The following is a 72,089-nucleotide window of genomic DNA, read 5'->3' as shown; positions in this document are numbered from 1 at the left end:
TCTGAATCTGGGCTATGGGAGTGACCTTGATGTGAAAAACCTCAGTCTGTTTTCCCAGAAGCAGGAAGGAGATTCAGGAACCCAGCGATCTGACGCATGATGCAGCAGAAATTGATACGAAACACACAGAGCAAAGAAGAGCCGGCCTTTATACACAGTCCATGGAGCTGAAATGCAGAAAAGGTAGAAGTAAAATTGTAGGTGAGCTTTGTTTCCTATACTTCACAAGGACATTGCAAGTTTTATTAATTATAAAACACAATAATACCACTGTTTACATTGGACATAAGTCAGTACAATTTATTAAGCACTTGAAAACTTTTAATTTGAACTTCCATAAAAATTATACTAAATTGTGTGTGTGTTTGTGTATGTGTGTGTCAGTCTCTTTAACAGGATCGTAAACCAACCAAACCAAGGTGAAAACCAACCAAACCAAGGTGAAAACCAACCTGTTGTCTAGAACCATAGAAGTCCACATTATATTGTTTTCATACATGTAAAGCTACTGGACAGCAGTCAAGGAAGAAGTATTCAGATCCTTTACTTTAGTAAAATAAACACTTTGAAAATGCTCCACCACAAGTAAGTCCTGGATTAAAAACTACTACAGAACATAACTATTTGGATTAATATTCCTGCTGCATTCATTTCTTTGTTGGATTTTACTATTGTAGATGTTTAAGGTTAGGCTCATTTAACTACTTTATACAAGCTGGTTAGTTTTAATACAGCATTGTATTATATTCTCTAGGATCATCATAAGTCCTTTCATGCGCTCAGATAAACTTTTTTCACCTTTGGGAAAAAGTGCTCCTGCTGATCCAAGAGGCTTTTTTAAAGAGTTGATTTCAGATTTTCTCAACACTCAAAGGAATAGTTTTTCCTTCAGTTTGTCATAAACCGTCAACATGTGGAGCTGCATGGAATACACTGACATCTGACCGGTAACTACAAATGAAGTGGAGTAAAAGTATGAGTATAGGTAGGAAGTTGCATAAATGCCAATAAAAATATAAAGTACATCAGATGTGCACTTTCAGTATTGGAGTAAATGTACTTAGTTACTGTCCTCTTATGCTGTACATTAATGCTGATGGTTAAACCACTCCTAGCACTTATCTTATAAATCTCTTAAAACTATTCTTCGTAGCAGTATTAATATGTCTGTTTTTGAAGGCTCCTTATCTGATTAACTACCAATAATCAATCAATTTGACATCTGGGTATATTTTCAAAAATTTGGACGGCAGAGCAGTAGCCGAAGGCCAAGAGCACCAAGAGGTTCTCAGAGGTCATTGACTTTGACCTCAGTGTTCAGTGACTATTTTGGAATATTCCTCACAGAATGTCCTGTTCTTCAAACCCACTGACAGCACAAAAAACAAATGAACTCTGCATCTGGGAGACTTCATCGCTGGTATTTTTTTCCCTCTCGCAAGGAAAAGACGACCCTGTGACCTGTGATCCCTGGGAAAGGTAAATTACTGACACCTCTGATGTATCCGCTTCCACACAGTCGTTTTAAGTACTTAAGTATTTTTTTATATGATATTGACAATTGTTGACTAGCTGCACTGCCTAACAGACTCACTTTTACATATGCACGATGTGTTGAAATTAATAATAATAATAATTGTTTTCTTCTTTTAAGTTTAGTATTTTTGTTTCATTTGTTGAGCATTAGAACAGCCTGTAACTTTTACTTTACCCCCTGAAATTCTTAGGTCTTTTCATGGGGCGGTTGTGGCTCAGGGGGTAGAGCAGGTCACCCTCTAAACAGAGGGTTGTCGGTTTGATCCCAGTATTCTCTATTCTGCTTGCCAAAGTTTCCTTCGGCAAGATAGTCAACCCCAGATGGCCCCTCACGGCTGTCCTGATCTCATAGGGAAGGTGAGGCCCATAGATGCACAGTATGAATGTGTGGCAAGAGAACTGTACTGTAGAGCACTTTGGGTGGTCATCAGGACTAGAAAAAAGAGCTATATAAATATCTATCTATGTACCATAGGTTTCATTGACTGTTGATCCTGATGTATAGGGGCACTCTGTCCAAGACATTCTTACTGTTGATGGGGGCTCCGCAGTCCTTAAAGATGATTGACAGTCCAGTGAAAGAGGCTGAAGTATAATCTCTTATATTGCTTTACTCCCCACGGTGTCAAATGGAAATGAGATGAGTTTTGCAGACGTGGCGTGGTGTGTTTCATGTGGAAGCACAATGCAGCTCTTGAGTGCAGGACAGGGGTCACAGCCCTATATGAGAATGTCATCAACACATTGCTCCCCACCACTTTTATCTGAAATTGGAAGTTTGGAGAGCCGTGTTTTTCTTTCAGTCTCTCTCTCTGTAATGTGTGTTGTTCCGCTTTACGGACAAATTTAACCGTGCAAATCTGAAGTGTAAAAGCTTCTCCAAACAAAGCGTAAAATGAATGGCCGCCAGCTGCTGTGTCTTTTTTAGGGTTGTAGGGAAAGGAACCTGTTAAGAAATTTCCTGCAGATGTGCTCGCATGACTGGCTGGTGAATACTTATAAAAGGAGACTGGGGCACCCACTGAGCCCCCGGGAGACAGAGGGAACAGGCCCGCACAGGGATGAGGAGAAACAGACTGGGGTCTTACCTTAAAAGGGAGAATCCTGAAGGCTGTCGGCCATAATGACAGGAATGTTGTCCTCTGACCTGAACACCCAGTGGTTTCATGGACTGCACTTTCTAGAACTTTAACTCCAAGCAGGTAAAACTCACATGACATGATTAACAAACTAGCAGTGCACACTCTAAACATGTTTGTTTCGAATGAGTTGTTTGATTTGGGAAGGGATGCTCCCGAGCTACTTCACAATAATTTCTTGTCGTTAGTGAGTCCTTCTTAAACAGTTGTACTTCAGGTATATACTGTCACTTTTTATTTTTTTTATGCTGGACTTTCTGTGCTGAACTTTTATAAACTGTCTATGGCGCAGAGTAAAGTTAGAAAACATTGTGTTCATCCTACCTGGTTTATCTAGGCTAGCTGCTTTTAGCAATTCAGATTTTTTTAAGGCAATTCTTCCACGTAATTAAACGTATATGACTTTTGTTACTGTTCACATGTGTGACTTATACATAAGTATGAATGATTAACTTAAATGCAGGTTTTTTTTTCATATAGATTGCATGTTGGGTATTTCAGAGATCTGTTAAGCAATTAACAGTCTTCAGACCCAAATTCAGCAAAGCTGTGTAATTCAGCTTGATATAATGCATTGCTGCAACAAAATGATGCTGCCATGACAGAGACCAATACCCGTGAATGTCTGCTCGCTGCTATGATGAAATAAAACCATAATCAAAGCATGAAAATTATCTGGTGACAATTTTGAAGCACTGTTGCTGTAGATCACCTCAGGATAGAAGAAGACATGTTCAACTTGGTCCGCAGGCTGAAGGCAATCTGTCGCACCCCCAATAACTGCAAGGCACTTTTATTCAAATGGTTTTAATATTGAACGTATCCTGTGTCCTTATCGCACATAATTCTAAACTCCAATTCCTCAGGCCATTAAGGAAGCACATTCCAAGTGTGAAGCAGAAAAGATGAATGGTTCGGGTACATTCCACAGTCGGGCAGACATTTAAAAAATGTTTAGGTAAATGCAGTATACTTGATGACATGAAATATGAGCAGAAAAACTTTTACCATGAAAATGTAGCTGCCACTAGGAGAGTTCAGCATTGAGTCATCTCTCTCGCGTGAATTTAGAGTCAGGATTTAAGCAGCGACCAGAGGCAGCTTGAAAATGAACAGGAGGCAACATTTCTAGAACCAAGGTGAGTGTCTGGCACTGTGGATTTTGTTGCTTCATCAGAGCTGTAATCGTCTCTTCAGAAGAACTAAAGCTTAAAGCTCCAAATAATGCTCATCAGGGTATCCCTGCTCTCCCCTGCTCATTTAAGTGGAGGCCCTTGGTCATTTTACTATTTAGAGCTTAACATCTAGAAATATGTGCTTACTTCTATTAAAGATGAGAAGATAAAAAGCACTCTTCTTTCTGTAAGCCAACTATGAAGCTTCAGATCCCATTTGTTTTAGATCATAATCATGAACCGACTAACTTGAGTCAGAAATAAACAATTCATGTCAGCCTCTAAATCTGACAGCAACAGTATCTCCCACGCTCAAGTGGCTCCAGTTCAAAGAACACCGCTGCTAAGCAATGGCAAAATGAATGTTAAAAGGGTGGTGGCTAGCAATTTATCAAGCAAGCAGACGGGAATATAAACTCTTTAAAGACAGACGATGTGTCTTTAGTTCCTCCCACCATCAACAAATGATGTCAAAATAATTTAGAGGCGGAGTCTGAGCAGTAGTGACTGGAGGATGGATCCGTGATATCAAGGTCCCACACTCTTGGTGTTAGGGAAGTACAATACATGGGACACTTTACATTAAAGCAAAATGCCTAGAAATTTCCCACACTAGTGGTTACGGAAGTGCAATACTTGGGAAACTTCTAGGCACTTAGTAGCTAAATGCCTAGAAATATCCTGACCAATCAGAATGAGCCGGACCAACCATATGTCAATCTCAACTGTCATGACATCTCTATTTATGACGTTCTTTTTTATTTATACATTTTTTTTTATAAATATTTTCTCTTCTTTTCTTTTGTTTGCTGTCATTCTTCAGATCCACACTGCATACAGTTGGAGGCGGTAAAGCACCTTTAGGATATAAGCATTAAACCCAGAAGGAAAAAAAGAATCATAATATTTCACTTATTTTTAGTATGGTCCATGTTCCTTTCCATGAGGAGGCAGGGTGTATGAGCCTTTGTTAATATTATTAGAAACAAGTGAGTTCACCTTCAATTTTATGTCCAAATAGCCGCTGGGAAACGTATCATAACAATGAAAAGAAGAAGAAAAGATACTTATATACAACATTGAAACTATTCGGAGGAGTGGTATGCATCCCACAATAAGCCTCAGTGACCCTCATTATTGGATCACAGTAGGTGACTGGGTGCAGTCACCTCATCAGGCTGACAGAGATGTTGTTGACCTGTGAAAGGAAAACATGGCAAGTGATGTCACCCACATCTATAAGGAGTGTTATCCAATAAGCCCATTCCCCCTTTCACACCCTTCCCCCTGCGTGGCGCTGGAGGAATTCTCAGATGGTTGTCTGGAAGAAATGCAGCAAAGAGCAAATATATAAATACCTCCTCTGGGTGAATATAGATCGCCGGCCGAAGGGGAGCATGGGACGGAACGGACAGGCAGCTGCTGCCACGGGTTAGGGGGGCGTGCCACTTAAATAGAGACAAAATATAGACAAGGGTTTTTAGAAAGACTCACATGATCGCTGAATTTGGTTTCATTCCCTTGTGCTGCCTTAGAAGGAGAGCCCAGATAAAGACAGCATACATTACTGGCTCATCCTACTCGGTTCAGTTCCAGTCCCATTCTTCTTAGGCCGGACAGCATCTAAATATGAATAATCCATGGCTGTTTGCTGAGTATGGTTTTTTTGTTAATTAAGCCGAATAAAAAGGTGAAGACAGACTATGTGCTAAGCCCAATATCTCACAGCACCCTTGCAGTATTTATCATAAAGCTGACGGCAGGACATGGAATGTGGCTGACTGAGGGCTGAGCCTAATGGAGTAATATACAGTATCTAGTGTCTATCTGGGAAAATTCACTGTACTGTGGCACCTGACAATAGGCATTTGCAGGAGCCAACCCAGTAAAACAAAACATGTAACTGTAACCGAAATAATAGGTTCAACAGTTCTGCTATCAGAAATATTTTTCCATCCTAACATTTGAGGGATTAAACGAGATTCATACTTTTAAATTTTGAAGCTGGTCTTTCGTTTTACTCCAATAAAGACTTAACATTAGCACTTTGTTTTGATATGCCTCCACTTGAACACTGGCACATTTCCCAGTGACCATTACTTTACAGATTCTGTATACTGTATTAGAACTGTACCCAATTTGACACTGAGATGATAAATGTACAGATGGTGAGCTGTTTTTGACAAACTTTGCAAGTGGTTGAAATCCTCTTCACGTCTGCACAGCCATCAATAAAAAAGGACTGTGTCAGTGGCTGTAATGTAATAAACCTGACCAATAATCCCATTTGGTATAAAGGAAATGGTTAGCTGAGGTACATGTCTGTCACTAACCGACATGCCTGCCTGCACCCTTATACGCCACTAGCTTCTAGCAGGCGTTGGTGAACGTTCATGTGTTTTTGGGGCGTAGCTTAGACGAGAGCGCCGGTAGGAGGGGGTGAGATGCATCAGTTGCATCTCACAAGTGTAGCTTGGGCTTGCCAACTTTTCCGGGGTTATCATACCTAGCTTTAAAGGTTCAGTGTGTAGAATGTATTGACATAAAGTGACGAATTTGCAAGTTGCAGCTGAATACCCCTCACCTAAAACTCCAGAATTGAAGGAGAACCTGTAGCCTTCAGTTGCATAAAAAGTCAAAGGTGTTTAGTTTGTCTAGTATTGGCTACTGTAAATAACATGGCAGCCTCCCTAGAAAGGACCCAGCCCGATGTAAATATAAAGTATTTCATATAAAAGGCTCATTCAGGGGTAAAGAAAACAGCAATTTGTACAATCTAGATGAAACACACTTGTGAAAACATCATATTTTATATTCAAGCTCTGCCAATAAATCCCTTTCACCTAAATCTTACACACTTAACCTTAAAGCAAGATTACAAAGCATTAAGCTGGTCCTGATTGCAAAATGATATCATTTATAAAGTTTAACAATGATAAATAATCAGAACCCAATATTTTCATGCACTTTTCAAATTACACCAACTACTGAGTGCATATAACTTCAGATTTATGATTCACATTAGCGATAAGTAAATAATTAAAAGGAGAGTAGCTCGTGTTTGGCTCTACGCAGCACAGAATCACAATTAACTGTGCCTGCGTTTTGTCACATCAATGCTCTTGTGCCTCTGAGGTGACGCCGCTGTTTAACTCTCATCCTCTCTCTGCCCTCCCTTCAGCTTAGGCGTCACGTGCTGGAGATACAGACTCAACTCGCTATGGTTACTGTCAGCCAAACAACAGTCAACAGTGCAGTGAATCTGAGGGATCCGTTGCCTGCCAGACCGAGCTGCGTGTGTGTGCGCCCCCTCGTATCTGCACTGCATCAAACCGGGCTCGGGCTCATTTTATTCCCCCCTGAGAATAAGCTCTCTCTGTTGTTGTCTTTTGAAAGGGAGCTGCAGCTCGACAGAGCTAAATCAGCAGATCTGCGGAACACTTGAGTCCAAGCTCCGTGCTCGCCATCCCAAAGTAAATGTTCCTCAGAAACTTCTACTACCGAGGCCCCAATTTTCACAGTCATGGCATTCAATTTTGGAACACATACAGTATGTATCAACAATGAAAGATATCTCTCCAGCAAGCGAGAGAAATATTTTACAATAACATTTCTGAGAAAAGCTGTGCTCATACCTTAGACATTTCCTCCTGCCCAGTGCGTTGGCTGGATGGAAAGTACTGTATCTGATTTGGGGCTCATTCAGTGTGGCAGAACATTTACAGCAGGTGAAAACAAGAGGAGCTTTATCCTGCTGCTCAGATCTCTGCTGTCTCCATCTAGGGCCGGTGAGCAAGGAAACATCTTATTAATGTTTCCCCTCTCATCCATCTGAAAAGGCTCAAGTCCGGCTATATGAGGGGCTCCTTCCCCAACACCTCCATGTGAAAGACAGCTTGCACATAATGCAGCTCTGTTGTGGCGGTTGGATGGAAAATTTCGCTGGGTCTAAGCTGTGCTTTCTTTGGCACCAGTCGCCTCTGGTCCAAAGCTTATTCATCTGTGAACTGACAGCTTCACCTTAGCCCAGGAAACTGAGGGGCTGAATACACCGGAATCAACGATGTGCTGGAGGAACTTTCATGAAATGGTCTTGAAGGATTAACCTTGTAATGTCACGATAAATGTTTGGAGCAGAAAGCCTCTCTGTGTGTTTTTGTGATTGTCATTTCGATTTAAACAGGGCCAGGGCAGGTTTTAACTTTTCAAAATCTTTTGGATGGATGGAATTTAAGACCCATGTCAAGTATAACAGATATTAGGAATATTTGGATCCCATAATTAATCACAATTCCCCATAATTGATGAGAAGGTAAAGTAGCCTTGGAGAGAATAACTTTTTTTAAAGGCTACATTATCATGCAAACTACAGACAGAGAAATTTTCCTTTATAAGCCTCATGTATCGCTAGTTTCAAATTTTGGACTTTTTCAACACCCTGCAGAAGCCCGGCTATATGAAGAATTTATCCTATGTTACTGTAAATCAGCATAAATCACGACATGCTAACGTGCTTGAGAAGTTCTACATGATCTCTTCTCCTTTTATCCAATATCATGGTTTAGCAGAGCATTTAAGAGACTGAATTTAGTGATCAGCTTTTTTTTCTGGTTTTGTCAAGAAACTGGTTGGGAAATAAAAGGTAGCAGGTAGTGGCAACACCCGTGTCAACTCCCTTTCTCGGCTAACGTCACCGTTGGAAGCTAGTGTTTTCCGGTTTCACTGGTTTGGCTTTACATTAACATATTTTAAATGTTTTTTAACATCTTTGAAAGAGTAATATTTAATTTTAATTGATCTTAACAGAGACCGTAGCAAACTGGAAACAACAAAACAAGCATCGGAATGCGGTTACTTCCAAGCAAAAACAAGAGGAAGATTGTTCTCTGTGAGTCTGTGGGCGTCACAATGAGTTGTCTGATTGTGGTGCTGTACACAGCATCTTTGTTGTGTTAACATGGATTATCAGAAGCGAGGTCTCTTCAGGTCAAACTTCCATCTTGGCCCAATGGAGATGAGAAACACCACATGGTCTATTTCTACCTTACATCTCTGGCTACTTCTCCTGTGCCCTCAGGCTCCTCATAGAAGACTGAAGCCAGGAACAGGATGAGACACTCTGCATCTGCCGGTACCCAACAGGTTGTGCAACACAGATGCAGTGATTTGTTATCTAGGTTTTAAAAGGTTTCATAAATCGTACATTTACACAGATATATATATATAAAATAATAACATAAACCCTACTGGTGGAACAAACATCTTTATTTTATGTAGAGCGCTCAATAACAGAGCACTGTTCATGGTGTAAAGGGTAATTTTTTTTTTTACTTCATAAACTCTGGTATGTCTTGGTATTTTGTGTCAGAGAACATTGGCATCTATACAGAAATACCTTTCTTACATAACTGGCTACAGTGCTGTGGTCGCAAGTTCTTTTGTAAACCAAAGGCAGTGTGCTTGGGGTCCACGCCTGTAAAAATGAAGGTCTGTCATTGAGTCAGTAATGTACCATTGCAGGTATAAGGATAGTAATTACCCTACCTAAAGGTTTTCATTACTCATGCGTCAAGGCTACATGCCTCAGCTCAGTGTTTGCAAACTCTAGTGTGCTAATTCTGGGATTTTCCAATGGCTGAGGCATCTGCCATGACATGGGTTTTCTTGCATGGGGAACTGCTCGAGTCTCCTCGAACATCTGGTTTTACAGCGGCTTCAAATGCCAAGGCTGGGTTGCTTGCGGTTGTTTATGGACATTCTGAGGAGTTTGGAGAGGTTTGCCACATTGGCTCGCTCAATGACAAAAGTGGAATTGAACCCAGATAACTATTTGCATATGAAATTAACCAGCTGTCTTGGTTTTTCTACACAGATATGACAAGACTCCATAGGATCTTGTAATGTGTTATCCTTCGTGTCTACACTGAAAGGCCCATAGGGACAGAGTATCAGGCTGAGGAGGACACGGCTGATGGGTGACTGAGTTCAAGAGGCTACATGTAGGTTCTATGGATAATGACTGTTGTCCTGCACACCCAGGCTGTTTCTTTAGCGCTGCTTGGTCAACATATCTTTATTGTCAAGAAAGCTCATCTATCGTTCAGCACTGACCAACATTTTCCTGCGGTGTGTTAGGACGTGTTTTACAGCCTCATCTCTCTACACACACATATAGCTGATGAATAGTGTGGCCCCAAGACCAAAGCCCTCCCTCCTCTCTTGAAACAGCTGATTTATGTCTGGTCCTGGACACTTGTGCTCTATTGCTGGAATGCAGGGAATTTCAAAGACCCCTCCTCTGCCTGTCCTTTCCACACGCAAACAAATGGAGCAGGCGCCTGGTTGGGCAGATGAAGACCCACCGGTGCTCCCACTGCAGGGCAGGGAAGCACAATGTATGGAATGTCAGAGGCGAGAAAAATAAATCCATTCTATCCTCCTTTCTGTCAATCTGTAGCTCTTTGTTTCCTTTCTATATTTTTTGTTTGTCTTTCTCCTCTTGCACCTAAACTTTTCCCAGGCATTATTCTTATTTTTCAGTCTTACTCAGAGTTATATCATTAAAGCATTTTTTTTTTTATGAAATTCTAAGCTCTGGCATATGCACACACCTCCTGCAAGAAACTGGCCAGGATCGGACAAAAACTATTTATTTTTGTTACAATAACATAAAAAAAACACAAATATGCATAGTGTTCTGTTGTTTGTAATAGTCATGTGGCAAATTAAATACGTGACAAACAGTGTGGTGCATTGTTAACACATTTAAATTCACAAAATGCTACATGTTCATAGAGAGAGCATAAAAAAAGCATAGGGACTCAAAGTTATACGGTGAAAGTCAACGTAAAACAGATTAATCATGTAGCATTTTTACAGTAAAATCAAATCAAAGGCACAATGGCTGTGTTTATGCTGCAACTCACTATGACATGCAACTCACTATGACATGCATCCTAAACATGCGGCTGACATGGTAAACAAAACAAAAAGAATCAACACTCCATAGAAGCTTGAATAGTTGTGTTTTGACAATAAAAACATAAGCAGCTCTCTTTACTGTAGCTCATTTTCATCTTAATGATATATCCAGACACCATTTGATTGCTTTGTGAGTCTCTCTCTCATCATGGCTATAGTTTAAAAATTCCCTTTATTCCTCCTGGGGCCTCACCACAGCTCAAGGCCTGCTCTTTGCTGCGGGTTTATCCATTATGTTGAGCACATCGTCCAGGATGGATGGGCCCAGATCAAGTTCAAGTGAGAGGAATGACCCTGTGATCTGGTTGAGGGAACCCTGCGATGTGCTCTTCTCCTTGGAAAACTCTAAATCAAAATCACAGATGCGGCCCTCTTCCACGCCACTGTCCCGGTCCACCCACTCTCTGTTGCACTTTAAGAGCTCCTGCTTGAAGCCAAGGGTAATGTCATTGTCAAAGTGTCCATAACCATTGCAGGTGCTATTGAGACTCGTGCTACCGTTGCAGATCTTTTTATGGAAGTCCCCTTTATCGCTAAAGCTGTCAAAGCTATCACTGCTTGTGTTGCTGTTAAGGCTTCCGTTACCTTTGTAGATGCTGTTGCCACTGATAAAATATGATGATGGTTTATCAAATCTGCTTTCACTCTTGTTGATTTTGTTGGCTTTGGCAACTGCCTTAGAGCTGGACTTATCTGTGTTTTCCAGCAGATCCAAGAGGACGTCAGGCTTCGACTGGATATCCGCGGAGGGAGACGAAGGCTCGCTGATGAAGACATCCATGGAGTGCAACAGAGCATCCATCTGCAGGATCTCCACCTCCTCAGCCCTTCTAACTTTCATGGGAACTGTAGGCCCAATGATGTCCTCCAATGGCTCTGGGGGCATGGAGAAAACAGTGGAGGAGATCAGGGGAAGGGTGAGGGCCTGGCAGCCACCTATAGTTGGGAGGGAGATGGCATTCTTGAGTACGGGAGAGGGTGTCTCGGCACAGGATGCATCACCTGTGCTGTTTGCCCGCAGAAACTCACTTTGGATGCCATACAGAGGGTGAACATTTCCTTTCCCTGGTAGGAGCTCATAGTTCCCCTGAAGGAAGGACATGTCTCCAAAGGCGTCTCTCTCCCCACCCCTGCCAATGTGGATTGTGTGGCGGAAGTCACCGAGTGGCGGACTGATCATATCTGGCGACAACATATCTCTGAGGCGACATTTTTTCCCCTTCTTGTTATTGGTGGGCTTCAGGTATATGGGTGCTTTTGCTGGCATGGCTGTAATTGTAGAAAAGAGCTTAGTTGCGCAGGATAGAAAAGTCGGAAGTGCTCTATAGGTTCTGGACGTTACAGTTCCCCAGAGGCAAAGCTCCGGTTACATCTCAGTAGCCTGCTGGTCAAACAGGACTCCAAGAATAATTGCAGCAATTGCAGCATCGATCAGGAAACAGGAATGCAAGCAGGGCTGGTGATGTCCGGTGGTGAAGAAAGGGCAAATGGACACTTTCCTAAAATCAGAAACAGATAAAGAAAACATCAGCACTGAAACATGGACTCAGTGTCAAATTGTCAGATGAGTGCTGCTGCTGCTGCTGGTAAAGAACCTCCTGTTCTGTGCCCTTTTGAAGAAAAAACGTCGTCATTAACACAAGTCCTAGACACAAACTTTGGATCCTGAAAGAAAAATAACATCCTCATCCTTTTCTTCCATTTGCAGAGCTTAAAAGCCAGAGCAGAGGAGGATGAGGCCTGGGTCTATGGCTTTTTTGCTGCTCTATTCACAACATGAGCCTCCTTTGGCCTCCGCAACTCTGGATGTGCTAATGTGGAACAGCTGGAACGCAGATTGGGAGAGGAGAAGCAAAGGGGGGATTTAGTAGGATCAGAGCGGTGCAGCTTGTTTCAGGAGAGAGCTACTGCTCAGACACGCACAGAGATAGAGAGAGATGGACCAGGGGGGTTAAGGGGTTTAGGGGGATGTGTGAGAGCGACAGAGTGAAGGGGTTACAGAGCAAGTGGATCTTAGGAAAGAAGGTGATGCAGATTGTGAATTGATTGGATGGCCAGAGGGTCAGCTCCAGGTTTGATAAGTGCAGAGATACCAGCTTTTGGTGCACAATACATCAGCGTGGCTCCATTTTATTAAGGGGGTATTGGATTTGATCAAATCAAAGGTGGCTGATTGCATGGTGCCTTCTCTTTGCTTCTCCATTAAAAGCCAATTGGAGAATGTTTGCGACATTAATTTAGGATGTGTAAAGAGGAGAGAATTGGTTTGACCGCTTTAGATGACATGGCAACCAAGGAGAGGGGGAAAAAGCACACTGTGGAGGGAGTTGACAGTGTGTGTATGTGTGTGTCTGCGTGTCTGTGTGTGCGTGTGTGTGCGTTAGATGTGGGTGGTGGGGGAGAGCGCCAGTGAAGAGAGGGCCTGCCCATTTATAGACATATTTACTTATGAGAGGTCTGTCAGCAGTGACCGTCTGACAGAGTGCACCGCTTCACAAAAGTGCCTGGGCGGTCAAGTCCACCCCCCACCCCAACAAATAAGATACAATAAAAAGGTTTCACTTCGAAAACATCCACATTCCTTCTGCATCTGGACCCACAGACACATGCTGCATCTACCTTATCAGAGACACTTTAAGTAGGCTACGGTCACTCCGCAGGCACGTTAGTGTGGAGCCAGGGAGAGAGACAGACACTTAGCTTGATCAGAATTTTTAATCCAAATAGGAGACTTGAAACCAGCGACACCTACTTTCAACATATATAGTTGAAGAAGCATCACAGCAACAACACTTCCTTAGGCTGCAACTTCTAAACTCATAGGATGAGGAGTACAGGATGGGAAGCTGCGATTAAAGGAAAAATAAACCTGTCTGCCAGAAACACATATGGGGATATATATAACCATTACAAACATCCGTGGATGCAGAACATGTGCGAGTGTGTTGAACGGCAGCGCTCATCGAGGGCCCTTATGTGTTTGAGTGCTGGTGTGAGTGTCAATGTTTGTGAGAGGTGCCTGGCTGCACTCGTGAGAGATAGCAGTTTTGAATGTATGCCATGTGTGCAGAGGAACGACTGTTTGTTTGCTAAAAGTGAAGAAGAGAAAGGGAAGGGGAAGGAAGGGGCGAAGAGGAGTGCTGCAGTGTTTGATGAAGGGAGGGGGAGAAAGGGGGCAAAATCGCTCACTTGTTCAGCTCAAGCTTTTCTCCTTTTCTTCCTCCCTGCATTTCTCTTCGTCCCAAAATCTCTTCCGCATGTCCTTACTAACCTTGACAGGTGATGCTCACTGCAGTGGGAAATTGTTCTCAGATAGGAAATGAAACCAATGCACCTCCAAGCAGAAAGCTGCTTCCTGTGGGTCTCCAGTGCACACGTCTATATCTGTATCAACTTTTGCTTTACTGTCTCCCAGAAAGGAAGGTCACTGCTGCACGTCTGGCGGAAAAAAACCTCCTATTAAAAATACCCATTGATTATTGGTCTGCCCTGATGACACTACAACATGGGCCTGGTCCTCTGCGAGAGGAAAACACACAGCCCATGCATTATAATAGATGATAATGCTGGTTGAAATCAATAAACGGACAAACATCCTATAGCAGAGGAGCAGAACTCTTTCATCTCTCACAGGGGGACATCTGCTGTGCATCCAACCCAAGGTCAACATTTGTGGCCTGTGAGAAGTCAGCTGGTGCTGTGAAAGCCTGGAGGCCTGACCTTCACGTCGGCCGTCCTGCTGGTGCTCACTTTGGACTATATGGCAAACATGATTGGAATTCCGGAGACCAGCAGCAAAGTAGGAGGACAACTACTTCCTCGTGTTAGTCTCCCAGGGATCTTCGCAAAACCAGGATAAGAGTTAATTTAATGTGGGATTGAGTAAATTAGTATTGATTTGAGTGCATGTGGAGAATCTCTGGAGTCTTAGCAATGTAAGCTAAGCTTGGTTTGGCCAAAGAGGAAATGAATCAGTTACTAAAGCCCAGGATATCACAGGATGGTCGCTTGTGGCCTCCTAACCCAGTGAATGCATTTGTGTCCGTGCCGCCTCTTAGTAGTTGAGCAGGTATATTCTGTTATATCTCAGAGGCAAATTTACACCCTCTTTTTGGCACCGCTCCATAAAGAGGTGCCTTGGCACGTGTTGACCGCTCTGAGCCCGGCGGCGCCACCACCACAGAATGCGGCCGGGGGGTTCATTTACACCTCTGGGGAACCAGGGATCTGATGATCTGGTGCCTTTGCTGAGCAGCCTCCCAGCCATATTGGGGGCTGCAAGTCCCTGTGTCATTGATTCAGCAGCAGCTATCCGTCTGGGTATGAAGTGGTCTGGAGCCACTCCAGCCTCACCGGTTTGTGCTTGGAGAGTTAGTTATTAGCGAAGGGTCAGCAGAAGGAGCGAGGTGATGAAAGTTTGAGTGTGGGGGCAGATAAATGTGAGGTTGGTATCTGGTAATTAAACGAATGGCTCGTGATTTGTCTGGGTATTTTCTGGATACCGAAAAATCACGTGGGATATAAGTGGGTCAGAATATTCTTAGAGGCAGTGTAATCCCACTGCAGTCTAAATACATGCTACAGTTGGATGATGCTTCAGTAGGAGCTGCACAGATCCACAGCTGGTGATGAGGGAGCGACAGAGAGAGCAGCTGTTCAAACCTGGATATGACTTCACTATTCTTTAAAATAGAAACCGTGCATCCCCTAACTCATCCTCCCATGATGGGATTACTGCGCTGACATTTCACATCAGCGGTGTTGAAAAATAGCGTGCTATTCTGCGGAGCTGTAGTAGTTAGTCAGGGTAACAGCATCAGCACATAGGAGCCAGCTGTGACTCCACACACGTTTCCGAATACAAGTCCAACATGTAACCGTGGCTTAGATCTCTGTCACGTCCTTGAATTGCAGAAAGACCCTCTCTTTGGGGCTGTTCTAAAAAGCAAATGCACACACCACAGAGGGTAATGGCAGCCCTAAAGAATAGACTGAGCTTTTTGTTGCATAAAAAAAACCTAAATTATAGGCAAAGGCCTTACTTTCGGGGGCCTGGTGGTGGTGCTGGGACCAGGGCGAATAGCAGGGTGGAGTATTTACTCTGTCTTTCCTTCTCGCTCCCCTTGTGCCACCCACAAGCATGGCCAAAACTTGCCAGGGTTATCCTTGGCTGAGATGAGCAGGAAGCCGAATCAAAGTGTATGAACCATGAAGGGAATGTCAACACATACCGACCAAAAAATTTAAATAGACCTTTCCTCCCTCGAAAGCCTCCTCCAAATCTGCTCTCCTCAAGTGATAGAGGCTGATCAAGCTCTGCATTTCAGAGGAACATGCCTTAAGTGTGTAGCCGGACTTAAAATGTCTCTCTTGGAAAGTAGGGAGGATATCGTGTTGCTCTGAATAGTTCAACTCTTGAGTTACATGTTTGAGAGCCGGACAAACGTTTCCCGTAGGAGCACGCTTTGACACTTCTCACAGTTATCAACCACTATCCCATTCTGCTCCACACATTCACGAAGAGGCTGATGAAGAACCTAGACACTCAACATGACAGCAGCACTGTCGCCTCTAATTCAGGTCCCAGCACCAAAGCAGGGTGATATGAAACATGGTCTCACTCACCTCCGTTATTCTGATGGTGGAGATCTAGATTCCTTCCCAGGTATCACTGGTGTTCCCCTGAACGCTGCAGCCTCAGGAGGATGTATGTATGTGTGTGTGTGTGTTCGATCAGTGGCTGCTGTGCTGCTCCCGTGGCTTGTTGACACTGCCCTGCCTCCTGTCTCTGCCCCGGGGCTGCAATTCTGTCGACTGGGATGTCTGCCGGACAGCTGTTTTGGAATTGCTCTCCGGCTCCTATTCCTCTGAAGCAAGTCAAGTCTCCTCCTACACCTCCCCCTCTTCTTCCCCTCTCTCTCTCTCTCTCTCTCTCTCTCTCTCTCTCTCTCTCTCTCTCTCTCTCTCTCTCTCTAGCAGCACCTGTGCACGTCTGTCCTCTCTCCTGCACAGAGCTCAGATTTGTATGCAGCTCTGTTGTGTCTGAGGCTTCCTGCTCTTTGGTGGAGCTGTGGTGACGAGGGAACATAAAGCTCCGGTCTTGCAGACCCAAAAAAACTAGCAGTGTGCAAGAGACAGGCAGATACCTCATGAGATGTCTGGCTGACTCCCTATTCTAAAACAATCCCTCATGATTTGCACAGCGGATGTGTGTGCTCTCTTTCCCTCCCTGGTCTGACTCTGCGACTGCCCACATCTGATAAGAGCTGTTCAGTAAATGCAGCCTGCAGCTGACTGACACTTGACTGGTTTCTCCCCTGTGACTGTTTTGAGCCTCTGTCCTTATCTGTCTATCCCAAATGAACAAACATACCCTCCCTACAACTATAGCTCTGAAGATTCCTTTTTTTTCGTCTATAACCCTGATTCAAAGCTGCAGGAGGCTGAGTCAACGCTGTACGAATGGGCTGATCACTGCGGAACACTGCGGCACTGCAGCATGTGCCGGGGACTTTTACAAACAGGCTAATGGGCAGCACACGGCTTACTGTTAGAGTGCCACAGTGTGAACCTTTGTCTCTCTAAGATGATTTGAAATGCCTCGTCAGAGACACCGGAGAGCACATGTGAGGGTCATAACATGATGCCCTCGAGTCAAGGACATGGCAAACCTCACCAGCGGATCCCCCATTTCTCAATTCTATTCTCGTATCCCATCACCTTGGTAACCGGTGCGGCTCAGAGGTGATGTCTCACCGTGTGCTTTGTAGTTTTGCCCCCAAAGAGGTTGGAGCAAGCACAGGAGTGGTGTGTGTGTGTGTCTGCTCATACAGTGTGGTACAAAAGCAGAGAGAACATGAGGTGAGGGGTAGGGGATCTTGTGGCTCAATCAGTGTGGGTCTGCGATTGAGAATTAAGGGTGAGTGCTTGTCCTCACAAGCCGTAGTAGCAATTAAACAATAATCCCGTCTTGTCCAGAGTATGAAGCAGCACATCCCTCTGCAAACACAACAAAAAATCCCACTCCTCCTACCTCATTTGGCCTGTTGAGCTCATTGTCCTTAATCTGTGTCTCCCTACTTTTGTCTGTCAAGAGATGGATCCACCGCTGAAATAACTACCTGTATGTAATACTTTGCAAATGCATGCCGGGCTGTGTAGGTTTGTGGATGGATGACAGTCACTCAGACACCTTCTATTTAACTCACACAGGCGTTATTTAGCACTCGTTGAGCAGTTGTCATGAATTGAGCCCTTTTAGAGCGTCGTGGTGGTGTCGCCCTGGGGTGATGTCATCGCGGCATCCATGTGGCCGGCACATGATCCTAAAGTAGAACACACAACACTTGTCTTCTCATTTAAAAAGACCAATAAATCTAGGAAACTCCAGAGCTGCTGTTCTAAAGGGAAACTGTAAGTAATTCACCCCCTTCGGGAATAACTGCTCAGCTGTAGAGATGAGAAAATCAGTCAAGTTTAGAACCACATCAAATAACGAGTAGAAAGGGTGAATAACTGGCTGATAAATCGATTAATATACTTATTTAGAGTTGGGGGCTGGGGGCTAGAATTAGCACATGTGATTTTCTTTCGTAAAGGCCAAAGTCTGTGACAAAGGGAATCCTTCTCTCCCACAGAAAACACTGTCGTGGAAGAGCACACAAACTCCCCTTGGAATCAAATATGAAGCAGAGTAGTACACAAACAGAGAAACATGGTGCTATTTAACCACTGATCGATCAACTAATTCCACAAATGTCTGTCTTTCTGTTTTTCTGTATGAGGAACACATGTGTCGCAAAGTGTTCAACTTTTCAGCTTCAAACCTCCTAAGTGTACTCTTTGGACCTGAGGAAGTGGAGTGTCATTTTGGTTAGAATCAAGATATGATATCAATTTTTATAAAATTTGAAGAAAATGTCCTCTATTATTTCCCCTGAGAAACGCACGTACACACCTCACACACAAACATGAAAAACACACTTTAATACCAGTGCAAAAAATCTGAATCTGGTTCAATTAGGTTATTTTATGGTTTCAGAAAGAAATCTTGAACCAGCGTCACCACAAGCCAAGCAAACAGCTCGTTCCATACAGGCAGGTTTAGAACAGGCACTGCACTAGTATTATGAGCAAAGCTTTACTCATCCCAACTTTGATAAGTGAAACTATCTGCACAAGTTAATGTTGGTAAGAAAATTATAAGCGTTTCGAATACTTCATTACCCAGTGTTGGATTATTGGACCTGACAGTTTTTCAGTTTCCCTGGTGAAGCCATTTCTGCTGTGTTTTGGAGAGATTTATTTCCCCCTTCGCTAAACCTCCCACAGCAGCACAAACCTTCACTGTATGGTGTCTTCAGTTGAACTCAGTTCTTGCCAGGACTTTGCTTGTCATCCTATTTTTGTTTTCCATCACATGTTGTGTTGTGGGAGGAATTGCTCTTATTTTTCGACTTATTCCAGTTCAGTACTAATTTGTCTTGGCCTGTGCTGGCTCCTGTTCACCCCTGTACACAAGGAGAGCTTTCTGAGTGAGGTTTCTCTACAGTGTTTAGGTGTCCTGTCGGAACTGTTCCACTGAGGTCACTTTTCTCCAACTGACACAGCACGCACTGATCCCAGGTCAGGCATACAAGCCTGTCCTTGTCTCCTGAAATAAATCAACAAGACAAAAAACAGGAATTAAAGGGGGAAATGCTCAGCTCTTGACATACAAATATATTTACTGCTTTCATTCCAGTAACAAAGTGTAGCACACGACTGCAGTGGGTGTGCTGACTTTCTCATGTCTTGCAGATTTAATTTGAATCTTTTGTTAACACCTCACTCAGTTGACACATCCACCACACAGCTCCACCCTTCCTCCTCCAGTCGCACGTGTTCTCACTCATTATGAAGCGAGCTACATCATTATCACTTGTTGTCTGGAGGAGGCTTGAGGTGAGGGATGAGAAACACTGACACAAAGCACCACTGTCCCTTATAAAAAGAACGCTACTGCTTCAGCTGCTGGCTTCTCGGTGCACTTATTTGAAACGGATGGAAATTTGCCCAGTCTTTACATTTAGTGTAGCCCATCTATCATGTGACTAACGCAGAAAAATGGGGAGAGGATATGGAAAAATATATCGCGAACGCAATAATTGCAGCCATGAGAGATGTATACTGTATCAGCCACTTTACTGAGGGCCAAGTTGGGTTCTCGTCTTTATGATTAAATCTGAGGAGGGCATTGAAGTGGTTAGGTTCCAGAGGGAACACGTCTACAATAATAAAGATGTATGTAGGTGTAAGAGCAGAATTCCCCCCCTACAACTCTCAGGAAACGGCCTCAGTGGAATTTTTTTCCACAGCTTTTAAAAACACTGTAGTGAATAAAATGTCCAGTGCACATGTTCAATGTAAAACGTAAGCAGATGGAGACTCAACGCAGCATGTTGACAGCCTCATCTACAACTGTCCATTTACATTCTTTTCAAATTTTCCCTCAGGGTTGTACTCTTTCGTCGGACATTCATTTAGCTCCTGACAGTAAACATCTCACAATGTTCTCAGGCTCACAGGCAGCACGCAGGGAGGGACCTGAGGGCACTGGCCAATGTTCTGCGTGCGGGAGATGTGCAGCCAGGCAGGGAGGGAGGAGGGGATTGTGGGTAGTCTAAACACTGTCTTGCTCTGTGGCCGTATCCCAAAATGTTTTTCTTGTGTGTGGGCGATGCACCAACCTGAATTAAAACAGACCACACGCACCAGAGGTAGCACCTCGGCTTTTGTGTCTATTTTAGCAACTGAGCAAAACTTGGCGAAAGGTGGGAGGTGGAGTTCAAGAGTAAGGACAGCAAGAGGTCAAGGTTTCAAATAGTTTACAATGCTATTAGTGGTTCAGTCCACTGACATCTGCTCTCTGTGCTCCTATATATGTTTCTTTTATAAAGATTGAACATTAACTTCCAGGCAAATTTAAACTTTAAACTTAAAACACTGATACCGATGTTACACACACACACACACACACACACACACACACACACACACACACACACACACACACACACACACACACACACACATACGTTTAACAAGCAAACTATAAAAATATACCCAAATGACCACAGCATCAATCAATATTTCAATCTTTATGTTACTGAGTTGAATGAAGAGATGCTTTCAGACATGCACTGAACTATGGACATTTTTCTGAAATGTTTCATCTGAATGTTAGAATGCAAATGTCTGAGTGCTTTGAACACAAATATCTCAGGATGAAAAAATGACCCATATACATAGAAGTCACACAGGAAGACATCAGAGACAACAAGATTCTAGGGCCTTTGACAACCGGGGCTGACACCGGTATTGATGTGTTGTGTACAACATGTGATTTCTGCAGTGACATTTATATTCATAATCATATCCTGCCTCCTGCATGATTGTCAGGCTTTTGTTTCTGGACTTCAGAATCCATCTCAGCTCTACAAAGCTTGACAGCCTCTTTCAGCTCATTGGCGTTCATCCTGACTGCAGCTGCGTTTAACAAACTTAACCAAAAACAAAAACTGGTTAATTGAAAATGTTAGAGACCAGCTGGTGAAGACAGATCTCAAGTAGCTGCAGATAGCTTCTTCAGGAGCTGGTGCAGACAGAGGGAGATGAATATTTCACTTTTCATCACCAGCTGACCCAATTCAAAAGCCATCTTTAAAAGGTCTATTTAATGTTTACAGGTTGTTCCACTGCCCCTTAGTATCCCCCTCCACTGCTGCTTTAAACATTCAAACTGGAAAAAATCATCTCAAATATGAAACAGATACCAAACGCTTCAACAACGACAAGAATGCAGTGCAGCCACAGTCATGCAGCATTAGTAGTAAAGGGTATAACTTTTTCCTTTTGTTAAGGACAACTGCTCACAACTGCTGCTGTTATTGCTGTTGTGCATCTCTGATGTGATTTCCATGGATAAACCAAAGATGATTGCAGCAAATTGAGACATGTTCTCCAGGAGATGGAAACAGGAGGGAAAGTGTACTACAAGTCCATTTTACCTAATGTACACTTCATCACAAAACAACTCCTGGAATGCATGAAAGATCTCAGGCTGAAAGTGAAACAGTATCCGAGGAGGGATTTTTCCTCAACCTTCCAGATACAAACACGCTCCTACAATTAGACCATCTGACCACATCCGCAGGAGGGGTGTTGATGTCTGGCTCACATCCTTGGAAAGAGTGCAAGTGATGCATCACTTGGTCAGGACTGACTCTTCCCGCTGGAATTCCAGTAGCTGTGCCACATGCAGGCCATCCTATTGCAATCATCTTGTGGTTGTCCAACTTCCCCAAGACATATCCTGCCCCATCCACAACCAAAGTGCTGTTACGTCCACGAGAACTGGCAGTGTGCCCATCGAGTCAGGCTGAGGTCGGCCAGCGAGAAAGATTCAATTAGATTAAATAAAAATGAAATAATAACCAAATGAACACAGCACCAATAAATACTGCCACATTTTTGTGTTACTTGGTGGAATGAGTTAGTCACTTGAGCTGCACTGAACTATGGACTATGGAGTTTTTCCTGCAGCACCCTAGTAAAATGCCTGTAAAAAACCATGCGAGATTGCTAACATGTGACAGATGTGAAACTGAACAAAAACAAAATAACAAATATATCAGGATGAGAAGCCATACACGTAGGAGACACCGACGAAGATGTCAACTTGGAAAGACATTGAGATTTTCACGATAAGGGCAGATGTCAGTGTTGATGTGTTATAAACAAAAACACGTGATCTCCCCACACCATGTTCTTCCTCGTGCACAATCTACCTAAACTACTAAAGATAGGACAGAGTGATATATAAAAGGGATACAAATTATTAATAAGGCCAAAGAAATAAAGATAATCAAGATAAAAAAATAAGTTGGTAAAAGTTATACAAATAAAATAGATAGAACACTGTAGAATAATAATATAAGAATAGATTGATATAAATGATGGTAAGACCTTAACAATAGAATGGTTAAGGGCACTTAAACCTGGTACTAAAATTGCAATGGATGGAGCCATTCTTAAGATCATCAGGCAGCTATTCAGTACCGTCAGCATATATTCTGCTTCCTCCACAACCAGAGCACTGTTATGTCCATTAGAACTGGCAGGGAGCCCTCGCCCAGTTCTCATAGACTTGTGAGCGGAGTAGGACACCAGCTCAAGGCAGGCTGAGTTCAGCCGGAGGCCTGAACCTGACCTGTGTTCACATCACTGGCCGGGAGGGGGATAGTATGTCCTGCGTTGCTCCTTGATGTCTCATGTTGTGCTTGTGGAAATCATCAGATAGGCCGAGAGACAAAGTGTACTGTACATTCAGAGTCCTTAACAGATTCATTCTTCAGCCCCTGGCAGGGTCTGTTCCCCATTAGAAACATGTTTCAGGTTGTGGAACATGCTCCACTGCAATTTTTAGTATGTACAAAGCAACAGTCATGTAACGGCCTCACATGTGAGGAGAGGATGTGAGTAAACTGATGGTTAGATGACACTATCAAGCAACATCCTGGACAGGGAGGTTTTCAGCGATGACTGTAATGGGTCACAAGGTGGAAGAGGAAGAACATTCAGCGTTCCGCGTGAGATACACATGAGATCTTGGCTGAATAGCTGCTCAGTTCTATTTCTGAGGCTGGAAAATAATATATGGTTGTTGCATGACAACTGTGGGAGGGGAGGGTGACCTCCGCTGAAACTATTCGTTGTTGGGCGTCTTCCAATCTGATCGAATGATTACTTCCTGTTTTTCTTTATGCCTACTTGGACGTCCACTGGGAATCCATGTGTCACTCCAGCTTGGTTTCTAAAGGTCTTATCTGTGTGTTCAGTAAATAACATTCCACAGTTGAAATGAGAAAAAAAAGTTATCTTTGTAGCTCACACTTTTTTTGTCCATTTAAAAATATAAAATGTATTAAATGCATCAGCTCAAGAGAGGTGACTGACAGAAAGCCATGCCTTTCATTTCGTATGGAAGAACTGATAATGCCAATAACAATAGTACGTGTTATGATTTCTGAGAGTGTATTGGCAGCCTTTCATCAGCTTTAGATACGTGTGTTTATTCAACACATCTAATGAAAAGTATGTGTGGTTTCATTTCCAGCAGCACGAATGTGCTTCGTAACATCTGGTGAGATTATCTCCAAATGCTCAGTTAACTAGAGGCGTTGGAGAATTCCAGCTGCTGATTCTGACTTAGCAGCACTTTGATTGAGTTGATTGCATTCATAGTTCTCACGAAAGTGCTAAATTGTGTTATTTGAAATTAGAGACGCGTTCTTGGGGATTTCTCAGGCATTGATGCTCATTTTTGTGGCACGCATCCCTCAGTAAAGTATATGATTGGTTCCAAAACAGCGCTGCGCACGGAACAGCTTTAATTTGAGAATTTCACTCTTTTAAATAGTGATTTCAATTTAGTGTGCAGATGTGATCTCTCCTGATTAGATCTAAATGATCTGTCTTTTGCTTTTCTTTTCTTTTTCAGATGATATAAAAACCTGTGATAGTTAGAAATACATCATGTCGACTTGTGGGAAATGGTACAATTCTAACCTCTGATGCAGAACACTTACAGCTCTTTATTTCTATCCATTCAGTTCAAATAAGTAAATTAGCTTTGCTTAAGCATATTTTCAAATGCATATCAATCAGTCACTATAATTTTATATTTCGAGTTGGATTTTGTCGATCTAGCTATGGTTAACTAGCCAGAAAAGAAGCTTGCCAGCTAACAGCTAGTTAGTATCGTACATTTACTCATGTCACTAGTAAAGGATTGTAAAATAAAACGTGCATGCATCAGATGTGCAAAAAGAGCTATGTGAAATGAATGGTTGGTGCTCCGTAGTGAATACATACGGTTTGGTTCATTTTGTTCCCATATGTGTAAAGGTGATGTAGAAATACAAAGTTTACGTTTGTGGTAATCAAAAACAACATATTTTATGAATATAGAATATGAAATGATAAAATACATTTATTTCCAACATATAGCAAAGAAACACTCATGCATGAAATAACACGTTGTGACTAGTGAGCGTGGTCCAGCGCCACGTGACAGACTTTATCCTTCCTGCAATGCACCAAACATAGCAAAATGGAGGTCCCGAGATCACAAGTGCTTAAGCACCCTCGTCATTTTCATTTTAGCTCTGCGTTGGTTTCAACCACCAGTGGGCCGTTGCTGTTTAGCTGCTTCATGCTCAGCTACATTCTCCATCTAGAAGTAATTTTTTGGTCTGTCTGCGTTGTGTTTTTAAACTGGTAGTGTAGAGTGTTCTGCTGTGACTGGAAACGATGTTGACTCATGAAAACGTTTAAGGTGTTCACTGTAAATAAGTCAGTAATGAGTAATAAGTAATTTTCTTTCGTTTTATAACAACGGGACAATCCTTTAACATAACATAGACATTTGATTCATAGACACTATTAAAATATTGATTAGGACAACTTTAATATCAATGCACAGAGAAGAGGTAAAGAAAACGAAGCGTAATTCTAGAAAATTCAAGCAGTATTTATTCAAGCGATTAAATGTAAATTAAACCTATGTGCTGACAAGGGTGTGTAAAGCAACTTCTCAACTACCTCCTGCCATGAGTGTAGCATAAGGCTGACACTGTAGTTAAAAGCTGACATTTGTAACATGGCGTCGACCTGTCCAATCCTGTCTACAGAAGGGAAAAACACAGCCGTTTAAACTGCGTTTTAACTTGATACCTCTTTGGTTACGGTCGGTCTGACCAGATAAAGTTCACACATCTGCATTTCTTTACTCAAACACAGAAATTAGCTCAAAAAGGATTGTGCAGTGGCCTGTAATAATGGCCTCTCCCCCAGAAACCCTGGCCTGTGTCAAAGGCAGAGGGAGATGCTGCGGGGGCTAGACAAAATACCAGAGATACCTCAGGCTTGATTGTATTCAGAGCCACCGGGCGTGTACAGACACCAAGCGTGTGCGGTGAAACTGAGCACATGCAAAACAACTGAGGCACCAAGGGGACACAAAAGAGCTGATCGTGTGAAGGAATATGTTGATTGGAAGCTTACAGCTAAATTAGTACTGAATTAACTCACAAATACATCCATTTATACTTCCAGATAACAAATGAATAGTTTCAACATAAATTTACTGAGGTTATGATTTTTTTTTGCATGAATGCATCCAAAGGTCTGGATTTTGTGCTCAGTGAAAGGGAGATTCCCCCAAATTCAGAAGTAAACCTTCATTGACGGGTGGGACATGTACCAACGAAGAACCCAGTGTCCTCATTTGGAACAAATTTGATTAAGGGGGAGGCTACAGGATAGTTTCTTTCACTTTCTTTAACATGGCAAGATTTCAACATTTTGTGAACTTCTCAAGAAATAACAAGCTCAAGTTTTGAGGTTTAATTCTTATGTACGGATGAAATTTGTTGCATATGAAGACAGTTATTTAGTATTTATGAATTCTAAGAGGTTGATGTTTATTCAGTCACTGTATTGTAGAAATAGATAGGAAGCTGTAACAACTACAAATTTGGATAAGATAATAAGAATATGACATTGATGTATTTATGATTATGAAAATGTACCATGGTATAATTCAATTTTCAGCTGCACACTCCGAGCTTCTTTATTGTTTAGGTATTTATTTATTAATTAATAAATTATATTTCCATGAGCCTCATTTTAAAATAGCTTTTCTGCTGATCAGGAAACATTTACCTGATAACATGCTACACTTAAACACAGTAGCTCACAAGCAACATGGACAACTTTACACCTGCTAAACATCCACAGGTTTTGTTTGTCTGTGTGACAGCATTTAGCTACAAGGAAGAATCCAACCGGGGGGCATCCATCTCATGCCAACTAATCACAGGATTCATTGTGCAGCAGTGTCAGAGCTAAGTATCTGTGTGGTTTAGCTGCAGAAAGCGCAGTCGCTCATAGTGGCAAATGATGAAACGGTAAGAGTGGGAGAAGCTGGTGATGCAAACAGGAAATCCTCCGTAGACCAGATCGTCTCATTTTGGTTTGTCCTTTGAGGGCTATGCTGCCTGCTCTGATGATAATCTTTGAATCTTTTTTGTCTGATAGAATTTATGACGTGGGTATTTAAACACAACTAACCATTGAAACAAAAGTGTTTCCTCCCCATCAGGGAATTGAACCCCGTGACAGGCGGGGACACTATCCACTATACTAACGAGGAGTTCTCTTCATTTCTCAACCAATGCTTATTTATACACACTGACTGTAATCTGACACTACACTTACACTACATTTATGTCTTGTTTTATAGTTAAATAGTTAACATTAACCACTTTTAAATGGCCAAATTTTACATTATAAAAACTAACTGGATGCTGATAATAATAAATATTTTGTTCATTAGCTATATGCTATTTATTAGCTGTATATTGCTTGTTGTGTGTCTGTTTCCTTATGAATAATTGTGAAACTGTGAAACCACCAATAATCCCGGCACCGGAATTTCATATTGGCCGCATAGACCACATAGCATCAAAGCACCAAATCCATTATGTTTGGCTTCATCTTTTGCAGGAAACCGTACATCTGCTTATAGGATTTGTTGCTCCTCCAGCCAACTCAAAGGCTAAAACAGTGCATATATCTCTGTAAACCATAATGGTTGCATGTAAAACTTCAGACATTAATACTTTAAACATCAGTTAAGATAAAGTATACGTGGAGAGTAAATCATCCTTAGCTATTAAAGAGGGGTTGGGTTTGGATTATAAATACACTTGCCAACTACAGCTAGAATATACTGTTATCTTTGAGGCGTGTGTAATATTCTTACTTTACTGTGAGCGGTGATGATTTAGGAGATTTGTATGATATAGTCTGTAAAATGCATGTATGGTTATTGTAAGGGATGGTGCTTGGTAGAAGCTGTTGTTTTCGGTCTCGGTCAACACCGATATCCATCATACATTTTATTTTACTACAAAATAATGGATATAATCTTCTAACCTTTCAATCTACCAGGTCAGACAGAAACACTTTTTCTTACATGATACCATCTGCCTCTGTTCCTTGGCCATCATTAATCTTCTTGGTAGTCATTCCTCAATCCACTCTATTTTACTTGAGCTCAGTGTAAAGCAATCTCCCAACACTCCCAGTCAGCAGGGTCATAGAGAAATGGTCATTTAGCTTTCTTCTGTGTTCATAATGAGTGGCCGCATATTTCCTACACTGCACTGTAAACGGTGTCTTTGCCCAATGGTAGCTGGGTCATACAGAGGCTGAGGGCAGTGGAATACACCAGGGCTGTCTGGATATCCTTATTCCCCCAAAGGACGGATCAAACGGTTATCGACACCTCTCCCATGTGGTATGCATTTGACATGGGCGAAGGGGTGGGGGTGCAGGCTCGGCATATAGGTCCCCTCCACTGTCCCAGAAAAAGGGCTAAATCACGCAGGGCAGACATGTCCGACCTGTCCCATCTGGGCCTGCTTATCTCTAACTCAGTGGAGCCAAGTCAGGCCGTCAATCAGAGCTGTCAGCCTTCAGGTACAGACAGAAGTGTCTGTGAAGCTGAAAGACAAAACTGAGGTGTATTAAGTGCTTTATGTAATATTAGGATGGCTGCAGAGGTAGAGTGGGTTGTTCAATACCAAGTGGGTCGACAGTTTGATTCCATTCTTCCCCATTCCACATGTCTTCGGGCAAAATGCTGAACCCCAGAACTTCCCCTCTCAGCTGAACCAGCATTGTGAGTGATGTGTGATCGAGAAAGTGCTGCACATAGTTGCACTGTATGAATGTGTGTGTGACGGGGTGAGTGTTAGAACTGTGGTTATCAAGACCAGAGAAGCTCTTTATGACTACAGCCCAATTACCATTATGGGGGATGGAAAACGGGATGATTTATTTGCATCTCTGGGTTAAAATGTGTTGGATTTGAGAGTGCGTGCTATATGAAGTCTATATATATACGTTCACGTCACTTAACCATAAACAGTGGGCCTCTCCAGCGTGTCGTGTGTGTAAAACACAGTGAGAAATACAGTAGGCCTAGCTGGCATGTTTCCAAGTGTGACAGTGGGGGAGACAGAGGGAGTGAGGGTATTTGAGTGGGAGATACAGCAGCAAGTTAAGTTTTATACAGTGTTTGTTGGAAGCATTCTTCTTCAGTGAGTGTGTGTTTGTGTGTGTGTGTGTGTGTCTGTGCTTCACCAGGTGCCTGGAATGCCTCTGGACAAACAAGCAATATTTCACTCATATGGTCCTTTGTGTTGCTGAACACTGCACATTTAAGTCTGCAAAGAAAGTCGGAGAATAACAAATGTTAACTTAAGGCCTCCCTTAAAACAATAACCCCTCTGTACATGACTGAAGAGTTCCCCTAAAGGCTGTCATTACATTGTTTTGAATTTATATTTCCCAGCGGCGCAGTTCACCGACACATTTGGATTCTAAACAAAAGGAATGCAGCACATTTCTCTCAGATTTAACTGCCCTGCCTGGAGGTAGCTAAACATTCATTAGTCATTGAATTGGACTTTATCAGCGCAACATAATTGTGTGATCGGCTGCAGTAACGCCCCAGGAATGTCGGTGTTATCGTTAAAAATCGCATTTTGCACTGATTAACAGCACCATGGGGCGTGTTTATCCTTTTTCCCGTACTGCTGGCATTTTAAAATGCAGAAATAGCATCATCCATTTAAATGATTGCATATATTATGACTGCCATTTCTAATTGAGCATTTCCTTCCTCTCAGCGGTTTACGACAAGAGGAAAAAAATAGATGCGTATTCTTGTGTCACCAGTATTATGTTACAGCACTGCAGCCAAAAATACATAAAACATGCACGGTTCAAACCGGACCGTGTGTGGCACAAACAAGTCAAAATCCTTTGCAATCTTAAAACTCTAAACTAAATTATAAAAATAGTAAAAGTGGGAATTGAGGAGTAGAGTAAGATATGTATTCAGGTTTACTTGTATGTATTTTAGGATACATATATATAGGATAATTACATAGTGGAAATCAGAGGAGAGGGATATAATTTAACTATTTTCCTTCTCAAACTACTGTTCTCTCCATAACTTTCACCTCTCTGTATGCCTGCACTGCATTTCCAAATTCTTATAACTCCAAGAGGCAGCTATATATGAGAAAACAGGAGAAAGAAAAAGAGAAAAGAGAGAGGAAAAGAGAGAATGAAAAAAAAAAAAGAAAGAGCAAAAGAAGAGGACAGAAATAGTTGAGGGTGTGTATGCCCGGCTCTGACCACTGGCATGCATGAGGAAGCAGCCTCCATTCCACCGGCCAGCGGATGGTTTAGAGACACTACAGAGCTCACAGCTCAGCAGCCCACATGCAAGTCGGTTGGCTCTCCCCACCCTCGGCTATTCTGGGCCTCTCTGCCACTGTGGTGGCTTTCACTCGGCAACCGCACAAATAAAGCCTGAGAGAGAAAAACATGGGAAATTGAAGCTTCGGACGAGGGGGGGAGATTATGCATTGTTTACCGTGTGCTGTGCCACTGTTTATTCAGCTGATTTACGGGACTGCGGCATCGCCAAGACAAAGACATCCCGCTGCTGTTTACAATGTGTTGGCATCAGCATCAGCAGTTCAGCATGTTTAAAGCAAAATTTCAGTTTATTATAACTTGGATTTCACCCTTTGTTGTTTTGGCTGTCTCTTCTATCAGTTACGATATCATTACTAACCACAAGCAGTGCTAAGATCTGGCATGTATGGCAATATCACAACAATTAAATCGGACTGGACAAGGTAATCCAAAAGCAAGTGACTAAATCAATAGATTAGCCAGTTTATCTAAATCTTATTATCAGGAAATGAAACCAAATGTCAGTACACAAACTATTAGTACCTTTGTTGCAATGAAATGCAACTATTGCAAATTTGGTAGATCTAAGTTGAACAAGGAACAAGATTTGTCTTAACATAAAGTTTGTTTAAAGCCTGGTGAGGTAGTGGGCGCCCTATATATCTTCTGTAGGAGCCGCAGGTTCGATTCTGACCCGTCCCTTTGCAACATGTCTTCCACACAGTCTCTCAATATGTCATGCTTATGCTGTCCTTTCGATAAACGCAAAATGCACAACAAATACGTTAAAACATAAAATAAGTGGCTTGATTTTGATAATATTGTAACTGTGAAGTATTGTTTTAGAGTATGAAAATAGATTAATTGTTTAAGTCTCTTTTGATTGTGCATGGGAAAAGGTGTTGTGGGTGTTTTATTTTTAATAAGCATTAAGCATTTATCCTTTGAGGGTATCCTTTGTATTTCATTTTTTGTATTTCTCTTTGTTATTATTTATTGTCAAGCACTGTGGATGTTTTAAATGTGCTTCATAGATTACATTAAAAACAACATTCTTATCCAGCAGCAAAATCACTGGTGACTTCACTTTTGTTTCTCATCCTGGTCTTCAACAGTTTTTCTCTTTCTAGTTTTCACTATTTTATGTTTCTCCTTATTGGGGCCACCCCAGAAAACCTACAGATGTCAGGCAATAATGAAACACTTCTGACCTTGTGGCCCGCACAATGATGTGAGTTAAGTTGCCCACATCTAAAACAGCAAATGTGGGCCAAATATCCCAAAACAAATGTGAGCCTTTTTTGGAAAACGTGCAGTGTTTTAGGCAAGGTGATAATGGATGTGAACCTAAAGCGGCCAATGTGGTTAATGCTGAATATGGCCCAAATAGCACACAACTAATTCAGGCCACATTTTGAACCTTTAGTTAACATGTGGCATTGCTGTGGTTTACTTGTGGCCGAGATCTGACTAACATCAGGAGCGGCCTGCCAAAGTGCCACTATTCAATGTGGTATGTGAGTTGGATGATAGTGTGTCAGTGGGACAATGTAATTATTTTGCAATGTTGGGTTTGATGGTGAAATTATTCTTATCAAGTGTCTTGTAATTTATTGGTGGATCCTACGTGGCAACTTTTATAATTCTTAGTTGTGCTGTTGCCTCATATGACCAAACTGTAGCATAGTTTTTTTAATCCTATCTCATAAATCACCCCACAATGGCAACATCCGTGTACACTGTTTATTAGCATTACATTTGCAATGATAAATGATACAGTACAGTATAATATTACAACAAAATTGAAGATAAAGGAACAAGTTTAATACCTGTCCCGTCATGAGCGGCAATGTTTGAAATCTTCCATACATCAACACGCAGATTTATTCAGTTGCGCTTCCAAGAAATGTTAGATTTCAAAATCCTCGTAATTCTTCCTGCATCTTTGACCGTCTCGTGTTTTCGAAAAGAACACAACTGTTTCCTCTGTGAGGCCTCAGCGCTCACAGACAATACAAGTCTGTGCTGGAAGCTGAAGCACTTCATTGTGTCATGGACAATAAAGCATCTTCTAAACCTCCTACTGAACTTTCAGTAACTTGATGACACAACCTCACCGAAGTTTGCTTTATGAGAATGACTTCACCCTCGCCTGTTCTCAAGAGGTCAGTCAGTTCTGCTTACAGGAGACTTACCTCCTACATTGTACCCCCCTTCAGAATGGAAAAAGATATTTCACTGACGCGAATTAAAATGTGACAGCTTATAGTACAGACAGTATTTCTCAGTCTATGAGTGAATTCACTTTTATTTGCTGGACACTGGTTCCCCCCTTTGAGAAATCAGTCAACATTGATCAAAAGAAAATGAAGAGAGGGCGAACACAACCGGCGTCTCTTTGAAGCTTTAGGATGTTCTGCAGCAGCATCTCCTGAGGCTGCAGACTCTGAGCTGCTTGTTTTTCTCTCGCTGTTTTTAAGTTTATGTTTTTTGTAAGTTGCAACTGGTATTGTGAACATAGACTTTAAGCAGATGTGTTGCACACATCTGCTGTGTTGTGAGGCATTGATATGTTGTTCAACCACTTTGGTCCAGAGAATATCTCACAGTTATTTGATAGATTTGTGCTCACATTCAATGGTCACAGAACTCAAATGAGGTACATTGTTAAGTAGATCTTTAAAATATACCACTAATCATCATGAATTATATCCATCAGCATCAGCCCTACTTTGTGTCTGGCACTAATTACTGACATTAGCATTTAGCTCAAATGACCATTGTGCCTGTAAGTTCGACCATAGCTCAAGCCTTGTAATCTTATTTCTGATTAATATTTGTTACTATTTACTTCAGGGTTCCAGGACCAGCTCTCTTTTTAAAAGGGTTAGAGCCTATGGCCCTAGAGAATATCATTCTTATAAGACTGATGAAGCTGGTGGCGAGGAAGCACACCTACATTGTAACTGCCGACATCTAAAGGCCTATCCCGCTTCAACTGAGTAACCTCTCTTTTAATCTAACACATCCATCAGTAACACTTACTAACAGCAGCTCTCCTCTCATCGATCTGAGCTCTTGGTTAATTGCTAGGACTTAGTTAAGAGGCCCAGTAAGGTCAAAAGGATCTGTTTGATTTATTGGCTAAAGTAACCTTTAAGAACCATCAACGATGTTAAACACACATTTCAAAAGGAGTTTGAGTGTCTTGGAAGACATACAACTTCTCTTTAAATACAATTTGTAATTGTTATTGATCAGTTATACAGTAGACTGATGCTTCTGTTGAATAGTATTCCTATTATTCCTATATTAGTTCCTATGTTTCTGACCGCACCCCCTGAATCAATGAGTCTTGTTTGGCAATAGTGAATTATGCCAGAGCAGAGCAGACGTATTACAACTACCCTTATAGACATGACTCAGGCTTTCCTCACCTTCATACACAGCAATGCAGCCCGGGTAATATGTCTGGTACCACTGACAAACATAGACTGTGTTTAAAAGCAGATTATCTTGATCTTTTGTTTATTCCACCCCAAACCACAAGGAGCTATTGTGGCTTGGCCGATGCTGATGACTGCTGGAGCAAATGATGCAGAATATGCTGAGAAGAATGATGAGCAATATCTCTGCTTGTAGTGCATAATGTTTTAAATCCCACCTGTGCTCCTCAGCCTCACCTCATCCCCACAGGAGGATCTCAATACTTATTCTTTAGTCGCCACCTGGTGGTCATGCTGTGTTTGCAACAAAAAAGTGTCTTTCAGTATGTGGCCCATCAGGACTTAAATGCTGAAGAATGATGATGAGAGGTCATTAAGGTGGGCTTCATTGAGTTTACCTCAAAAATGTGTTTATAACTAAATGATGTGAGAACACTGATATATCTCAGATAAGATAAATTGTATAAGCTGGTGTGTTGACTTAGTGGCAGAGGACTTGGGGGGCCTGACCAAAGTTCAAGGAATGTGTTTGTGTTGTTTTTTCTTGTTTTTACTGTTAGGCAACCTTGTGCTTTCACCAAATGTTCCAGTTTCAACTTTCCTTTTTATTGTGAGGGACAAAGATCTGCGAGTTGTGTAAATGATGTCTATCTCCTTTTGGAGGAATGCATCATTTCTGATGACATGACTAATTATACATGCAGAGGAGGACAGAGAGGAAGGAAGAGGTCGTTAACCAAGACGTTCCTGATGTAATCTTCCTGCCTTCGGACTTTCCCAGTATTCACCAGTGGTCACCACTCTGTCACTCTAATCACTCTTTGAGCTGTGCTAGGTTGTAGCTGATGAGTGTGAAAGTGCACTCAACATAGTTCATGATCAGTGAGGCAACGTAAGGCAGTCTGTACTCAAAGAGCTAGTTGAATCAAAAGAGCAAAAACATTTCTGATGCTATGTGTCATCCAGTTTAATGGCCCACTGAACCACACTGTTATAGCTTAATAACTAAAAATAACATTTGGGTTATATGTATTGGAATGAGCATATACAGTATGTATATGATATTCCACAGGTAGGGAACCTTTGGTATATGGGCCAGAGACAATTTATTAATACAAAAAAGCCAATGAGAGCAATCTGACCAAAAGTAATAAAAGAATAATACAAGAATATCCCCCAACAGGGTAAAACATACTTACCACAGAACCAGCACCAACTTCTCCTTCATGGCAAGGGGGGTGTGAGAGGGGCTTGAAAACATTATGGTCACATCACCACAAAGTTATTCCGTTGCCTAGATAAAGGGGGTGTCTCACATTACGCGATGTCCCACATTACCCCGCTCTCCCCTACAAAATCTAGTCATATTTATATTTAAACATAATATAATAAAATATGAAATGAGAAAATATATAACAATAAGGAATATTGAAAAAGTTGGTAAGAAAGAAATATATTCATGGTGAAAAAAACAACAGATGTGACCTTCAAGTTTTTTAAACTGTCTATGCACCTCCTGAAGATCTTCATATTATGATCACCGGTGCACTGATGCTGGCATCTTTTTTGGGTAGGACCTGCAGAAGTGAGCAGTTCTTTTCAAAATGGACTCTTGCAAAGAGAAACCAGCTGCAAGAAGCATCATCACCAATTTTTACACAACTTCCTTCATCCTCATCCTTACTTGCAAAAAGGGCACCGATGCAGATATGGATTGTGCAAAATGTTCTTAACTTCAATGTTTTGAACTGCTACAGTATATTAAACTGGGATAGTTGTGAAACTTTCCAGTTATCTACATCTCCTATCACAGACACTGCAGCGTCAGATAATAAACAGTTCTTTTAAAGAAAATGGTGTAAGTGAATGAAGTACTTGATGATTTTCTTGTTAGGCCTCAGGATAAGAACACCGAGTGCCTGAAGCTGAGATAAACATCAACAGAGCCTGTTGGCCTATGGGTTGGACTACCCCAGTTCTTTACAAACCTTATATAGTTAAGTAAAACTGTGAGATTTTGTTATGCAACACTTGCCAAATCTTTCTGGCTGAATGAATCTGTAAACAGGGTTTGCTTTTGTCCCACTGAGGCAGGCGGCTCATACATGAACTCCTGCATTACTGACAGGCAACAATTGGGCTTCACACTCTGTGGTCTGTCAGTACAGTCCTGATAGTGATGCCTTATTTCACCCTGATTTTTCTCCCATGTATTGTTTGACATCTGTAATAGGCTTATTTCTCTTCACAGAGGCAAAACTGAGGCTGTTTTTATTCCTTCCCCTGCGGTATGGTAGCTCAAGCAGATGTGTAGTGGGTGGATAAAAACGACAGTGTTGACAATATCTCCTTATCTGATGGCTTTGACCTGATGGGAGCAAGGCCACGGCTGGATGCACCTCCCTTATCGCCATGTCTACGTCTGTGGGGCCAACCCACAGCCGCTGGCCAATTTTTTTTTTAAACACCACCATGCCTCCAGGTTTCAGGTGGGCTTTTTGTTCTCTGTGTTGGCAGAATGCAGGCTGTGGGCTACGGAACAATGCTGTGCTCAGAGAGCAGGGCCGAAACTGCACGTAGCGTTCCACACATCGTATTATGCAAGGGAACTCCCAGTTACCCCTATTTCCAAGGTAGTACACCCTTCTATCACACGCCTCTGCAAAGTCACATGATCACCGCAGAAAGAGACAATTACTCATTCTTAAAGTCACTGCTCTTGGTTTTTATCAATTTATAAATTAATTTGACTTATTTTTTCAAAACTACTCATCACAATTTATCCAGGTGCTAGAAACAGGTCATCTGGATTTGGTTGAGTTTCATTAAGACGTAACAGCTCTTGTCCAAGAGGCCAACTGACTGCTGGGAGTCCCAGGTATCTAACTTGTGGGTCGTGAGTCATGGGTCCAAAGGTGTGAATTGTAGTGAAACTTCCTGGGGATGAATGTAAAGACTGTATTGTATGTGGCTGATTGGTAGTGTCTTAAACCTCCTCCTCTGTTCAGAGATGGTTTCTCTAGTTTGACGTAGATTACTTCATTCATTCCACTTTCAAACCATTTGTCTTCCCTGGCCAAAGTGTGGACAGTGTTACATTGAAATAAATGTCCATGGTCATTTGGATGCAGTCCGGACCTGATGAGCTGGTTCTCCTGTGCCATGCGTTTGTGAAGGGATTGTAAGCCTCAGTTTGTCGGTAGACTTGATATGTACTGGGATGTGGTGTTCGTTGAAAATCCTTCTGAGTTTTTCAGATACTCCAGCAACATAAGTGATCACAACCCTGGTCAGTTGATCTTTGTTTTCCTCCCTTTCTGTTCTGTTTCTCTTTTTTGTAATTTTGGAAAAGGCCCAGTTGGGATAACCACATGTTTTAATTGCGTTTTTGATTTATGTTGGTTCCTTCTCTTTGCCGGGTTCTGATAACTCCAACTTATGCTCCAGTGGGTTTTGTGAGTCAAATAGTAAAGATTGACCTCTGTGTAGATTTCTATTTACCTAAATGTGGACATTTCCATTACCTTCAATATTCACTGCACAGTCCAAGAAGGCCAGACTTCCAGAGTGAACTTGAAGTTGCTGTCTACTGTAGCGATGTGTTTTGTGAAGGCTTCCACTTTGTGTGTTTTAATTTTAACCCGGTTGTCATCCACGTATCCGAACCAATGAGTGAGAGTGGCTCATATGAAAGAGCTCAGGGCTCTGTTCTCTACCCCTTCCATCTAGTGGCTGACTGGGGCTCCTTCCTTGTGTGTCTTGAGGAGTCTGTAAATGCAGGGGATGGCCTCCCAGAGGCACAACCATAGATAAATAGTTGACTGTGAATTTCCACAGACAAACGTCATCACAATTTAGTTTTAATCTGTTGATTAATATGAGAAAGTGTAAAAACTCAAGCAGCTGACAAAAATCTTTTGCAAAGAAATAGATCTGTAAAAAAATTGACAAATACGTCAGATATGTAGACAAGATCATACCGTTTTATCTATGTGCAAATTTGGAACACCGAACATACATTTAGTTAGCCATTCTAATGCTCCTCTGCAGCCAAATGTCATGTGTTGAATAGCAAGAGTTGAATAAAAATCTACCAGGGCCGCTCTGTGTTCACTGACTGCAGGTCCAAGGTTGCTGTGATAATACATGTGTTTATTAACTTCTTAAATCCTGTTGCCCGCTCTATACAAGTCCACTGGAGGGACACACTTGGGAGAGGAGCAAGTCTTAAAAGGTGAGTCAGTATTTGAGCTCTTTATCATAGAATTTTGATTACGAGCCGTATAATAAGTGTATTTAAAATATAATATGTAAAATGTCATTATACTGTTTACTCAGACATAAATAAGTATGGGGCTATAACAGATGCACATGGAGTTGGAATTATCTGCTTAAAAGGAAACTGCAACATATAACTCCCTTTAGAGAATTTTTTTGTTGCATGTCCAGGTTACTTTTTAAGAACAAACTCTTTGCACTGCTGTAAATCTTTTTCGAACTTTGGCCCCAGATAAGTCACTAGCGTTTTCTGCCGATAAGACTGATGAAAGCTCCTCTCAAAGAAACTAATTATGTTGCAAAAGAACCAAGCGTGTTAAACCACTAGATTTCATACATCTACGTCAAATTATTGTAACACTGGCAACTTAATACTGAACCTGAAAGGGATAGTGCAGCCTCTTACAGATGTATCACACAGTTTATGTCCATCTACAAGTTAAAAAACTAAATCAGGATCAAAGATTCATAACTTGCACACACTAAACTTTATGTCCCTGGTGATAGTACATGTAAATCTAGGTGTTTGTGGAATTTTATCTTTACTGCTCATCGAATAATCACATTTGTGGCTAAATAAGTTTATGCAGGTTATGGTATAGTCAGGCATGACACTGAGAGTCATCGATTATAGGTTATACAATTGTGTCTGATGAGTTTGGTAGATGTATGTCTAATATCTTTATGACATTACTTACATTATTGTTTTAGTTTTGTTACATGAAAATAATAAAATCATCTATTTGCAGTTGTGGACAAGACTGTGAGTAACCAATCAAGTCCTTAGTTCCAGTTTGAATATATTTAATATTTAGTACAACTCTTCAAAGTCAGTTTTCCACTGAACGGCAGTTTGTGGCTGAGGATCCCGTTGCCGGAACGCCTCATAGTGGCGTCTGATCCCCCCCGGAATCATTAGACGGTTGCACTAGACAGAGCTGTCAGCCAACAGAGGAGGCTGCTAGCTGCACAGTGAGGCCTCTAACTTCGTGTGTTGTGTTGGTATTTAAAAAGAACAAGCTCGCGTACACAGCTTATGTGCTCGTGTGTTGTGTCAGAGCAGTTTTGAGTCCATAGCCTCGGTGAGTGACTTTGTTTTTCAGTGTTAGCCTCGGTGTGTTGGTGTGAGCATTGGCGTTGTGGCAGCAGCAGGGTCACTGGCAGCTCATTGAAACAGTCGTGTGGATGAAGACAGCCTTTACATAGAGGATGATGCTGTCATGGTGTACAAAGTGTGTCTGCTGGCTCACACGCCGTCTTAGAGACGTGTTGATCCATTATTTAAGCTGGCAGAGCAGCCCTTCTTAGAGCAGCTGCTTGTCAACAGTGTGTGAATGGTTTTTGTTTTGGCTTCCTCTCGCTGCAGTCATTTTTGACATGTTGCCGTTTGAAAAGCTCTGGTGTACGGTAGAACATGAACTAAGGCTGGGTTCCATGTAGCTGCTTCAGTTTCAGGGCCCTGGTACTTTGCAACGCTGGTGCAGAGGGGAGACCCATCATCAATGTTATCAGCCCTTTTCCTGCTATGACACATTCAAATTTCTACAGTCTACAGTTAAATGTTATGTTTACTGTAACTAACTTTCAGAATCGAATTGAAAAGCTATCATTTATCTCCTGTTGTACATGTCTAGTCTTGATGACCCCTCGTTTTGCCCTTCACCCATTAACACCCATATATATTCATACAGTACTATGTGCGGTGCTGTCTCTATCACACATTTATTGCAAACTAGTGGCACAGGCGTCAGGCTGAGGGGCATCTTTGGGCTCAGCGAGTGGGATCCAACCACTGACCAGCTGGTTAGTGTGCGCTTGGATTGAATCAACAACAACAGTTGTATTTGGAGGATGTAACCAGGCAGCATGATGCATAAACACAGATAAGAGATAAGCTGCACATTGGTGTGTCCCTGTCCTTCTCCTTGAGTTGTGACATGGTCACTATATACAACTTGTTGCCTTGGAATCAGGAATCTTAAAATCCTCAAGCTTTGTACACTTGTGTTTGAAAAACGATGGATCCTGAAGCATACAAGCAAATATTGGATATTTAAGACTGCCTGCAGTGTGGATGTAATATCTCTCTGTGTGCAACATGAATTTATCGTCAGAACAGGTTTTTACTACAGGCTATAAAAATTATCCTAAATACATAAAGTGTTATTTACTTAAGGTTGCCTTTTAGACACTAGTTTTCTACAGTGTACATTTACATGGAGGAGGTTGTGAAATCTTGACGTTAATCATGCACCTCCTGAAGATTTTCATATTATGATCACCGTTGCACTGATGCTGGCATCTTTTTTGGGTAGGACCTGCAGAAGTGAGCAGTTCTTTTCAAAATGGACTCTTGCTAAGAGAAACCAGCTGCAAGAAGCATCATCATCATCACAACCATGTGACATCAGATGCCGTGCTAAAGAAAAATTGTTCCACGGTTTGCAACAGAGAGGTAAGTGTGAGTTTCACAACTAAGAATGGCCCTGGAAGGATATACAAATGTACACCCTCCTTTTAAACTGACCGTAAATGCCAGTATAACTTGTGTTTTGAGATAATAGGGAAGTAAAATTGATAGCTAATAACTGACAATTGAAACAACTGAACAAACACAAGACGTTGGACACATGGGTGTAGTTTGAGTTTGACCCCTTCTCTCATTCACCTTTAGTTAATTTGATGTTATTTATGTCAATTACACAGACTGAATTTGAATAATGTTATGAATTTTTTCAATTTTTTTCCAACACACAATGTGGAAGTACTTATCTGGTAATTGTCACAATTCTTGTTTCAGATCATAAAACACATGCTGAGTCTGACAAGACAGTGACTGTCAAACAAGGGAAACAGGGTTTCATAAGGTAGGTCAGATGTGTAGGTAACTGGACAGTTAAACCACCGATTATGAATAAAATATAGATTTGTGTAACCATAAAAATTTGTATTTGTCTGTTAATTCAATGAATCTCTTCTGAGAAAAAATTAGCACTGTATGTACTTAATTATGTCCAAAACAGCTTGATATTTATATGTAATGTAACACATAAAAACTTTGTATTTTATCAAAACTTGTAAAATATTATCAAAATGTTTTAATTTTTATCAATTTCTTTATATTTGTATATTTTCAACTGACTTTAATATATTTGGTTAATTTTATTTGTAATGTTTGATTAATTCCAAATCAAACATTACTTTAATATAATTTCCAATTTTTACACAACTTCCTTCATCCTCATCCTTACTTGCAAAAAGGGCACCAATGCAGATATGGATGGTGCAAAATGTTCTTAACTTCAATGTTTTGAACTGCTACAGTATATTAAACTGGGATAGTTGTGAAACTTTCCAGTTATCTACATCTTCTATCACAGACACTGCAGCGTCAGATAATAAACAGTTCTTTTAAAGAAAATGGTGTAAGTGAATGATTTTCTTGTTAGGCCTCAGGATAAGAACACAGAGTGCCTGAAGCTGAGATAAACATCAACAGAGCCTGTTGGCCTATGGGTTGGACTAACTTTCAGAATCGAATTGAAAAGCTATCATTTATCTCCTGTTGTACATCTCTAGTCTTGATGACCCCTCGTTTTGCCCTTTACCCATTAACACCCATATATATTCATACAGTACTATGTGCGGTGCTGTCTCTATCACACATTAATTGCAAACTAGTGGCACAGGCGTCAGTCTGAGGGGCATCTATGGGCTCAGCGAGTGGGATCCAACCACTGACCAGCTGGTTAGTGTGCGCTTGGATTGAATCAACAACAACAGTTGTATTTGGAGGATGTAAGCAGGCAGCATGATGCATAAACACAGATAAGAGATAAGCTGCACATTGGTGTGTCCCTGTCCTTCTCCTTGAGTTGTGACATGGTCACTATATACAACTTGTTGCCTTGGAATCAGGAATCTTAAAATCCTCAAGCTTTGTACACTTGTGTTTGAAACTTGAAACGATGGATCCTGAAGCATACAAGCAAATATTGGATATTTAAGACTGCCTGCAGTGTGGATGTAATATCTCTCTGTGTGCAACATGAATTTATCGTCAGAACAGGTTTTTACTACAGGCTATAAAAATTATCCTAAATACATAAAGTGGAATTTACTTAAGGTTGCCTTTTAGACACTGGTTTTCTACAGTGTACATTTACATGGAGGAGGTTGTGAAATCTTGACGTTAATGCAACAAAAAATGTGGATCCTATGTCTTCTCATTTAACGCCTCTCCAGTTTGTCATGCTTATTGTGATGCCCATGATAAACATGAGTTATTAACTTTACCATCCTGTTGACAAGTCACAAAGTTTAGGTATCTTACAAAGGCTTTTATCGACAGCAGATACGTTTACTTGTAGAGAACGAGGAGCACAGACTCACAGGCTCTGTAAAGGTAAAGTTTCCAGTGAGATAAGACAGTGACAGCACATGCAATAAATGTGTCATAAAATTATTTTGTAATTATAGAGCTATCAATAAAACAAGAACGCAAGATTTAGATGTTTTCAAAGCATCTTTAGTGATAGGTCATGTCTAAGAGTCATAACTTATGTCATGCATGCTTATATCAATCATGAAACCATTAACAAATGTGCAAATTAAAAAGTTTTTAAGCAAATAAAACCCATGAAAGGTAAAAATATTTGCAGCATTTTTGAATGAGACGCCACTTTTGTATGAAAGTTGTGGCTATGGCATGAGGCTATGGCACCTGCACATCACTTAGCTGGGGCGCATTCAGACACTTTAACAACTGTAAACTTATTTTAGGCCTTTTACTTGACTTAATTTGCCATAATGAGTAAATGTAGGCTACTTTAGCTTGAGCAAAGGTATTCAGTACATTTCCCACCACTTCATAAAGGCTATGGAGCCAGGCTATTATTTCTGACAACAACATAGGCTGTGAAAAAGAAACATTATCTATGATGTGCAGAAATAGAAAATGAATAAGTTAAAGTCATACAAATTTAAGCAGGAATTCTTTATTTTGACAAAAAAACGGTTTAAAAAAGAGACGCAATCAATAGGACTGTCATACCCACTGTACAGCTACTTCCAACATCTATCCCGCGATATCTTTTGGCCGTCAATGATGTATTGGTGACTGTTTTGAGTCACGACTTAAACAGTTCACAAGTCAAATAGAGATAGAGAATAGTGTTTCCTATGATATCTGAGGCTTTGGTCCACGATCTCCATAACATGCAGGTGATTCAAGAAATCATGGCTAAAATCGTGAATAAACGAAACTCTTTATTGTTAGTGATTTCTGTAGGGAAAAGAGTGAAACATTCACTATGATACCTAAATACCCATGTGCTTCTGTAGTCAGCTGGTGAGAAAGTCAATGCATATCAACACCGTACTCTGGGAGGTCTGGGAAAGGTGCTAATTTGTTTTGGGCCATGGCAAATCAGATGAGGGTGGTCTTTTTAAATATGTCTTTTTAAATCCTGTGCTTTTTTTCCAATATATTTTTTTAGCACTTCATTTAGTTTTTTCTTTTTATATCCTCCAAAATGTCTTCTCTGTCAAATCCATGTTAAATATTATCTGTTTTATGTATTTTTCTCAGCCTCAGCAAATGGAAAGAAGACAAACATTGTTAAGCTGAATATTTTTGATATCAATGACCTAAAACACTTTATTTCTTTATGATCTCTGCAGAGACCCAGGATGGCTCTGGCAGACGGCAAGGTGCTGGTTCTGGGAGCGTTGGCTGGAGTGGCTGGTGTCAGTTTGGCTGTGATGTGTTACCAGGGCTTTAGCTCACGACGAAGAGCCTCTTTGGCAGGGCCCTACTCCATGCCAATGGGTCAGGCTCAGGTGCTGGATCGCCTCGAGGCCCTGCACCAGTGTGTATCTGAGCTCAAGGATGAGATGAAGGCTTTGCAGAATGCTCTGCCTACACTGCAGGCACAAGTCAGGGAGGAGCTGACGGGGCGTGATGAAGCACGTCGAGCCAGCCCTCTGCACAGGACCACGCCAACACGGAGGAAAAGACCAGTGGGCACCATCAGTAGCACCAGAGCTGAGGCTCGGAGCTCAGAAGAGGCAGAGAGTGAGGGAGGGTGAGTACTTTAAATGGTCCTAAATCACGTAGAACGTGTAACACTTTCAGTACTTTGTTCTTAAAATCTATAATCAGTAATTTCTCAGACATGTATCCTTGCATAGTTCTTTCAAATTACCCAAACACACTTTAGATTTTATGAGAGTAGTATATTTTTCTGAATCCCCTTAGAGCAAGTCACAAGAGTAATACGGCTTTTATCGTAAAATTGTGCTGTTTTTGAAAGATACCTAGTGAGTCTATCTGGATCCTTGGTGTCATGTGACTTTTTGACTGTGCCCATTATTGAAAAATGATAGCAGAGTGTATTATATCTCTAGTGGACACGCACAGTATCAATAAGTTTATGTGTCACAACAGTGGCTGCCTTTTAGTAGACTTTAGAATAATTTTTTCCCCCTATGATGAATAGTAATTACACATTATTATAGTATATATCAGAGCTGTCACAATAGCAGAAGTTTGGTAGAGGTTACTTTGTCTACTACTACCATTCAAATTACCTAATTGATGACACCAAGTTCGATACCACAGCAAACACTCAGTATTGTCTGTGGGCAAATAGAAGTTTAGATTCAGACTGCCAGGTTGACAGACCAGTGGTGAGAAAATATTATTTCAAATATGTAACAGCTGGTGTGAAAGCCAGTCAATCAAAAGAATGTTACAGTAAATGAAAGTTGTTGGCAATACTTAAGAGTCACTGTCATCATTACATGGTTTGTCCAGCAGACTTCACTGTTTACAATATTTAGAAACTGCTGCTGTTGCTCAAGAGTCAACACAGAACTACAGCTGAGGAAAAGTTGCTGCAAAATGCTTTAAGATTATGTTCAAATATCTTTGTTTCATTCTTTTGATCACCAACATCAACTTTTATGTAAATATTGACCGATATATTAGAAGCAATTTCGGCATTGGCCACCAACTTACAGCAGACCCTTGTTATTTCTCTATATCATGCCTGGTGACATTCAACAGATGACAAACATTAGCTTTAGTTCATTGTAATTTCCACCTCGTGTGTGGATGAAAACATTCCTACTGTACCAGTGGAACTTGCCTGCTCATTTTATGCAGTAAATTATAGTTTTGACAGTATGTACATTAGCCTCAGGTGCTGCAGAGAAAAGCAGACTAATCGAGCACCGCATGCCGTGTCATCCGCCTCCACCCTCAGCTAAATGCCTTGAACTCGTGCCAACCTTGGGTAACATAAACAACAGTACGTGTTCCTTTTGAATGGGCTACCATTTAGAATCTCATGTTATTAAAACAGATATCAACAGTGAAATGATGATTAAGCACTCAAGCAGGCCTTGGACACGATTATATGTTTTCTCAACACGTGGCTCAAAAATTGTAACAAATCCAGGGAGCAAATCATGTTGGATGTTGTAGCACATTCAGTTCTATGCAAGGTTGATGGGGATTTGTATCTGCCGTTTGAGTGATTAACCTACGTGCAGTTGCTCTTCCTAACCACATTATATTTTTAGGTGTGCAGTGAGCCTTAGATCAGATACGAAGGGCTCCTTCCCACCTCTGTCACTGTCCTTGCAAATATGAATCAGTTGCCTTGAAGCGATTTTTACAACTACTGCACATTAATGAGGCCAACTGAACAATCCAATCCAGTGTGTTGTAGCATCTGTGTCCTTTATGAATTACATTCCATGCAGAGGTTGGGTTGAGTGTGTGTGTTTCTTTGTTTTGTTTTGCTTTCATGTTTTTTTTTCAGGCAAGAAGCCAATGCCAATTGTTACATAATGTTCCAGATTCTTGAGATAAATCAGATTCAAACAGATGCATGAAGGCATAAACAAATCTGACTGGAGAAAAAAAGGTATCATAATTACTATTTAGTTTGCGAGGCATTTGTCTCTTGGACATTAGTGTATCATCTGGAGAGAAATTGTTCTCATTTCCTTTTCCAGCAGAAGATGATATTTCACCATTGTAGTGTCAACAATAACATATAAAGAAGTCATGCTCTCACCATAAAGGTATTTCAGGTCCTATACATTTGTTGGCAAAAGAACACAGACAGTTCCTTGATGGGTAATAATAACACCATATCATATGAGTTTTTCTTTCATGACGGGTTACCATCACCCTGCTCATTTGCTTAAGGGCCAGATGGAGGTGCAAGACAGCCCTCTAGCAGGTTTGGTTCACAGGTTCACTCTGTTTCACAGAGTGACAGTCGTTGGCTACATCAAATGCTCTTAATTACAGCTCAGGTTATTATACTTTAAAAGAAATCGCATCACGCACACACCTCCCATAATTAAAGAGCGCTTCCTGCCACTCTGTTATTTGTATGAGCAGAGGGTGTGGGGGCAAGAGGGAATAGTGCAATGGAGAAATTCCAAGCCCCTCAGGGAATGAGTAGCGTTCCCCCATAGGAACCAGTTACACCCCCAATCCGCGGATCCATTTTAAAGGGCTGTTTGTGTGTGTTCGGCTTGATTGGAAGTGTTGGAGCAAAATATCTCACTACACTATCTACATACAATATCTCCAAAATGGCCATAATTCTCAAGACTGGGAAATGATCAAAGTATGTTTGTTCAAATTTAGGCCCAAACAATATATTTTAAACGAGTAACAATGGCATATTTTCGGGTTTGTGTAAAATGTAAGAGTGCAAACATGTCAGTCAGAGATTTTGCTGCATCAGAGATGTGTTAAACGTATCTTAAACTGTCATCTCCTATAATCATAGTAGCAATGAACAAGTGATTTGACAAATAGTAAAAAAAAAAAAAACGTGATTTGTAAATATCACTAATGTACATAATATACATATGTGGGGCAGTAGATTTCAAACAGGGGCTATCAAACAAGTATGAATAGGGCCTTATCCGAATGTTCACAGAGAGCTGGGCTGCTGCACCTGACATATGCACACCATGAATAGGCTGATGTATGTTTTCATGACTGTGTGGAGTTAATTGCTTTTTGGCTTAATGGTTTTCTTACCTGTTGATATGTGGCTTTATTTGCATTAAAAAAAAAAAGAAGCTTTTTCTAGTGGGACCAGTGGTGGCAAATTGTCTGATAATAAAACTCATGATTCGATACTTCTGTAAAGTTCTATAGGAAAAATGACACAGACACAATGTAAATTTTGACCCATCCTCTTAAGTTCCAGCTGTTTACTTCATTGACTCCTCATATGTCACAACTGTTTCCTCAGAGCTACATCTCTGCAGATAAGGAGGCCCATCATTCACCCTGTCCGGGTGCCAAGCTGTCAGAGGCCTCATTTAAAAGTGTCTTGTAGGAACTTGTAATTCCTCGAACAGTTCCCCCTACGTTTATTATTCACCGCACATCTCTGTAGCTCAAGGACATGACCACTTCTTTTTTTCCTTTTCCAAAAAAATAGCATCTATGGTACTGGATAGTTGTTGATTCAAACAGATTTAAGCAGGAGCAGTTTGGTTTAGTTAGGGGCAAGCCTGATCAACACACACATAGACATGTTTAGAGAGTGAAGAAGGAGCTCATTGTCTAATTTGTGATTGAAAGCTTTCGTCTCCCTTCTACTTGTTGCTCTGTAGCTGTCAGTTATTAAGACATCCTGATTTATATTCTCGGATTCATACCTCAGTGAAAGGCTTACAGCCAAACAAAAACATTTGTTGAACCTAGCTCTGAGTACAATGTCTACACAGCACAGACACGTTCTTTTGTTTGTTTTGTCAAAGTCAGTTTGTCTGACCTATATCTGTCAAGTTTGACTCTGACCACCCACATATTCTATTCATATTCAATAGTTCGACACCCTCCACTGCAAAAGTCCCTTCATGTAATTATCTGAATATCCAATTGTTAACATTTTAGACCCTAAATACAAATGGATTAAATTATGAAATCAATGTTACTTTATAAATTGTATTAACTTCAGTTTCTCTTTGAAATGTATTTTTGAGAAAACAATTTGTATTAAACTAACCGAAACATTTTTACCCACTAAATTTGCTATAACCAATATTTTATCATACAGGCCATGGGTCACATATTAATGGGAATGGAAAACTGGTTTGCATTTTGGAACTGGTTCTAAATCGTCCGAACCATCATTGTATGGATTTGAGCTTATAAATTCCATGTATCAATGACAGAGTTGTATTCTGCATAACAACTATGACAAACTGATGCATCTACACCATAGTCTTTATATACAAATCAGAATGTCCCCACTTCCTCCCTCTATGCAGAAAAAAGTGCAGAATATCTATAACGTTGCTATGTTGCACTGAAGATGTCATTTAAAACTAAATTTTCTTGGCACCTTTTGGATCTGCAATATGACACTATTATACCTTTTCTTGACAGTTCCTATATACATTGTTAATGTAAGGATATTTCATTGTACAATACCAATTTTGCCTGGATTTGCCTGGCTTCAAATGGAACAAGGAAACTCTAACATAGTGCATTATCAAAAATAGTAAGGTAGACCTTTCACAATAACAAATTTTGTTGGATGATATTTTGTCCCAGAGATTATTGTATCTTCATCAATGTGGTTTAAACTACTTTAAACCATTTTAAACTACTGGTATAATGATAAATGAAACGTAAAATGTCCCCCTTACAAAATAACATTTGACCACGACCCTGAGTTTGTAAAAAAATGATGTCTTCCTTGTTCTATTTTAAGAACAAAGCATTACAACATCTGAACAAAATCTTAACAGTTGCATTCATATTCAAGATGAATTGCTGCCTTCATTCTTGACTTGTAACATCATCATGTATTTGTAAGAAATGAATGAACAACTTTTATTTTCTACCAGCAAGATGTCCTACAACAGAGAAAGGTATAGTTTGAAAAACAATCCAGTCATATTGTCAACAGGTGGCTCAGCAACTGATCTGTGGGAAAGTGAAAGTTAGATTAAAGATTCACACCCTGTCCAGCCTTTTGGGTCAGTCAATCAGCCAGTGGCCATTGTTGTAGAGAAGGCTTTCTTTGATCCTGTCACCACAGCTACACACACTTAATGAGCCAGGCTGCATGTTCTGAGACCTGCTGATGTTGGGATGGTAACTGGTTTGTTTTGATCAGTCTAACCACAGAGACTGCCGTTGCTAAGCCCTATTGAGAGATCTCTCCATTGCCCCTCGGGGTCTGTACACTGACAGGATGACCTCACTAACTGAGCTCACAGCCTGTTAACAATGAAATAGAGTATTGTTATTATTACATAACCAATGTGAGAGTAACCAACTGTTTACTCACCATTCCATGCTAAATATCACAAATTCAGCATAATACTTCATTCCTTTACTTGCCAATGGCTGTCTCCAGAGGTGGAAGGTAACACTAATGTTAACTTGTGCTTTGATCCAAGTGAATATGCTAACCAGCTAGCCTTGGCTCAGCAGGCCCATACAATCCTTATGTAATAGTGTGCCACTGAGTCTGCTCGGAAGAAGTAGGGCTGCTCAGAGGTGGTATTATAATCTCATTTTGTCAACGCAACATGGCTGAAGCTCTTAGCAAATCAACCTTTCTGCCACCTTTTCCCAGCAAATAATAATAATAACTATTTGTATAGCACTCATCTAAACAAGGTTAACAAGTTCCTCACAACATCCACAGTAATTCAGTTCAATTCTAAGCACCAAATCATAAGATATAAAGGTTGAGACCTTCACATTTTAGAAACCCAATAGTTCCCACAAAGAGCAAGCATCTCGGTGTGGAGAGAAACAAATCCCTTATTAACTGGAATAAACCAATGACAGAACCAGACTAGGTGTCGGAGGCCATCTGCCTCGACCGGTGGGGTGAGCACAGAAAATGGTGATAATGGGAGAGGTGGTTGGCAAAGAGGGGAGTGAAGAGAGAGAAAGAAATCGCAATAACATTAAAAGCCAAACCTGGGGATACACTCAGGTTAAAGTATAATCTGACTTGCTACTGACTTGTTTAGCGGTACTATCTAAATCAATTTATTAAATTAGTGCCGAAACAATAACTTTATTGATTGGTTACTTGATTAAGTTAGAATTGTTTGCAGTAAATTTTTTATTTAAAAAGTTATTTTTAGACAGTTACTATGCAGACAAGCCCAACACTTGTTTGAAAGCAGCTTGCTTATGTTTTATACATCTTTTGGTTTAAGACAGTTTCGTGAGTAGAAAAAGCTTTTTAAGATTGCCACACTAATATTAAAAAATGGAAATAACTGTAACAGCTTAACGTTCATCAGCAGTGAAAAAACAAAAAAGAAAAGCAAACATCTGCTCATATTTGTGAAATAGTAATTGGCAAATGTGTAGTATCATTATCAATCAATTATTCATTCAATGTCAGATTGTTTTTCACTAAAGTAACAAATGGTTTGAACACTGCTTTCAAACACAAATGGATGGAAGTGTAAAATACCATGTCACTAAAAACTACTAGCATTGAATTAGCACTATTAACATAATTTATCTATACTGCTCTCCATATGAACTATCCCACAGAAAATCATCAAGCTGTTTTTTCACAGCTGGTTAAAGTTAAAGCGCAAGGTTAATAATGGTTGCTGCATAGATATACATACAGCACGACCCTTGGTTTCTTTATTCTTTCAACTCAAGTCTTTCATGAGCCGGGGAATGGCGTGACAGGAATGCGCTGATCAGTCAGTGCAGCCTGTCTCTCCAGCACTACTGAGTAAATAACTGCTGCGAGGAAAGGAAAACAGACTGCTGCATGAATGAAAGAACAAGAGGATGAATAAATTGGGATGAATGAATGAATGAGCCAAGTTCAGTAATGTGACGGTCAAGCAACAGTTAAATGTCTGGTCTATTTATTGCAAGGCAGTGCTCTATAATAATAATATATTATAATAATAATAATAATATAATAATCCCCTCCTTTGTTTCAGAGTAATCTGTCGTTACTCTGACAGAGTGTTTTTTGCAACTAATAAACAAACAAATACAGATGAAAACACAAATCTTGGTGGAGGTTATGTGAATTGCATGTACATGTATTCTATTTTTTCAAATTTTTTGAAAGTTTCGTTGCATCAGTTAAGTAATGATAGCTCAGGCGGCTCGACTAACTGCAACCGTGGCAGTAATGGCGTTTCCTATGAAATGAGATTGTGGACATTTTGCATTTTTTCAGCCAAGGTTTCAGAACAGTTTAGGAGCCGATACGCAGAACCAAGATTATATTTCTGTTTATGGCTACCTTGTACTCTGCATTTCGTTGGAGGCGTGTGTTGTGGGTGGGGCGGAAGGAGCCTTTATTACGAGGCACCTTTTGGGCCTAAAGTCTTTTTGTCCCTGGCCCGCTCTGACACGTCCCTCCAGAACTATGGCTTGTAGCCTAAAATTTTCCCTTAACCACCAATGACGCACATGCAGCCAGTGCCAACACTTAATAGATGCTTTTCATATTTGTACCCATGTCTATCTCTTTCATTACAATGTGAACTGTTAATATTGTTTGGCTATTTTTTCTACTGCTGCCTCTTAAGTGTTAGTTGAGGGTGTTAGTTCATACAACTACAATAGTTGAAAAGGTCTTATAAAACATCTCATGAGAACATTGCGTGCTTCAGCCTGACAAACAAATCTCCCTTCATGCAAACGTTTTCAAGTTTTCACGGTAAGACGTCAAGACATTTTTTACAGCTAGCATTTATAAACAACTAAGCTTCCCACCTATGTAAACAAACAATATGTGTGTGAACAGGAAGTGAAGATTGATCCTTTATAATCAGCACTTGGCAGAAAACCACCTGTAAAAATGCTCGTTAAGACACGATTTAGATTCTTCTGAAGAAATCCACCTCACAAGTAGAAAATGGTTTTTGGATTGAGTTACTGGGACACATGCCATCACCTTTTACAGAAACTGATAACATTCAGGCTGTTTATTCATGCTTCTGAGAATAATTTGATGGTGACTAGCCGACCTTGTGATTGGAAACACCAAAGTCCTCAGTTAGCAAATTGCAACGGCTAACTGAAACGATACCTTTTTACTTTTATTGACATGTTCTCTGTGTTTTTGTTTCTTTTCAGGTATATGACTGCTCTGACAGACTCTGAGGATGAAGAGATAAGTGATGAAGAACAGGGGGAGGAAGAACAGGCTGAGGACAAGTTATCGATTCTCCTTGAGAGGATCGACTCTTTGCACCATGGCACTGAATCCGACAAAAGAGAGAGTCTCAACATACTTTTGGAGCACAGAGAGGAGGAGGTTAAACAGCTTTTTAACCGAATATATCCAGTTTATAGAGGTTTCTGTGTTTTAACACTTGTATTGTAACTCTGTAGTTTGGACAGAACTCGAGGCTTCTCTGGCGGCTGCTACGAGCTTACTGTGATGTTCATGATGTCAGTGCCACTCTGGAGGACAAGAAGACCATTGCACAAACTGGTAATTTACCAAACAATGTCATTTACCAAGTGTCTCAATCTAGATGTGAGGTGATATAATGTCACAACCACAGCTCTACAAGACAAACCTCAAATGTCATTGTCTCATAAGGAAACAAAAATCCATGCAATCCTGTGGTGACCTCTGTCAGCTGGTTTTAGTTGCTGACTCACAATGAATTGGAAGAAACACTATTTGACAAGTGACCATACTTAGACATTACCCATGTTAATAATACACAATGGATCAGATATGATTAACTGCAAGTGTTATCGTTACGTGTTGCACAGTCAATGTGGTAAAAAGAGAGCTAAAAATCTAGTGTGATATCTATATATATGCTACCTGATATCACCACTATTGAAATAAAGTACTGCAAAATGAACACCACCATGAGAAAAGTCTTTAGCAGTCACCTTCTGCCCTCTGATGATTGGTTATCGACTGATATTATCAAGTCAAAGGTCGAACCAAAGTCAGGCCTTACATCATAGTTATTATTTAAATTTATATCCTAGTGCACGTTAATTTGAGGGTCAACTGTGAGCACTGTGCATCGATTTCAGGTTGAGATTTTAATTTTTCTATACGAGGTGCAATTTTGGGGGGTCAGAAATAAAAGTTATTGGTTGTGAGAAATGTAGAGAAATCTATGTTTGTCAGTTAAAGACAGAGATTTACCAGACACACACCATAAATAGGTATTGGATAAACCATAGAATCTTTAAGTCCACTTCTTGAATACAAAACGTATTACTGTCACAGGCCCTTTCAGCAAACCCTTTAGGTCACAATGACTGTACACTTGTCTTCTGTTCCAGTACTGTGTGCAGTGGACGTTAATGCTTTTATTTCATTAACAGTGGCTGGTTTGTGATTCTGCACTTGTGAAGTTGAGACTGGATTTACCTGTTTCTCTGTGATCCTTCCTTGTCAATGAGCCTCTCATCAGAGCAGGCCAGGTGCTTTCTGCAAAGACACCTTTGTCAAAGCATCTGGAAGTGTTGGACATGTGGATTCAAAGCAATAGGGCAACATATTTAAAATTCATCCAGATATAAATAGATGCTGTGAGACAATTCCCATTGGGTGATTAAGGATTTAAATCTGTTCTTTCTTCCTGGTTTGTATTTTCATATTACTTCTGTTTTGATTGCTTTAATCCAGCGCCTCGTGATGTTTCTTGATTCATGCACTATACTTCCTGTTGTGTTTTCTCAGGCAACACACCCTTTGACTCCACTAATCCACGCTCCTCTTTTGTCATGTGAACAAGAATGTCCGGGGGGGAATTGTGTGAATTTAAATTGTGTTTCAGCTGGGTATCATCGTCTGTTGTCTTTCTTTCATTTCCTCTCAGGGAAGAAAGTTGGCGAGGAGGCGGTGAGCCTGAACCCCACATGTGCTGACAGTCATCGGTGGTAGGTTCGAGATGTTTCCTTCCGTCCTTCATTTCATCCTTTAACAGCTGCTTTGTTTCTTTTAACTAAAGTCTTTCCAGCTGCCATTTCAAAAGCAAATCAATCAAGCAGTCTTGATGATACATTTTGATGGCATGCGACTTGCTGTCATTTAGTTCCATTATGGGAATAACTGACGTTTGAATTAGACAGAATTAAAGCAAAAAAATGGTACTTTCCCCACATGAGATGTCGGGGGTGGGGGGGGGTGGGGTAATTTTGAGTGATATGTCTGCCTGGAGCAACTGTTCCGTGTTTGACTGGATCTTGGACTCTTGCATTACTTGGGGTTTAGCAAAGGAACAAATGAGGAAACTCAGAGAAAACCCACATGGGTAGATGTTGGAACTACTTAAATGTGCATTATAGTCTTTAACACTTTAGGGCAAACCAAGACTGACCAAAATATGAAAAAAAAAGTTGCATATTTCCTCAAATAAGATGGAAAAAGTTGTTTTCAGGGGAGCATTGCTAAATGCTTTGCAGACGTGCATATTTCTCAGATAATAGCAGATTGACTCCGAATCTACTCCGTCCTGCAGATCATCCCCTCTTACACCCGATAGCATCAGATCCACTTCCTGGAATGCAAAGGTTACCTACGTTCAGATAGATTGACAGTTGCACAGGAATAACTCATGTAATTAATGGTCCTCTGTTATTGCAGTTGCTGTTCCTATATTTTGATTGTTGCAGTACAAGCTGTGCATATTTACAGCTGTACATATATAGTGTACAGGTTACTCTGATGACAGACTGTGTCCCGCTAGTAATATTTGTTTGTATTTAATGTGTGGTAATCTTGTGGCAATGTTTTATTGTCTGACTTTAAATTACTAAAAAGTTATCGTAAAAGTTGTTTTGGCTGCAGCTAGTGCAGTAGATAACAACTTTCTATGTGAGGAACTTCTTATAAAGCTACGTTAAGGGAATTTTGCAGCCTCAAGTGATACTCAGAAAATTAAATGAGGAAAGCCTCTTCTCCACTCATTTGTCCCCCCGGTGCTCAGTGACATAGGGAAAACTCTTGCATTAATTATCTGTGCGGAGCCGTGCATCAGAGCTGGTGAGATGAATCCCGTTTGCATTGGTGCATTCCCCTTCTGAAATACTGCTCATGTCCAAACTTGATTGCTGATCAAACATGGAATCCCTGGCTTGAAAAGAGAGATGATGATTACACCAGATGCAACTCTGAGCTTTGGTTTGAGGACAACTGCAAAGTCTGCTCCCAATACAGCTTCAATAGAATGATGAAAGGCGGCTTTAACTTGCAGTAGGTCTGTGTACCTCATGTTCAACGTTGGGCCTGGAAATATGGACTGCTTTCTATTGATTTCAGAATCAGAATCAGAAGTATTTTATTGCCAGGTAGGTTTCCACCTACAAGGAATTTGCTATTTGTTATTGGTGCAAACAATGAACATAGAAACATAAAAACGCAATAAATACAACATACATAGGAAAAGCAATAAAAAATAGAAAACCAGTATATATTTACTCACTGTTTACGTGTTATTTACTCACTTTTTTCCAATATTTATAAAAAGTAGCATTTATTTTGACATAAGCATTTCTGAATAAAAATAAAGGAAAGATAAAAGATGTAAAAAGTGAAATGCAAAATGCAAAACAGTAAACAGTGTCCGATTTCAATTTAATGCAGAATAATATAATATGAGATAATGTGTTAATTTAACACATCCTTGAGGTGTGGGGGCGGAATAAAAGTCAGAGTCAGGTGGGGGTCCCGGGCCTTGTTGATGAGGCCAACTGCAGCCGGGAAGAAACTGGTCTTGTGGCGGGCGGTTTTGGTCCTGATGGACCGCAGCCTCCTGCCCAAGGGAAGAACCTCAAAGAGTTTGTTACCCGGGTGGGAAGGATCAGCCACAATCTTGCCTGCAATGTTGCCAGCATTTGTGTGCATGTTTATATGATAGGTCTCCAAAGTGTACTTATTTGTCACCGTTAATTACATTCCCTGTATTGGTGTCCTTTGTAATTGAGATCATGTGGCTACTTTCTGTTTACGTGCGTGTGAAGATTTCTCCTGGCAAACAGACCCAAACAGGCCTCTTGAGCCAGGAGCCCTGTTTGCTCTGTTCATTATGGGATAATTAGTATTAGCTCATACACATACCTCAGCACTTGAGACGTCAAGTGAAATAGAAGGCTGTGTTTGTTTAGTTAATTAAGAGCAACAGCTTTAAAAAAGCGTAATGCTTAATCCTATATCCACTAATGGAATTTGTAAGATTCTTAAACCGAGCAGAAACACTGTCTAAGTTGAATGGACAGGGCAAAGTAGGTAAAGCCGCACTTTAAGAAGGCAGGAGGCAGGGACCGGGGACGGTGCCAGGCAGTGTTGCAAAGAAGTTTATGTCTGAGGTCACTGTTTACTTAGTCTTCCGATGCCGTGAGAAAACTTGTCACCTGTTTTCCCGAATGCCGCCCAGCTTGTCACAATATGACAGATGTTGTTTCGATGCACTGCAAGTCAGTTTCTGTTCTGCCACTGAAACTAATTGCATCGACTTTCAGTGCCTAGCTCTGATGTTGTGTGAAACTGTTTTGTTTAACCAGTTTTAAATTACCCAAATTATCTAATTATTGTTTATGACCTAATGCATTTCCCCTCAGACCTCTGAGTGACAAAGTATCTGGTAGGGTGAGCAACAAACCAGAGCAACAAACCTGCTCTGCTGTATCTGTTCCACTGCCAGGCAAGTGACAGATATCGGTGAATATACAGTTTCTCTGGGAAAGGTACAACCGCCATAGCTTTGCCCCGAAAAATATCAGAATCTAGAACAATCTGAGAGAATTTAGGCGCTTCCTTCCTTAATCTCCTGACCTGGATTATCTATCCCTTCTTATATACATTCTGAATTAGCATCTTTGCATTACATTACAAATTCTTTGGTAGATGACTTTAATGCCTTAATTGTTTGAAGTCTTTAGCTTCTCGTTACATTTTCACTAAAGGAAATTGAGTAATTTCAAGATCAATATTGATAAAGGGACGGATATTACTTATTACTTATTATTATTAATTTGTGTGTGTGTGTGCGCGTGCGTGTGTGTATGTGTGTGTGTGTAAGATTATATGAGGTGCTTTCGTGACAGTGAGTGTGAGAACTATTTGTAAACTCTCAAGAGGCTGATGGCTGGGAGCTGTGATTTGTTCGTGTATCGCCGGCTTTGTTTGTAGGTGCGTTTTCATTCAGCCTGTGTAAATCCCTGACCATAGGGCCTCTCTGATGGTACAAAGGCCCATGGATTAAGCAGGCGGCCTGTGGCAGAGCCCGGTCAACGGGAGAATGGGGTCACTTTGACCTTACAAAGACAACTTTAATTTCAAACTCGTGCCTCTGTTTACCAAGGTCACCGTTAGTGTCGCCGTGGCAGCATTGTGTTCCTCGTAGCTGTGGAAACCCTGCATGTGTGTAAACTTTAGCCCTCACTGTCCCTTGGCTCATTGCTGTGGGAACACTTGACACACAGCCTCAAATCCCACCTCCCCTCCAAAGAAAACACTATTGGCTCATTCTGTCATGCAGTGTATCAGCTCACTTCACACACTCCTACTCATTGTCTCACAGAGGTTGTCCTTGAATTCCTCAAGTTCCTCCTCCTGTTTCTGTACAGGTTTTAGCTTGGAGTCCTGTCTGGCCCTCTCTGCCTTTGAATGAGCTGTCTATGTTTGGATCTGGAGGCTGAAATCAATCTGCTGTTTCCGCTAAGCAGCTGACACTTAGGCCCTTTTGTTTTTGCCCAGCAGAGTGGGGGATTTCACTGAGCCGGTGCAAAAAACGAGGACTAGCATTGCACAATTAAGTGTTCTGTCCTTCTCTTATCTTCCACCCTTGTCATGTTTTGCTGCCGCCTACCTTTCCTCCTCGTCTTGATATTTCCTTTTTTCTTGCCTTAGACAGTCAAGAGATGGTATTTCAACTCTGAGTAGAAAGGCACGGATTAACAACAGCAGGTAGACCCTTGGGGCTAGACACACCTTCACATCCTGTCTCCTCATTCGTTCCCTCCCCTAAATTATCTCCGCCCCTATCTCTGCCTCTCCACTGAAGGCCTGGTGCTGTTACACATAAAAGATATGTCGCATGACCAAAAACAACATCTCCTGCAGAGTGCAGAAAAGTTCATCTTTAATCTGTTTGTTAATTACAGACACAGAATACAGAAACGCAGGAGGAGGATTTACTTTGATGTACTAACAACTGGCATCTCCACCCAGTCTAACTCCATTGGGGAAAGTCCAGGTGCCGAGATGAGCCAACACTATTATGTGCTTCTCCAATCAGGAGCTGCTCTGCCACTGGCACTCTTGGGTTTACATACTTCTCAGTAAACACTGCCAGAATTGCCACATGCTGAATAATGTTACAGTGAACCAATCAGATGGAAGGAGAAATATGTCTTGCGGTAGCATGCATGTTGAGCAATCTCTCCCACAGCCCACACCTGGGAAATGTTCAATATCAGTTATGATTACTATTCCTCTGTGGTATGCTGCTATTGTCCTTATTCTCATCTCACCACTGCTACGATTTATTGCTTTTAATCACAACAGCATATAGCAACATGCTAGTGGAGAAAGAGGGATGACTGACTAAAGCTAGCTGCACTCCTTACTTACCAACCTTTGAGGTTTTGTTTTCACCCCTGTCCATATGTCTGTTGGTTGGTTGGTTTTCATGTTTGTTGTATTTCAAAACATTTTTGTAAGCAAGATTTCACTAAAAAACTGTAGCGATTATGTTAATGTGGTGTGTATCAGAGAAGAACCAATAACATTTTTGTGCGGATAGGACTTCAAGGAGCCTAGAGTGTAAAGTTTGGAACAGAATACTTCATAAAGCCGCAACTAAAGTTTTTTTATTAATTATTTAAGTTGTTTAAACGCTTGAACCAAGTTTCCCACAGCCTAACGTGTTTCTAACAGCGAGTAAAGAGATGGAAAAAGCTCCTCATTTAGAAGCGACCACTATCTGTTTTTTTTAGCTTTATCTATCTCTAGCTCTGTGTGTAAAGCTAAATGCTAATGTCAGCATGCTAACATACCTCAACATTTAAATCCGAGCATGCCGATGCCTACTATGTAGAACTAAACAAAATGCATAGCTCAGACTTGACCTCATTAGTTTTGCTGGTATTGTCCCTAAACCAAAGTGTTGCACTAAGTTATAGTTTGACCTGATGATTACACTAAATGGAAAGTGCATTTTGTTCCATCTTATTCTGACGAGCAACATGGATTACAAAATGTCATGGTAATGCATCCAATCGTTGTACAAAACATTTCACTCAATACCAAAAATATGGTGGTACAAGAGGAAAAGCCAGAATCTGCAGAAGGGAATGTACGTCCTGTGAACTTCAGTCAAGACCCAAGTGATGAACTGACCGCCATTGCTGAATGGAGGTCACCATTTAAATTGAACAAATGTTCCCTAGCTGTTCTATATACAGTTTCACACTTCAAATTGGATTGAAATGCAGTGGCCAAGTGTCCTTGCTCTATTTCCTCTCGACAGATATTTAGTCAGTGGTGATGGATTTACTCAAAGCCTTTACATCCAACAGTCTGTTTTGATTGGAAGCCAGGCAGCACAACTGCAGACAGATAGCATCTCTGCTCCTGTGATGTTGTTGAGCTTTGCACTCATCGAGCGCCTACCAGCGGCCGAGTGGTTGCACCCTACACCACCTTAAGAAAATAAACACAGATCTTTTTAGTTACAGCTCCTTACAATTCATCTGCCTTTGTTTGCTCTGCAGAGAATATTTGGGACACTTAAAAGTGATGTGGCTGGTACTTGTCTTATCACTGTTCATTTTCCACACCACCAACATGAATGAGGGTTTGCGCAAAGATAGTTGTATGCTGTGTCATCCAATTAAAGCCCCCTCAATCATCTGTATGTTTTTCTTTATTTTCTTGTGTAGATTTGTTTACCTACCAGATGGAGCATTGTCAACTGCAAATCACGATTTCTCACTTGACAGAATGAAAGACAAAACTGTCATTATCTTCACCTGCATAATATACTATAGTTTAATACCTCACCATTCCTTCTTTTTTTCTTCATGTTGTAATTTGTGTGCGAAGCCTGTGCTTGATAACTATCCATCCATCTCCAGATCAATCTTTTTTCTAATTTTAGAAATCTCTCTGTCTGTATAGGGAACACATATCTCGAGAGCTGTTCATCTTATCAGCTTCCCATTTTGCATTTCTATCGTTAAGGGCTGAATGAATAAGTGTAGAATTTGGTGTGATCTGGACATGTGACATGCTCCAGAGCTCAAAAGTTGTCAACTTGGGTCTAGAGATTGTAGAAATGATTCATAAGGAGCTCTGGAGAGTTACCACTATCTAAGAAAACAGCACAAACAGGCAGGTTTGGAACAGGCACTGCACTAGAAGATAGGAGTGAGTCACTACAGTAACCTACCATTCACACATACCAGACACCTCAGCACACACATGCAGAGTTGCAAATTCCATCTACCATCAGCACCACCATGTCAGATGACCTTTGTAGAGGCTGATCCTTCAAATAAAAGGGTGTTTATGTCGCTCCGTGGTGTTTGACAAAGTACCAGCAGGATTAAAGTAGCCTTGCGGTGAAAAGACTTTGATCAACTCTCTCCTCTCCAAACCCTCAGCGTCATGCTGACTTACAGATTCCGAAGCTGAAATCACTCCTTGTTTCCCCCTCCACCTGCCCATTGATCCTAGTCGGTGTATTTATTAGGGAGTGAGAGGAGAAGGTGAAGCAGCTTATCTCTGCTGATGATGTCTAATGAGGAGTGTCCCTAAGTAACGTTTAATGTTATTTCTTTGTCAGTGCCCCTTAGGTTGACTCATTATTAGTGAACCGGAGAAAAGAGGGTTTGACTAAAAGGTGGTGCCAACTTTCTCTCCTATCCCACTTACACAAAACGTCACTACCTGACTACCTTTAATTTTTCAGAAAAGCTCAAAATATTTAAATTCTAGTTTGATCCAATGTTTTCAATAACATATTGACGCATTATCAGTTTAGAATAATAAGAGACTAGCCAAGGCCAACAGTCCCCAAGGTCCAACAACAGCATTTAAATTCGCTATATCAGGATTAATTTATCTGATCCGCGCAAACTCAAATATCAGTCCTGTAAACACAGCAGTTTTATAGAGAGATTTTTGAATTATTCACTGAGAAATGTCCCATCTCACAATGTTGAAGGAAATGGAAGTTTCAATAAAATTGTTTTTTGCAAAAAGACAAATAAATAGTATTGAAAACACACCCTTGTTGAGGTGACAGTTTGTCTGCATTGTAAAGATGTGGCACAATGAGGACGGACTTGTCAAGCAAGGTCAAACATTCAAGTTGGTGAACCAGCTGGGCAGCGGGGCCTTTGTACAAGACATTCGATCCCAAACACATGGAGGTCCACGTCCTAAAACGCTTTTACAGCTGTTCCAAACAGACATATTTGGAAACAGGAAAAAAGCAGCTCTTATAGAAAGGGATGAGACACGCTAATTGTTCAGATGTTACGAAAACGGCACACACGGTCATTCCTCAGAGCCTTGTATTCTGCTTTATTCCTTAAAACACCCATACCCCTTTTTGATAAAGGTGAACCTGGTGCTAGTGCTATCATGATGCTAGGGTGGATTTGGAGTTGGTTCCTCCTCCGATTCTTTTTAGAACCAATCTGACAGATTAGATGGGTTCTTCAACTCCCGAGCAACGGGGTGGATCCTTCTCAGCCCAACATATCCCAAGGTTTATTGTCCGTCATTGACTGTTTTATGAACGTCAGTAAGTTTGTTTTTTTTTTTTAAATAAGTGTCTGTAGCTCTGTTGCTCAGCAACTGCGGTAGGGGTGGAACCAGTTGGTGATGCAATAAGCAGACCACATTGTGTCTTTTCCATTTGGAGGACACGGTATAAGTAGGTGATGAAGGATGCAGCTGGTTTTTGCTGCATTGACCGCGTCCTCTCAAGGATGCTGCCCCTGAATTGAGACACAACATATATGTCTCTGAAGCAACCTTGTCAACAATGGTGGACTAAAGTAAAGGGAAGCAGAAAGTTTGTGTCTTCCATGGACTACTTTCTATGGAAGAGCCAAGCTTCTCTGCTTTGGCACCCACCGTAAAAAATAGTTTCAAAGGTTAGTTATCTTTTGCAGACTAAACATGACAAAATTGGTCACAATATTTGTGTTGCTTATTTTGGTCTTTTTGGTCTTGTTTGTTGATAATTAAGCCTCCAGCCCCCGAATTAAGCGGTCCAGACCACAGAAGTGTTGATGCCAAAGACCAACAAGTTTTTCTGGCCAAGAGCCAATACTTCAGCACTGGCTCTGTCCCATCAAAGGAAAGGGGCTGATAAAGTCATATAAGTGATGTGCGAAGAATACCTGAAGACAAAGTGGACGTCAGATTACCTAAATTTCCCACGTGTTTAATAAAGTATCCATCTATCTATCTAACTGTTTTAATGCTTTCACAACAAAACCCAACCAATTCTTATATTGGAAAAGTTTGAGGAGAGGGGATTCAAGACACAATTCAACCATCCAACAAAGCACTACGACCAGAGCACACTGATGTCAATAACATTTCTGAATGTTTTCATCTGTGTGAATGTGAAGTAGGCCACCAGTGGAATATAACAGCCATGCTCCCCTCCAGAATAAATAAAAGCAAGCTACTCCTCTGACTGTGATAAATAACTCACTCTGAATTTCTGTTGATAGTTAACACCTAAAGTTTGTCTGTTTATTTAGAATATAAAAGTTCTTGACTCAGCTCATTACAAAAGTACAGATTGCAAATTAAACAATTCCTCTTTTTATGTAACTTTTTTTCCACTTTCTTTCAGTTGTTTTCTCTTCTTTCTTTAATTCAAGTGCTGTTTATATATTTTTTTGTAGGACAATAAATAGAGTAATGATGGGCCTAAATCTAAAACCTACAGACACCTTATCAACAACACTGTGCTCTCTGCGCAGGTATGCCATCATGTGTGGAATAATGACGAAATACGACACTGTGCAGAACAAGATAAAGAATGGATACATCTTCAAGGTACGTTGTTGTCAAACACAGACAGTAGTGTAGTCATATGTTGTGTCCTGGACTTCTCATTCTGTAACTTGGTGTGACTGTTAAATGAAATTCATCTTCATACTGTGTATATATATACTGGACATTGCTCCTCCCATGTACTAAGAGTAGAGGGGAACAGCTTCTCATGTCACTTAGCCACTCCTTTAGCCATTCAGTTGCTTAAGACATGTTTGGAAGAACAGCACGTAGCATTTGATCTTCTGTCAGCAGCTTCCCCCCAACACTGTGTACCTGCAAACATATGAAAGGCTAAAGAGAAAGAGAAAGAGGCGGGAGAGGAACATTTTGTGTATGTGTGTATATATATATATATATTAAAAAAACTTGAGTCAGACAGAGGAAGAAGGGAAAAGAACGAGGGAGGGAGCTGCGTGACAGCTGGAGTGTGTGCTTGCATGGCTAGATCGCGTGTGTGTGAGGTGTTTGTGAAATACTTGTGGGTTGGTGAAGCAGGACAGATCAGGTCAGAACAGAAGGCAGTGGAAACAGCAGCCATGTCATGAATCAACAGTGAAAATCTTCTCCCTGTCTGTCTGCCTCCCCTCAGGATCATCTGGATAAAGCCATTGAGCTGAACCCGCAAGACCCATTGTCCTACTACCTGCTGGGCCGCTGGTGCTATTCTGTATGTGACCGTCCCGACACGCAGCACACGTCTGTCCCATCTCTCCTCACATGTCCGCCCGGCCTCCTGCATCCCTCTGCTAACCCACCCACAGTTTACCCCCATTCTTAACCTAACCCAACTGTTTCGGGTTTCCATCTGGTTTATTTTTGGGATATGTTATTGTGCCATGGACATACAGCCTGTTTCTATTCACTTCATGTTCTTTCAGTGCAGCTGTTTGTTTTTGAAGTAGCTCATGATTGTTTCTTTGTCTGTCAGTTATTTTATCTTTGCTGTTATTTAAATACAGTAAGTGATGATGATGAATTACTTTCATTTAGAGGTAAAGGTTTACAGAAGCTCTGCTGTTATTTATGATTTATTACTGAATTTGGTGCCAGTTGTCAAACTAAGTTCCAGAAAGGAGGGAGGGTATTATGGAGATTGACCTGATACAATTATATAACTCTCACCTATACTGTTAGTATCAGAAAAGGTGTAAGCTACTGTGTAAATTAAGTGGAGCTGTAACACCTGATATTTTCCAGCTTTGAGTTTTATGGGCTTCTCTGTGTTGCGCCCATGTTCAACAATGATTTAGTGTTTGCCTTCAGCCAGAGGTTCTATTTGAAAGGTCCTGCGATGACGCCAAGGCAACACTACACCTACAATTAGACATGGCTCTGATGAATGGTGTGAGGCAGGAACATAACATGTTTGACCCAGACTTCTCCTGGTTATTATCAACTCTAAGGTGTGCATAATATGTGTATGGTCTTTTTTCATATCTTATTTAAAGAGCATTTAATTAATTTTAAGCATGACTTTCAGATTCTGCAGTGCTCTCACTTAAATATAACCTGCTTGTGCTTAGATTTCCTGTGCTCCAGCTTCCGCAAAAGTAACCAAAACGAAGGTTGAACTGTTCCATTCATCATCACTACACCTGGCATTCTATTGGTTTGGATTTTTTGCACAAAAAGTCCGAACACAGAAAAAAGAATCTATGAACAGATGGTTCACACGTGCACAGAAGCAGCATGAACACGAGGACCTGAAGCCGGAGCGCAGGAAATCTGAGCACAAGCAGAGTATACCTGAGTGTGAGCGAGAGAGAAACCTGAACGTCCTAAGACCTGCTCTCAAACCGAAGGACCATGCTCATAAATAAAGACAGGAAAGAAACTCCCATAACATGTGGTCATGGAAATACCGAAGAAGAAAAACGATGTGTCAAAATCTGTCGTGGCAGGAAACTCGGTTACTTCGGTTCTGTCAACTGCTAAAGCTCTTATTCTACATGTGGTTGCTTAAATACATTAAAACCAAAAACTACATAATGCAATAGAAAACCAGCCCTCCACATTACATCTTATTTCAAGTGAAGCAGTAGTAAAATCCAACTTTTATTTTAGAAATTGAATCTGGTGTGATGAGTTGTTTGAAGTTGATGACCACTGTTACTCACAACTGCTCTTTAAAGTCTAAAAGAGAATCTCGACAACACCTGAAATCTTGTTTTCGGACATCCTGTGATTTAACATGTCACCCTAGTGCAGCAGGGTGCAGGTCTCCTCATGGGTCAACTGTGACATCACTGCTGGGTGTGGTCAGAAATGTGCTTTTGTTGCTGCCAGCATATGAAGAGCCAGTTAATACATATTTGTTTGTTTTATCCATCCTGGTGTGAATACACTGTCAGACTAATTAGAAGGGTTGTCCGTAATTGTCAGGTGTTTGCTTGTTTTGCAGGTCGCTCAGTTGTCGTGGATTGAAAGGAAAGTGGCGGCCACGTTATTCGGAGAACCTCCAAGTGCCACGATTGAAGATGCACTCAATAATTTTCTTAAGGTACCGTTTCCTAATTTATCCATTTTCATCACAGTCTGCAGGACTATTCTGTCACCGCGTGTTGACTTTGGAATGAACACTTGTTTACAACCATAACACCCAACATCAAATTTGCAGGAATTGTACGAATTGTAATAAATCGTGTAAATGTTGGGAGACCTGTTTATTTTCCATCTCTGCACCCCTGCACAAACACTGCATGAAGTGGCAAAGCCTCTGGTTTTGAGAGAGCTACTCAACTGATTGACTTTAGTTTGTGAAACGTGTGTAAATAACTGCACTCGGATTGGGCAGCAGATGTTTGTTTTTATTTTCACAGTGTTCTATTAATTTGCATGTTGTCCCATGACATGACGAATCCGCAGTTACAACACAAACACAAGGCGTTCTTTTGGTTACGGGCACTTACTTCCATCAAACATGCCGTCAAAATGCCATCAGAACTAAAGAAAATAAATAAAACAAATCTGATCCTAGTGAATACCAAGCATTTTCATACAATATAATAATCATCCAAACTTACTGTTAGATAATTCAGCAAGATGTCAATTACACAAGTACATTGACTTAAAGCAAACCAATGTGTGTCAAGCAGTTATCATGTAAATTCCATTGACATCAATGAGCATATTTAACAGCAATATATGTAACTAAGACATAACTCATCATTAACTGTTTTAACTGTAAAACCAATTACTGAACATAAGCTGTAAACTTGATGTAGCTAAAAAACAAACAGTGTCCTGTTTGTCCAGCAAACTTCTGCGACTTTCCTCCAGGCTGCTCCTGTGCCCAGAGTCCAAACACCAAACCCTTGTTTACAAAGTTCCCACATTTTCAATGTTTATCTCATCTCATCTCATTTTTGTCCGCTTATCCGGGGTCGGGTCGCGGGGGGAGCAGCTCAAGCAGGGGGCCCAGACTTCCCTTTCCCGGGCCACATTGACCAACTCTGACGGGGGGATCCCGAGGCGTTCCCAGGCCAGTGTTGAGATATAATCTCTCCACCTAGTCCTGGGTCTTCCCCGAGGTCTCCTCCCCACTGGACGTGCCTGAAACGCCTCCCAAGGAAGGCGCCCAGTAGGCATCCTTACCAGATGCCCGAACCACCTCAGCTGACTCCTTTCTAAGTAAAGGAGCAGCGGCTCTAATCCGAGTTCCTCACGGATGGCTGAGCTTCTCACCCTATCCCTAAGGGAGACGCCAGCCACCCTTCTGAGAAAACTCATCTCGGCCGCTTGTACCCGCGATCTCGTCCTTTCGGTCATCACCCAGCCCTCATGACCATAGGTGAGGATAGGAACGAAGATCGACCGGTAGATCGAGAGCTTTGCCTTGCGGCTCAGCTCTCTTTTCGTTACAACGGTGCGGTAAAGCGAACGCAATACCGCCCCCGCTGCTCCGATTCTCCGGCAAATCTCAAGCTCCATGGTACCCTCACTCGCGAACAAGACCCCAAGGTACTTGAACTCCTTCACTTGGGCTAAGGACTTATTTCCTACCCGGAGTAAGCAATCCATCGGTTTCCTGCTAAGAGTCATGGCCTCAGATTTAGCGGTGCTGATCCTCATCCCAGCCGCTTCACACTCGGCCGCCAGCCGATCCAGTGAGTGTTGAAGGTCACAGGCCGATGATCCAATGAGGACCACGTCATCTGCAAAAAGCAGTGACGAGATCCTCAGACCACCGAACTGCAACCCCTCCCCACCACGACTACGCCTCGATATCCTGTCCATGTATATCACAAACAGGATTGGTGACAAGGCGCAGCCCTGGCGGAGACCAGCACCCACTGAGAACGAAACTGACTGGCTGCCGAGGACGCGAACACAGCTCTCGCTTTGGGAGTACAGGGATTGGATGGCCCTGAGGATAGACCCCCTTACCCCATACTCCCGCAGCACCTCCCACAGTTTCTCCCTGGGGACCCGGTCATACGCCTTCTCCAGATCCACAAAACACATGTAGACCGGATGGGCATACTGCCAGGCCCCCTCCAGGATCCTTGCATGGGTGAAGAGCTGGTCCGTAGTTCCACGTCCGGGGCGAAAACCGCATTGTTCCTCTTCAATCTGAGGTTCGACGATCGGCCGAACCCTCCTTTCCAGCACCTTGGAGTAGACTTTACCAGGGAGGCTGAGAAGTGTGATGCCCCGGTAATTGGCACACACTCTCTGGTCCCCCTTTTTGAACAGGGGAACCACCACCCCGGTTTGCCACTCCTTTGGCACTGTACCCGACTCCCACGCGATGTTGAATAGGCGTGTCAACCATGACAGCCCCTCAACACCCAGAGCCTTTAGCATTTCTGGCTGGATCTCATCAATCCCTGGGGCCTTCAATGTTTATATAGCAGAGAAATTGAGTTTTTGCCTGTGGCCAATATACCTATTTTCTCCTCCTCACATCTTGTGTGTCTCACTCATCGTTTTGATTTAAGTGGTCCTGTTATGACATGTTGCTTGTGACACTGGAGGAGAGTTTTTAACAGACCCATCCTGCAGTGTTACAGCTACAGTTACAGGAGATCCCTGGCTCCTAACCTGTGGTTATCTTTACTTGACTAACTGTTGTGTTGGAACATCAAGATAAGTCAGGGAAAATGTCTCTGGTTTTTGTCCCTTATGATGATACAGATACTAGTGCTAGCCATAAGATCACTATCTTTATTTAAATAGAGAAGATACAAATATACAAACAAACAGTTAACCCAGCTTCAATGTACCACCAGCTTTTACTCTTGAGTAACCTTTAACACATTATTCATATAGAGCTAAAATATTTAAATAATGAATCAAAACATTTTTTTGTCTGTGTTTGTATTCAGGCTGAGGAGTTCCATCCAGGGTATTCGAAAGTCAACTATGTATATCTAGCCAAGGTCAGTACTTGGAGCTTTTTCACAAGGTTCTGTTCATCCTGCTGGGACTCAACATGTTGACAGTTTCTTTGTCTTTTCTTTGACAGTGTTACAGGGACCTGGGGCAGCGAGAAAAAGCCAAGACGATGTGTGAAACGGCTTGTTCAATGAATTCTGTCTCCAAAGAGGTGAGACTCCATCACTGTTATGTTGCAAGGTTGTATTTATGTCTCGTAGGGATTTTTCCTCATGTCTTTTCTCATCTGTTAAGAATGCATCAAAAACTAGGAACTAGAATGTCTCTCAGTAGAGCACATATCTCCGCAACGATTCAACAGTCCCCCATGATCATGTTGCAATAAATTTCACACACTCATAGATATCAGTTCCATAAATGTGCTTGAGTTACTAATCAAGATGTGTGAATTACTCCTTCGGAAATCAGTGAAAATATCACAAAAAGCCGTATATTGCAATGTGAAAGTGAAAAAACTATAATGCTTTCTTTCTTGGTGCACCCTTTCCAAGAAAATCGGCTCATCGGTTTTTCTGAACAGAAATGTACTAGTTGTTTGGGTGGCTGCCTAATCAGTCAATATTACATTTCATTATATTTGAAATCATTTTTTTCCCCCTCAGGATGAAGACGCACAAAAGGATCTGGAGTTTCTCTGCCCAGCGCTCGGAGTGTGATGACACAGCTCAGCAGCGCATTACTTTGGACTTTGGATCTCTTTGTGTGTGTGTTTGTGTGTAGGTGTGTGTGTGGTCACAATGGTACTGAGGCCCTTATATTAATTCACTCTGTGAGTGGAAGGAGCTGTGGTGTTTTTTTTTTATCACCAGTGCGAGCTATAGGAACAGCCACAACCACCCTGTGTTCTTTTAAATCAGACACTGTGTAGTTATATAAACATCACATACCTGGTTGTACTAAATCAGTGAGAGAATTATTTCTTCCATCTCTCTGGATCTTCATCAAGCCTTTAAAATGGGTTTTTGTTGATGAATGGATAGTAGTGCATTTAATTTGTTTGATAGTCTCTAAATCTGTTCCTATCTGGTTCAGCAACATTGTTGAGCATATCCTCTCTGAGGTCTGATTCCTGCGAGTTTCTACAACAACAAAGATGTGCAACTTTTTGGGAAAGTGACCCATGGGACATGTTGTTCCTTCCTCTTTTGTTTTTTTTCACTGTCTCTCTGTCACTACAAGCACATCAGACAAAGATCTCGACACGCCATGACCACTGAATGACCTCTCGCCCTCTTCCCTCTGCTGTTATTGAGACCAGTGTCACAGCTCGCCAGACACTTTTATTTACACCTGCATGTTCTGAAATAATTTGATCATGTGGTTAACACGTAGGTGATTATGTTCTTTTATGATCCCTTTCATGAGATGTGATGTTCTGTGGTTGTTGACTTTGGCAGTGCTTCATTACTTGGTTACCTCCTGCTATTCAGTACCTATGACAGTAATGTCACTCTGGGATTAATTGCAGTTTATTAAGTGATCAAACAGGAAGACAAGTGAGAACACTATTTGCATTGCGTGTGTGGTTGGTTTGTAATGTTTTTCCTGGACCGCTGTTATACACATCTGTCACCAAGCCCTATTGAATTATTTTTGCTCGGAACTCTTAGTAGGACCTGCATATATCACAATTGACTTTTTTGACATGACATGTCATTCCTAAAATGTTGTAATCTTTTGCTTATCCAATGATTCTATTTTATGTTTTTAGAATTTTAAACAATAAGCAGCATTAGTGGGGTTTTTAAATAATATACCTTTCCGACTCTGTTCATATATTTCAGGAATGGTTTTCTTCTAGCATGACGACCTAAATCCTTTAATTTTCTACATGTTCCTCTATTGAGCTCTGGCTCCCTTACACTCTATTTTTAAATATGTGAAATTTAAAGCCAATTGAATTGAGATTTGATCTGATTTTGAACGTTTTATGTAAAACAAAGAGGAGAGCTTTCTTCAGCACACCACTCGAGCTCAAGTAAAAAAAGAGTCTGTTTGTAGAGGGCTCCTGTTTCACTGTGTTTATATACAACATCTAATTATCCCGGTACAGGTTCAATTAAATTTTTGCTCAGGTTTCTATTAATTTAGAAAACAACCTGGATAGGTCCACATGGTTTTTCCATGAAGTGACAATATGTGATTATGAAGCCTCATTAGTACAATCAAGAACTAATATTAGACGAGGGTGTTTAAAAAGAAACCGCACTGATTTGCATGTATATTCAAATCTCATTGAAAGTGAGAGTAAGTTAAATGGGAAATTCTGGTCTTTTTCCACCTGGGTGCTGTGTTTATAAAGGTGGGTGTGTAAATTTTAAAAACCTTGGGTATCAGTGCTGTAGATTCCCTCCACCAGCACCGTGACAGAGCAGCAGCGGCTACAGTGTGACCATATGGGGCAACTGTGACAGTTCATCAGATGTCGACTTAAAATGTGTTATTCTTACTAATTAAGTGTCTGGCAACATTATACATGTCTCGCTCAAAGAGAAGTCTCACCCCTCAACCTTGCAGTTGACCCTCCACTGTATGCTGCCGCTAGCTCTTCAATTTTAAGGAACTATTTGTGCATAAAGTCAATCAAGTAAGGACGGCCATCCAACCTAGGAAAGTGAGACGTGTAATGTTGCCAGCCTTGTAGCAAAGACCCAGAACAACATTTTGAGCATTTTATTGGTGAAAAAAAAAAGCATCTATAGCAGACATTTTGTGGACTGTTGAAGTTGCCCCATACTATTCCATTGTAGCCGCTGCGTTGAGATGCGGCTGCCAGCAGAGACAAGTACCATTCGTTTACAAACCTACATTCATGAACATAGCGCCAAGATATAAAAAAAACGTAAATTCTCGTTTTAACTAATGAAAAAAGAGTCACAGTTGTTGCTTAAGCATGATGTAATGCGTTCCAGGCTAGATATCGGCACTAATATCCGAGGTAATGGTGGAATATTTGATGTTGGTCATTCCATATTATTATGTGACTGTTTGTTGTCAGTCTTGTTTGATGCATGTTGTATGAAACCTTAAGTTTTGTTTGTTTTTGAGATTTTTGGGGGGCGATTCTTCTTTTTCTATCATTGTAAAGTCTTTACTATATTTAAGATGACTCTAATTAAGGATTACTCTATTTGTAGGAATTTCTCACTTTACAGATTTTTCGAACAGCAATATGAATGTATTTCCATTTTTTTTTTCACATGCCAAACCAAAACATTAATGAAGACTATCTGAAATCTAATACACTACATATAGATTATACTGTACAGTCATACGCATTGTGCTGTAACTGACAATTACTGGTTACTGGAGTCTATAATTAAATCTGTGCTGTCCTGATTGTAATTATCAGACTCATTTTCTCGCCTGTTTGAAAACAGGAGCTTGTTTGTGCGAATACCCTCTCACTAAAGTTCTATCATCAGTAATTTGTAATTAAATCTAATCTAACGCAATTTTAATTATATTAAAAAACTTGATCTTGATTCATAATCAACAACAAAACTAAATGTGTCGAGTAGATCCCTGCAGGAGTATGAATGTTTTTGGAGTTTTCACATATCCCTTCGCTTTTTTCCCGACTGCACATTGGTGCCACGCCATTTGGGAATTAGCTACTGGATCAGATTCAGGCCAACGCGTCTCACCAGTCTGGTCATGTTTCAGAATTTGTTTCCCTGGTAGAGC

The 72,089-nt window shown here is 41.1% G+C and overlaps 2 protein-coding genes across 9 annotated transcripts; one reads left to right on the top strand and one right to left on the bottom strand.

The window, feature by feature from the left end:
* Positions 1-10,479: 10,479 nt before the first annotated feature.
* On the bottom strand, positions 10,480-17,005 carry cdc42ep3 (CDC42 effector protein (Rho GTPase binding) 3). Its single transcript, XM_062400375.1, has 2 exons — positions 16,457-17,005; positions 10,480-12,330 (listed from the first exon to the last, which is right to left on the bottom strand). Exon 2 carries the CDS (start codon positions 12,096-12,098, stop codon positions 11,031-11,033), a length of 1,068 nt encoding a protein of 355 aa, XP_062256359.1. The 5' UTR covers positions 12,099-12,330; positions 16,457-17,005; the 3' UTR covers positions 10,480-11,030.
* Positions 17,006-37,744: 20,739 nt separating this feature from the next.
* On the top strand, positions 37,745-71,742 carry LOC133966752 (regulator of microtubule dynamics protein 2). 8 transcript variants are annotated; one of them, XM_062401793.1, is made up of 13 exons: positions 37,745-37,891; positions 40,251-40,390; positions 40,736-40,802; positions 43,618-44,021; positions 52,076-52,256; positions 52,334-52,436; positions 53,797-53,857; positions 62,930-63,005; positions 63,595-63,672; positions 65,407-65,505; positions 68,333-68,386; positions 68,473-68,553; positions 69,005-71,742. In XM_062401793.1, exons 4-13 carry the CDS (start codon positions 43,627-43,629, stop codon positions 69,056-69,058), a joined length of 1,182 nt encoding a protein of 393 aa, XP_062257777.1. In that variant the 5' UTR covers positions 37,745-37,891; positions 40,251-40,390; positions 40,736-40,802; positions 43,618-43,626; the 3' UTR covers positions 69,059-71,742. The 8 variants fall into 8 exon arrangements, with proteins under 8 accessions (XP_062257777.1, XP_062257778.1, XP_062257782.1 ...); XM_062401796.1 differs by having other exon boundaries at positions 37,828-37,891; positions 40,260-40,390; XM_062401795.1 differs by lacking the exon at positions 37,745-37,891 and adding an exon at positions 38,882-39,017.
* The last annotated feature ends 347 nt before the right edge of the window (positions 71,743-72,089 follow it).

The sequence above is a fragment of the Platichthys flesus genome, chromosome 12 (genome assembly GCF_949316205.1).
Source record: "Platichthys flesus chromosome 12, fPlaFle2.1, whole genome shotgun sequence".
Classification (NCBI taxonomy): domain Eukaryota; kingdom Metazoa; phylum Chordata; class Actinopteri; order Pleuronectiformes; family Pleuronectidae; genus Platichthys; species Platichthys flesus.
This window is presented reverse-complemented; position numbering and strand designations above follow the sequence as displayed.

What these genes read in the sequence shown, in the direction of transcription:
- cdc42ep3 (XM_062400375.1), bottom strand. Translation starts at nt 12,098, where the DNA reads ATGCCAGCAAAAGCACCCATATACCTGAAGCCCACCAATAACAAGAAG.
- LOC133966752 (XM_062401794.1), top strand. Translation starts at nt 43,627, where the DNA reads ATGGCTCTGGCAGACGGCAAGGTGCTGGTTCTGGGAGCGTTGGCTGGA. An exon ending in GAGGCAGAGAGTGAGGGAGG is followed by an intron (nt 44,022 to 52,075) that starts GTGAGTACTTTA and finishes GTTTCTTTTCAG; the next exon opens with GTATATGACTGCTCTGACAG. An exon ending in TGGAGCACAGAGAGGAGGAG is followed by an intron (nt 52,257 to 52,333) that starts GTTAAACAGCTT and finishes GTAACTCTGTAG; the next exon opens with TTTGGACAGAACTCGAGGCT.